Raw genomic sequence first — 72,089 nt, 5'->3', positions numbered from 1 at the left:
TTTTAAACCTCAAATGGCGTTTCTATGATATTGTGGGCATTGTATTCACACTAGAGGGTATTAGAGTACAACTAGTGGATGAAGACGTTATTGGGCTAGCTAATGACCTTTTGTGATACCTGGTTTCCAATAATCCCGTCTATTCATGGCATCCTTAGATGGTGTTTATATCCAATCAAGTAAAACACCACACAAAAATAGTGTTTCTATGATATTGTGGGCATTGTATTCGCACGAGAGGGTATTAGAGTACAACTAGTGGATGAAGAAGTTATTGGGCTAGCTAATGACCTTTTGTGATAACAGGTTTCCACCATACAGTTGCTAAAAAGTTGGAATATAAAGAATTCAAAACAATAGATCACCTTTTAAACCTCAAATGACGTTTCTATGATATTGTGGGATTGTATTCACACTAGAGGGTATTAGAGTATAACTAGTGGATGAAGACGTTATTGGGCTAGCTAATGACCTTTTGTGATACTAGGTTTCCAATAATCCCCTCTATTCAAGGCATACCTAAATGGTGTTTATGTCCACTCAAGTAAAACATCGCACATCATTATACCACATTGTTTCTCAAAATAAAATAAAGACCATGAGAAATTTAGCCAAATTGCACGAGAGAACTGTCCAAACATAGGTTAAGGTTGTAAGACAACTTTTTTCCACCATACAGTTGCTAAAAAGTTGGAATATAAAGAATTCAAAACAATAGATCACCTTTTAAACCTCAAATGACGTTTCTATGATATTGTGGGCATTGTATTCACACTAGAGGGTATTAGAGTACAACTAGTGGATGAAGACATTATTGGGCTAGCTCATGACCTTTTGTGATACCTGGTTTCCAATAATCCCGTCTATTCATGGCATCCTTAGATGGTGTTTATGTCCACTCAAGTAAAACACCACACAAAAATAGTGTTTCTATGATATTGAGGGCATTGTATTCGCACGAGAGGGTATTAGAGTACAACTAGTGGATGAAGACGTTATTGGAGCTAATGACCTTTTGTGATACCTGGTTTCCAATAATCCCGTCTATTCATGGCATCCTTAGATTGTGTTTATGTCCACTCAAGTAAAACACCACACATCATTATACCACATCGTTTCTCAAAATAAAATAAAGACCATGGGAAATTTAGCCAAATTGCACGAGAGAACTGTCCAAACATAGGTTAAGGTTGTAAGACACCTTTTTCCACCATACAGTTGCTAAAAAGTTGGAATATAAAGAATTCAAAACAATAGATCCCTTTTAAACCTCAAATGACGTTTCTATGATATTGTGGGCATTGTATTCACACTAGAGGGTATTAGAGTACAACTAGTGGATGAAGACGTTATTGGGCTAGCTAATGACCTTTTGTGATACCTGGTTTCCAATAATCCCGTCTATTCATGGCATCCTTAGATGGTGTTTATGTCCACTCAAGTAAAACACCACACAAAAATAGTGTTTCTATGATATTGAGGGCATTGTATTCGCACGAGAGGGTTTTAGAGTACAACTAGTGGATGAAGACATTACTATGGAAAATTTAGCCAAATTGCGTGAGTGAACTGTCCAAACATAGGTTAAGGTTGTAAGAGACCTTTTTCCACCATACAGTTGCTAAAAAGTTGGAATATAAAGAATTCAAAACAATAGATCACCTTTTAAACCTCAAATGACGTTTCTATGATATTGTGGGCATTGTATTCGCACGAGAGGGTATTAGAGTACAACTAGTGGATGAAGACATTAGTGGGCTAGCTAATGACCTTTTGTGATAATATGTTAACTATAATCCCGTCTATTCATGGCATCCTTAGATTGTGTTTATGCCACTCAAGTAAAACACCACACATCAATATACCACATCGTTTCTCAAAATAAAATAAAGACTATGGAAAATTTAGCCAAATTGCGTGAGTGAACTGTCCAAACATAGGTTAAGGTTGTAAGACAACTTTTTTCCACCATATAGTTGCTAAAAAGTTGGAATATAAAGAATTCAAAACAATAGATCACCTTTTAAACCTCAAATGACGTTTGTATGATATTGTGGGCATTGTATTCACACTAGAGGGTATTAGAGTTTAGCTAGTGGATGAAGACGTTATTGGGCTAGCTAATGACCTTTTGTGATACCAGGTTTCCTATACTACCCTCTATTTAAGGCATACCTAGATGGTGTTTATGTCCACTCAAGTAAAACACCACACATCAATTTGCCACATCGTTTCTCAAAATAAAATAAAGACCATAGAAAATTTAGCCAAATTGAGAGAGAGAACTATCCAAACATATGTTAAGGTTGTAAGGCACCTTTTTCCACCATATAGTTGATAAAAAGTTGGAATATAAAGAATTCAATACAACAGATCACCTTTGAAACTAAAAATAGTGTTTCTATGATATTGAGGGCATTGTATTTACACTAGAGGGTATTAGAGTACAACTAGTGGATGAAGACGTTATTGGGCTAGCTAATGACCTTTTGTGATACCTGGTTTCCAATAATCCCGTCTATTCATGGCATCCTTAGATGGTGTTTATGTCCACTCAAGTAAAACACCACAAGGTCATTAGCTAGCCCACTAATGTCTTCATCCACTAGTTGTACTCTAATACCCTCTCGTGCGAATACAATGCCCTCAATATCATAGAAACACTATTTTTGTGTGGTGTTTTACTTGAGTGGACATAAACACCATCTAAGGATGCCATGAATAGACGGGATTATTGGAAACCAGGTATCACAAAAGGTCATTAGCTAGCCCAATAACATCTTCATCCACTAGTTGTACTCTAATACCCTCTAGTGTGAATACAATGCCCACAATATCATAGAAACGTCATTTGAGGTTTAAAAGGTGATCTATTGTTTTGAATTCTTTATATTCCAACTTTTTAGCAACTGTATGGTGGAAAAAGGTGTCTTACAACCTTAACCTATGTTTGGACAGTTCTCTCGTGCAATTTGGCTAAATTTCCCATGGTCTTTATTTTATTTTGAGAAACGATGTGGTATAATGATGTGCGATGTTTTACTTGAGTGGACATAAACACCATTTAGGTATGCCTTGAATAGGGGGGTGTTGGGGACTTGTTCTCAAATGCTTCGAATCAAGAACAAGGCAACATAAAATGTTAAATGTCGAAGCCCTTCGTCCTTCCAGTCATTATTACCCTTCGGATATAATGAATCTAGGACGAAGGTTATGAAAGACATGTTTTCATGATCATAATGAAAAGTGAAGAACATTTATACAAAGCACAGGAAATAATATGATCTTTTATAAACATTATTATTAATCTATTTTCATTTATCTTATTTGTACAGACAATATTAAATTGCAAATGTACCTTCGGCTTGAAGGAGTGAAAATACAAGTGTGACGCCAAAAGCGAATGCCAAATCAGCATGAACAGTACAGGAATACTGTTCACCTATTTATAGGCACGGGTCGCAGCCCATGCAAAATTACATTGATACCCATTACATTTAATAATAACCATGTAGTAATCCTTCGAGGTCTAATTTGGCTTTTCATCTTTAAGTCGGTTCCCCTTTTCTGCCATTATGCCGAAGCTTTTCTGCACATAACTTCATGATCATCTTATCCTTCGTTGTGATCGCCTTTCGTCCTAGTCAAGCTTCGTCTTCAACCGTGCTTTTGTATACCCGCAATCTAACTTCGAAGGTACCTGTTTACATATTTCACTTGGAAAACATTGTTAAATCATGTTTTTGAGGACCTTCGAAGCCGAAGGCCCCCAATAGTAGCCCCTCGCAATATTAATTTGTTAGAATGATAAATTCAGATTGCGAAATGGACGAAGGCTATGAGCCGAAGGTCCGAAAAAACACCTTCCTTTTGCTAGAATAGCAACAGCCATTGGCAAATGGGGCCCTCCAGTCTACGTCATAATAGGTTTATAAATACGGGCTCGCCACAACTTATTGAGCACGCTCTCTTGCCATCTGTTTTTCCTGCTCAAATAGCTTTCTGCCTACAAATATTTGGTTGCCTCCATAGTTTTAGGCTTCGGAAGCGAGAGGCAAGAATTCCGAAGGAATGTCTGAGGAGAAGAAGGTTGCTGCCGAAATGAAGCTAAGCCTTTCTGAAGAGATGCATCTGGGTTTTCTTGAGTCAATGGCGAAGACAAATACGGAGAAGATTACACGGGATATTTTAGAAGGTTTATCTGAAGATACTGGTGAGAGTGACAGTTACGATGCAGATAGAGGGGGTGAAGATTCCGAAGATCGGCCATGGCGACCAAGCCATTCAGTCTTCGGAAAATCAACTATTGGGCAAAGTCACCTTGAAAACATGAAGGGGAGATACTTTCGAGATATGTCCATTGTGAGAGCAGATGCCGGAGAAAGAACTGTGCCGGGCCCTGAAGATGATGAAGTCGTTATCTTTCGAAGCTTTTTAAAAGCTGGGCTACGATTCCCTTTAAGCAGATTCGTGGTGGAAGTGCTGAAATTATATCAAGTTTACCTTCATCAACTTACCCCTGAAGCAATAATAAGAATGGGAATCTTCGTCTGGGCTGTGAAGAGTCAGGGTCTAGAGCCAAGTGCGAAAAGCTTTTGCAATATACACGAATTGTTATATGAAACTAAACCCTGGGGTAAAGAGCAATATCATAACAACTTTGGCTGCTACAACTTCGGTGCTCGCTCTGGATCAAGCTGCCCCGTGCCCACCTTTCGGAAGAGATGGCCCGGAGAATGGATGAAAGAATGGTTCTATGTAAAAAATGATTTGATGGTTCGAGAAGATATTAAGGATATCATCATGCGCCCCATCTGGCAACGCTTCGGACTCCGGAAACCGAAGGTAGAAATGGATGAAGTAGCCGAAGAATGCCAACGGGCCTTCGGCGTAGTCTGCTCTTTTATCGGGACAAGGGATTTAATACAAGAACACATTGCCTTCAGAGTGTGGCCTCTTGCAGAAAACTGGGAAATGCCGAAATAAACTGTTAAAGAAACTGACGAAGGTGGGCTAATGAGGCTGAAATATACATTCAAGTATGGAGACAAGTTCGTTGAACTAGATGATGATTGGTTAAAGAGCATTGAGACTTTAAGTGATGAATTGCTTGGGGTATATTCGAAGGCCGAAGACACTGCATTGTCAGCGGCCTTCGGAGGCCGAAAAAGGAAAAGACTCAACCGAGTATTTGATGCAATCGGGTTCGTCTACCCCGACTATCGCTATCCAATACGAGGGCAAAAAAGAAAAAGCATAACATCTGCAAAAGGAAAAGCTGCAGCTGCTCCTAGTGAGCCAGCACCAAAGAGAAAAAGGGTAAAAGTTCTCACACATCGACCGCGCTATATTGAACGAGCCACGGTGCCTGAGTTCACCGGGGAGACCTCTTCGGCCGTCGAGGCTGAAGGGCCAACCCTGCTGCCGGAAATCGCAAAAATGGCCGAAGCGCCATCAACAGAAAAGATAAAAGAGCCGGAGATGGAAGAAGCGAAAGCATCAGCTGAGGGAGTGAAGGTATCAGAGATTTTAAGTCCTTCAGAAGAAATTGAAGCATAAAAAATTAAGAAGGGGCCTACAGTGACCCCTAAAAGGAAAAGAATGGTTAATGTATTAGATGTTTTGGAAACAATTAAACTTCCAAGCACAACTCCAAAGAAGACTGCTGAAACTTCTGAAGCGCTTGCCGAAGTGCCCGTTGCCGAAGCTACGAAGCAACAGACTGGAGTTGAAACCGGGCCTTCAGAACCAACCAAGGTAATACCTTCGGAAGCAGAGGAAGTAAAAATTGCAGAGGCAACCGAAGAAATGAAAATGTCAGAGGCAGCTTCGGTCGAAGAAATTGATACTGCCGTCCCCGAAGCATCTGCCAAAATGTTCGACTATATCGTGCGACATGCTTCGGGGAAAAAGTTATCGGAAGAAGAAATTTTCGAAGTTAACCACTATGCCAAAGAATTGAAATATCCGAAGGGGGCTCTAGTGTTCAATGGGACGAACGAAGAAGATTTCCTATACTGCCTCCCAGACAACAAAGAATTATCCGTCTGTCGGGAGATATCTAGGAGTATGGGGTTTCCGAAGCTTGAGGCTGGATTATGTGCTATGACGGAAGAAGATCTTGCAGATAGTATTGCATAGAATAGCCTGAAGGTATGGAAATTAGACGTTTGGAAATTTTATAATTCGTAACTCATTCTTTTATTCTTATACAAACTCTTTTTCATATAGGGTTTGATTCTAAGCAACGCATTGAGGGCACAAAAAAGTGCCGAGGACGAGAGCTATGAAATTGCGTTCAACAATCTACGATCAGAAGTTATTAAACTGAGGAACGAAGCTCTGGAAAAAGATAAAATTCTGCTTACATTGATAGACAAGGTAAAAAAGGACGAAGCTGCTTCAAAGGTCCAGGCCGAAGCTCAAAGACGTGAAATTAAAGATCTTCAGAAACAACTTGCTAGAGCTAAAGAAGAACGCATACTTGAAGAGACAAAACGAGAGCTTAGTGACCAGTTGGCCAATCATTTGGAGATAAGTGTAAAGGAGCTTCGTGCATCCCAAAGAAAATGTTATGTTAAATCCATAGAGTGCGTCAAGAAAATAAAATCCAGCTTCGCCAGCGTTGGTGCATTCTCTAGCGAAGAGAATTTTTCAAGAGGCGATCCTGAAGGTCCAATGGAATGGATCAGTCACGAAGCAGAGGCCTTCGAGGAAATTCTGAATAGCCGTGGTGACATCTGCGCTTTTTTGGGTGCTAGGGGGATTGCTGCTGTTTTGGAGAGGAAAGGCTGCGAGCATGTAAAATCCTTAGCGCAGACCGAAGCTACCTTGTCCTCTGAAGACATTAAAGACCCCTCACCCGAAGCAAGCATGGTTGGCGGGAAATTCTTCACCGATATCTGGGATAACGGCGGCTGAGAATTGGCGCAAGAAATTATTCAGAGGAGTGAAAAAGGCATCCATGATGCTAGAAAAATAACGGAAGCCACCGAAAAAAGTACAGAGCCCGAAGGGCAAATAGGTATTAATTAGTGGTTTTTATCATGCTGTAATTTTTAACTCCAGACTTTGTTCGTGGTTTGTAATAGTAATATAGCCGTATCTTCTCTTCCCTCAGAACCTGCTGAGGCATCTCTGGGCCCCCACCTGAAGGGGGACGATGAAATTAGTAAAATGGCCGAAGCCATTATGGACAAGGTTGTCGACCAGCTGCTGAACGAAGCTGCAGAGATAGTTCTCAAGGAGGATTAAACACTATTGTAGAAACATTTGGAACATAACATGTGTAATATATTGTAACTTTGAATGTAATATATAATCTATTTATAATTTAATTCTTTACGATGCATGAAATTGTGCATACATACCATTTTTTGAGCCTTCGGCGAAAAAACACCTTCCCTTCTTTTCATGCTTCGTGAAGAAAATCTTTTCTACATCACAAAATTTTGCATACTTCTCTGATGAAGACTATCGAAGCTTCGTGAAATATTATCCGAAGTTATAAAAAAGCTTTGTGTTGCCTCTCCAATGAAGCTACACTTCGTCTCGATTTATTTTTTTCAAAATATTCTCCGGAGATCAGCACTGTATCCCCTTCTTGTTCCACATGCAATATGCTGTATGATGCTTTATGTTATGCAAAAATGATGTGATGATGTTATGTTATGCAAAATGATATTTGTGTCGTAGATATAAGTCCCTGTAATAGAGCACATATACTTTTTATGTCAGCGCTGACTTTTCGCTGTAAGCCTCCCTTAGGAGCTTCTTCGCCTTTTACTTTCAGCGGAATCAGCGTTTATTTTTCGTTGTAAGCCTCCCTTAGGAGCTTCTTCGCCTTTTACTTTCAGCGGAATCAGCGTTTATTTTTCGCTGTAAGCCTCCCTTAGGAGCTTCTTCGCCTTTTACTTTCAGCGGAATCAGCGTTTATTTTTCGCTGTAGATTCAGAAGACTTACTCTGCGCTCCCTTAGGAACGACTTTTTACTGTTTCGAACAATTTGCACTGTTTCTTGTTAGAACAAATTTTTGATAACATAAAGGTCCGTCATGCCACCATAAATCCGTATGCTTTGGCAGCTCAAGCCTATGGAAAGGATATATTTTTATTATGGTAAGAGACGAAAGTGTTACAAGAAATTAAAAAATGATAAAAGACACTTAAACTTCTCATAATTGTTCCTTATTAACAAAAAGGTAATACTGAATGTAAAAATGCGAAAAAATTGTTGTTGAAGTAGGATATTTATCAATAAATGTGCTTTGACTCTGGCACAGTGCTATTGACTGTGCGAGCTTCGGATTCCTCTCTGAAGTCCCTCTGAAGATGATTGTTCTGACTCCCTTCTAGCTGCTGTCCTCGCTGCGTCGGCGGTGGTGGGGGTTGCTGCCAGGATGCTTGGGGTTGGCTTGCCGAAGCAACAGAAACTGCGGGGTGGTTGCCTACATATTCTGGAATATAAGGCGAATGATACGAAGCAGTATGCATGACCTGCTTCGGCTGACTTTGTTGCGCAGCTGCTTCTGCTATCTCCTTCTGCTTCTGGATGGTAACGTGACACATCCTGGTGGTATGGCCCTTGTCTTCACCACAGAATAGGCAATAAATTTTTCTTGGCTGATCTCCAAACCTTCCCCCGAAGCCCCTGGCGCCTCTGCCCCTTGGCGCTGGTGGCCGAAAAGAACTTTGCTGCTGGCCCGAAGCTTGTGAAGAGTGTTGTGGCCTTTGCTGCTGACTCCCTCGATCATCAGTTTGAGTAGAGTTACGAATTGACCTAACGTGCCTTGGGTGGAATCTTCCTCTGAAGCCCCTGGTCATTTCAGAGAACCTGAATGCTTCCTCCCTTCTATGGCGGAAGTCATTGTCGGCTCGAATGTATTCGTCCATCTTCTGGAGCAGCTTCTCCAACGTTTGTGGTGGCTTCCTGGCAAAGTACTGCGCTGAAGGTCCCGGCCGAAGCCCCTTAATCATGGTCTCAATGACAATTTCATTGGGCACTGTTGACGCTTGTGCCCTCAGCCGAAGAAACCTTCGGACGTACGCCTGAAGGTACTCTTCATGGTCCTGGGTACACTGGAAGAGAGCCTGAGCGGTGACTGGCTTTGTCTGAAATCCTTGGAAGCTGGTTATCAACATATCCTTCAGCTTCTGCCAAGAGGTGATTGTCCCTGGCCGGAGAGAGGAATACCAGGTCCGAGCGACGCTCTTGACGGCCATGACAAAAGACTTTGCCATGACTGCAGTATTGCCACCATACGAAGATATAGTTGCTTCATAGCTCATCAGAAATTGCTTCGGGTCTGTATGACCGTCGTACATGGGGAGCTGAGGTGGCTTGTAAGACTGGGGCCATGGTGTAGCCTGCAATTCTGTTGAGAGAGGAGAAGCATCATCGAAAGCAAAATTTCCATGGTGGAAATCTTCATACCAGTCGTCCTCATTGTAAAAGCCTTCTTGATGAGGCTGTCTGCGCGGAGGCCTTCGGTTCTGATCATCTTGAACAAGGTGACGAACCTCTTCCGAAGCTTCGTCTATCTGTCTCTGAAGATCAGCTAGACGAGCCATCTTCTCCTTTTTTCGCTGCACCTGCTGCTGAAGAATCTCCAGGTTTTGGATCTCCTGGTCCAAGTCGTCCTCCGGAGGCGTTGGACTAGCGGCCTTCCTCTTCTGGCTTCGGGCCTCCCTTAGGGAGAGGACGTCCTGATTAGGGTCCAGCGGCTGTAGAGCGGCAACCCCTGTTGCTGAAACTTTTTTCGGCGGCATGACGAAGGTGATGCTTGCCGAAGATATTCAAAGCTCAAGAAATGGAAGTGAGTTCACCGGAGGTGGGCGCCAATGTTGGGGACTTGTTCTCAAATGCTTCGAATCAAGAACAAGGCAACATAAAATGTTAAATGTCGAAGCCCTTCGTCCTTCGAGTCATTATTACCCTTCAGATATAATGAATCTAGGACGAAGGTTATGAAAGACATGTTTTCATGATCATAATGATCTTTTATACAAAGCACAGGAAATAATATGATCTTTTATAAACATTATTATTAATCTATTTTCATTTATCTTATTTGTACAGACAATATTAAATTGCAAATGTACCTTCGGCTTGAAGGAGTGAAAATACAAGTGTGACGCCAAAAGCGAATGCCAAATCAGCGTGAACAGTACAGGAATACTGTTCACCTATTTATAGGCACGGGTCGCAGCCCATGCAAAATGACATTGATACCCATTACAATTAATAATAACCATGTAGTAATCCTTCGAGGTCTAATTTGGCTTTTCATCTTTAAGTCGGTTCCCCTTTTCTGTCGTTATGCCGAAGCTTTTCTGCACATAACTTCATGATCGTCTTATCCTTCGTTGTGATCGCCTTTCGTCCTAGTCAAGCTTCGTCTTCAACCGTGCTTTTGTATATCCGCAATCTAACTTCGAAGGTACCTGTTTACATATTTCACTTGGAAAACATTGTTAAATCATGTTTTTGAGGACCTTCGAAGCCGAAGGCCCCCAACAAGGGGATTTTTGGAAACCTGGTATCACAAAAGGTCATTAGCTAGCCCAATAACGTCTTCATCCACTAGTTATACTCTAATACCCTCTAGTGTGAATACAATGCCCACAATATCATAGAAACGTCATTTGAGGTTTAAAAGGTGATCTATTGTTTTGAATTCTTTATATTCCAACTTTTTAGCAACTATATGGTGGAAACCTGTTATCACAAAAGGCCATTAGCCAGCCCAATAACGTCTTCATCCACTAGTTGTACTCTAATACCCTCTTGTGTGAATACAATGCCCTCAATATCATAGAAACACTATTTTTGGGTGGTGTTTTACTTGAGTGGACATAAACACCATCTAAGGATGCCATGAATAGACGGGATTATTGGAAACCAGGTATCACAAAAGGTCATTAGCTAGCCCAATAACGTCTTCATCCACTAGTTGTACTCTAATAACCTCTAGTGTGAATACAATGCCCACAATATCATAGAAACGTCATTTGAGGTTTAAAAGGTGATCTATTGTTTTGAATTCTTTATATTCCAACTTTTTAGCAACTGTATGGTGGAAAAAAGTTGTCTTACAACCTTAACCTATGTTTGGACAGTTCACTCACGCAATTTGGCTAAATTTTCCATAGTCTTTATTTTATTTTGAGAAACGATGTGGTATATTGATGTGTGGTGTTTTACTTGAGTGGACATAAACACAATCTAAGGATGCCATGAATAGACGGGATTATAGTTAACATATTATCACAAAAGGTCATTAGCTAGCCCACTAATGTCTTCATCCACTAGTTGTACTCTAATACCCTCTCGTGCAAATACAATGCCCTCAATATCATAGAAACACTATTTTTGTGTGGTGTTTTACTTGAGTGGACATAAACACCATCTAAGGATGCCATGAATAGACGGGATTATTGGAAACCAGGTATCACAAAAGGTCATTAGCTAGCCCAATAACGTCTTCATCCACTAGTTGTACTCTAATACTCTCTAGTGTGAATACAATGCCCACAATATCATAGAAACGTCATTTGAGGTTTAAAAGGTGATCTATTGTTTTGAATTCTTTATATTCCAACTTTTTAGCAACTGTATGGTGGAAAAAAGTTGTCTTACAACCTTAACCTATGTTTGGACAGTTCTCTCGTGCAATTTGGCTAAATTTCCCATGGTCTTTATTTTATTTTGAGAAACGATGTGGTATAATGATGTGCGATGTTTTACTTGAGTGGACATAAACACCATTTAGGTATGCCTTGAATAGAGGGGACTATTGGAAACCTGGTATCACAAAAGGTCATTAGCTAGCCCAATAACGTCTTCATCCACTAGTTATACTCTAATACCCTCTAGTGTGAATACAATGCCCACAATATCATAGAAACGTCATTTGAGGTTTAAAAGGTGATCTTTTGTTTTGAATTCTTTATATTCCAACTTTTTAGCAACTGTATGGTGGAAACCTGTTATCACAAAAGGTCATTAGCTAGCCCAATAACGTCTTCATCCACTAGTTGTACTCTAATACCCTCTCGTGCGAATACAATGCCCTCAATATCATAGAAACACTATTTTTGTGTGGTGTTTTACTTGAGTGGACATAAACACCATCTAAGGATGCCATGAATAGACGGGATTATTGGAAACCAGGTATCACAAAAGGTCATTAGCTAGCCCAATAACGTCTTCATCCACTAGTTATACTCTAATACCCTCTAGTGTGAATACAATGCCCACAGTATCATAGAAACGTCATTTGAGGTTTAAAAGGTGATCTATTGTTTTGAATTCTTTATATTCCAACTTTTTAGCAACTGTATGGTGGAAACCTGTTATCACAAAAGGTCATTAGCTAGCCCAATAACGTCTTCATCCACTAGTTGTACTCTAATACCCTCTTGTGCGAATACAATGCCCTAAATATCATAGAAACACTATTTTTGTGTGGTGTTTTACTTGAGTGGACATAAACACCATCTAAGGATGCCATGAATAGATGGGATTATTGGAAACCAGGTATCACAAAAGGTTATTAGCTAGCCCAATAACGTCTTCATCCACTAGTTGTACTCTAATACCCTCTAGTGTGAATACAATGCCCACAATATCATAGAAACGCCATTTGAGGTTTAAAATGTGATCTATTGTTTTGAATTCTTTATATTCCAACTTTTTAGCAACTGTATGGTGGAAAAAAGTTGTCTTACAACCTTAACCTATGTTTGGACAGTTCACTCACGCAATTTGGCTAAATTTTCCATAGTCTTTATTTTATTTGGAGAAACGATGTGGTATATTGATGTGTGGTGTTTTACTTGAGTGGACATAAACACAATCTAAGGATGCCATGAATAGACGGGATTATAGTTAACATATTATCACAAAAGGTCATTAGCTAGCCCACTAATGTCTTCATCCACTAGTTGTACTCTAATACCCTCTCGTGCAAATACAATGCCCTCAATATCATAGAAACACTATTTTTGTGTGGTGTTTTACTTGAGTGGACATAAACACCATCTAAGGATGCCATGAATAGACGGGATTATTGGAAACCAGGTATCACAAAAGGTCATTAGCTAGCCCAATAACGTCTTCATCCACTAGTTGTACTCTAATACTCTCTAGTGTGAATACAATGCCCACAATATCATAGAAACGTCATTTGAGGTTTAAAAGGTGATCTATTGTTTTGAATTCTTTATATTCCAACTTTTTAGCAACTGTATGGTGGAAAAAAGTTGTCTTACAACCTTAACCTATGTTTGGACAGTTCTCTCGTGCAATTTGGCTAAATTTCCCATGGTCTTTATTTTATTTTGAGAAACGATGTGGTATAATGATGTGCGATGTTTTACTTGAGTGGACATAAACACCATTTAGGTATGCCTTGAATAGAGGGGACTATTGGAAACCTGGTATCACAAAAGGTCATTAGCTAGCCCAATAACGTCTTCATCCACTAGTTATACTCTAATACCCTCTAGTGTGAATACAATGCCCACAATATCATAGAAACGTCATTTGAGGTTTAAAAGGTGATCTTTTGTTTTGAATTCTTTATATTCCAACTTTTTAGCAACTGTATGGTGGAAACCTGTTATCACAAAAGGTCATTAGCTAGCCCAATAACGTCTTCATCCACTAGTTGTACTCTAATACCCTCTCGTGCGAATACAATGCCCTCAATATCATAGAAACACTATTTTTGTGTGGTGTTTTACTTGAGTGGACATAAACACCATCTAAGGATGCCATGAATAGACGGGATTATTGGAAACCAGGTATCACAAAAGGTCATTAGCTATCCCAATAACGTCTTCATCCACTAGTTATACTCTAATACCCTCTAGTGTGAATACAATGCCCACAGTATCATAGAAACGTCATTTGAGGTTTAAAAGGTGATCTATTGTTTTGAATTCTTTATATTCCAACTTTTTAGCAACTGTATGGTGGAAACCTGTTATCACAAAAGGTCATTAGCTAGCCCAATAACGTCTTCATCCACTAGTTGTACTCTAATACCCTCTTGTGCGAATACAATGCCCTAAATATCATAGAAACACTATTTTTGTGTGGTGTTTTACTTGAGTGGACATAAACACCATCTAAGGATGCCATGAATAGATGGGATTATTGGAAACCAGGTATCACAAAAGGTTATTAGCTAGCCCAATAACGTCTTCATCCACTAGTTGTACTCTAATACCCTCTAGTGTGAATACAATGCCCACAATATCATAGAAACGCCATTTGAGGTTTAAAATGTGATCTATTGTTTTGAATTCTTTATATTCCAACTTTTTAGCAACTGTATGGTGGAAAAAAGTTGTCTTACAACCTTAACCTATGTTTGGACAGTTCACTCACGCAATTTGGCTAAATTTTCCATAGTCTTTATTTTATTTTGAGAAACGATGTGGTATATTGATGTGTGGTGTTTTACTTGAGTGGACATAAACACAATCTAAGGATGCCATGAATAGACGGGATTATAGTTAACATATTATCACAAAAGGTCATTAGCTAGCCCACTAATGTCTTCATCCACTAGTTGAACTCTAATACCCTATCGTGCGAATACAATGCCCTCAATATCATAGAAACACTATTTTTGTGTGGTGTTTTACTTGATTGGACATAAACACCATCTAAGGATGCCATGAATAGACGGGATTATTGGAAACCAGGTATCACAAAAGGTCATTAGCTAGCCCAATAACGTCTTCATCCACTAGTTGTACTCTAATACCCTCTCGTGCGAATACAATGCCCTCAATATCATAGAAACACAATTTTTGTGTGGTGTTTTACTTGAGTGGACATAAACACCATCTAAGGATGCCATGAATAGACGGGATTATTGGAAACCAGGTATCACAAAAGGTCATTAGCAAGCCCAATAATGTCTTCATCCACTAGATGTACTCTAATACCCTCTAGTGTGAATACAATGCCCACAATATCATAGAAACGTCATTTGAGGTTTAAAAGGTGATTTATTGTTTTGAATTCTTGATATTCCAACTTTTTAGCAACTGTATGGTGGAAAAAGGTGTCTTACAACCTTAACCTATGTTTGGACAGTTCTCTCGTGCAATTTGGCTAAATTTCCCATGGTCTTTATTTTATTTTGAGAAACGATGTGCTATAATGATGTGCGATGTTTTACTTGAGAAAATAGTGTTTCTATGATATTGAGGGCATTGTATTCGCACGAGTGGGTATTAGAGTACAACTAGTGGATGAAGACATTAGTGGGCTAGCTAATGACCTTTTGTGATAATATGTTAACTATAATCCCGTCTATTCATAGTGTGAATACAATGCCCACAATATCATAGAAACATCATTTGAGGTTTAAAAGGTGATCTATTGTTTTGAATCCCACAATATCATAGAAACGTCATTTGAGGTTTAAAAGGTGATCTATTGTTTTGAATTCTTTATATTCCAACTTTTTAGCAACTGTATGGTGGAAACCTGTTATCACAAAAGGTCATTAGCTAGCCCAATAATGTCTTCATCCACTAGTTGTACTCTAATACCCTCTCGTGCGAATACAATGCCCTCAATATCATAGAAACACTATTTTTGTGTGGTGTTTTACTTGAGTGGACATAAACACCATCTAAGGATGCCATGAATAGACGGGATTATTGGAAACCAGGTATCACAAAAGGTCATTAGCTAGCCCAATAACGTCTTCATCCACTAGTTGTACTCTAATACCCTCTAGTGTGAATACAATGCCCACAATATCATAGAAACGTCATTTGAGGTTTAAAAGGTGATCTATTGTTTTGAATTCTTGATATTCCAACTTTTTAGCAACTGTATGGTGGAAAAAGGTGTCTTACAACCTTAACCTATGTTTGGACAGTTCTCTCGTGCAATTTGGCTAAATTTCCCATGGTCTTTATTTTATTTTGAGAAACGATGTGCTATAATGATGTGCGATGTTTTACTTGAGAAAATAGTGTTTCTATGATATTGAGGGCATTGTATTCGCACGAGTGGGTATTAGAGTACAACTAGTGGATGAAGACATTAGTGGGCTAGCTAATGACCTTTTGTGATAATATGTTAACTATAATCCCGTCTATTCATAGTGTGAATACAATGCCCACAATATCATAGAAACATCATTTGAGGTTTAAAAGGTGATCTATTGTTTTGAATCCCACAATATCATAGAAACGTCATTTGAGGTTTAAAAGGTGATCTATTGTTTTGAATTCTTTATATTCCAACTTTTTAGCAACTGTATGGTGGAAACCTGTTATCACAAAAGGTCATTAGCTAGCCCAATAATGTCTTCATCCACTAGTTGTACTCTAATACCCTCTCGTGCGAATACAATGCGCTCAATATCATAGAAACACTATTTTTGTGTGGTGTTTTACTTGAGTGGACATAAACACCATCTAAGGATGCCATGAATAGACGGGATTATTGGAAACCAGGTATCACAAAAGGTCATTAGCTAGCCCAATAACGTCTTCATCCACTAGTTGTACTCTAATACCCTCTAGTGTGAATACAATGCCCACAATATCATAGAAACGTCATTTGAGGTTTACAAGGTGATCTATTGTTTTGAATTCTTTATATTCCAACTTTTTAGCAACTGTATGGTGGAAAAAAGTTGTCTTACAACTTTAACCTATGTTTGGACAGTTCACTCACGCAATTTGGCTAAATTTTCCATAGTCTTTATTTTATTTTGAGAAACGATGTGGTATATTGATGTGTGGTGTTTTACTTGAGTGGACATAAACACAATCTAAGGATGCCATGAATAGACGGGATTATAGTTAACATATTATCACAAAAGGTCATTAGCTAGCCCACTAATGTCTTCATCCACTAGTTGTACTCTAATACCCTCCCGTGCGAATACAATGCCCTCAATATCATAGAAACACTATTTTTGTGTGGTGTTTTACTTGAGTGGACATAAACACCATCTAAGGATGCCATGAATAGACGGGATTATTGGAAACCAGGTATCACAAAAGGTCATTAGCTAGCCCAATAACGTCTTCATCCACTAGTTGTACTCTAATACCCTCTAGTGTGAATACAATGCCCTCAATATCATAGAAACACTATTTTTGTGTGGTGTTTTACTTGAGTGGACATAAACACCATCTAAGGATGCCATGAATAGACGGGATTATTGGAAACCACGTATCACAAAAGGTCATTAGCTAGCCGAATAACGTCTTCATCCACTAGTTATACTCTAATACCCTCTAGTGTGAATACAATGCCCACAATATCATAGAAACGTCATTTGAGGTTTAAAAGGTGATCTATTGTTTTGAATTCTTTATATTCCAACTTTTTAGCAACTGTATGGTGGAAAAAAGTTGTCTTACAACCTTAACCTATGTTTGGACAGTTCACTCACGCAATTTGGCTAAATTTTCCATAGTCTTTATTTTATTTTGAGAAACGATGTGGTATATTGATGTGTGGTGTTTTACTTGAGTGGACATAAACACAATCTAAGGATGCCATGAATAGACGGGATTATAGTTAACATATTATCACAAAAGGTCATTAGCTAGCCCACTAATATCATAGAAACACTATTTTTGTGTGGTGTTTTACTTGAGTGGACATAAACACCATCTAAGGATGCCATGAATAGACGGGATTATTGGAAACCAGGTATCACAAAAGGTCATTAGCTAGCCCAATAACGTCTTCATCTACTAGTTGTACTCTAATACCCTCTCGTGTGAATACAATGCCCTCAATATCATAGAAACACTATTTTTGTATGGTGTTTTACTTGAGTGGACATAAACACCATCTAAGGATGCCATGAATAGACGGGATTATTGGAAACCAGGTATCACAAAAGGTCATTAGCTAGCCCAATAACGTCTTCATCCACTAGTTGTACTCTAATACCCTCTAGTGTGAATACAATGCCCACAATATCATAGAAACGTCATTTGAGGTTTAAAAGGTGATCTATTGTTTTGAATTCTTTATATTCCAACTTTTTAGCAACTGTATGGAAGAAAAAGGTGTCTTACAACCTTAACCTATGTTTGAACAGTTCTCTCGTGCAATTTGGCTAAATTTCCCATGGTCTTTATTTTATTTTGAGAAACGATGTGGTATAATGATGTGCGATGTTTTACTTGAGTGGACATAAACACCATTTAGGTATGCCTTGAATAGAGGGGATTATTGGAAACCTGGTATCACAAAAGGTCATTCGCTAGCCCAATAACGCCTTTATCCACTAGTTATACTCTAATACCCTCTATTGTGAATACAATGCCCACAATATCATAGAAACGTCATTTGAGGTTTAAAAGGTGATCTATTGTTTTGAATTCTTTATATTCCAACTTTTTAGCAATTGTATGGTGGAAACCTGTTATCACAAAAGGTCATTAGCTAGCCCAATAACGTCTTCATCCACTAGTTGTACTCTAATACCCTCTCGTGCGAATAAATGCCCTCAATATCATAGAAACACTATTTTTGTGTGGTGTTTTACTTGAGTGGACATAAACACCATCTAAGGATGCCATGAATAGACGAGATTATTGGAAACCAGGTATCACAAAAGGTCATTAGCTAGCCCAATAACGTCTTCATCCACTAGTTGTACTCTAATACCCTCTAGTGTGAATACAATGCCCACAATATCAAAGAAACGTCATTTGAGGTTTAAAAGGTGATCTATTGTTTTGAATTCTTTATATTCCAACTTTTTAGCAACTGTATGGTGGAAAAAGGTGTCTTACAACCTTAACCTATGTTTGGACAGTTCTCTCGTGCAATTTGGCTAAATTTCCCATGGTCTTTATTTTATTTTGAGAAACGATGTGGTATAATGATGTGCGATGTTTTACTTGAGTGGACATAAACACCATTTAGGTATGCCTTAAATAGAGGGGATTATTGAAACCTGGTATCACAAACGGTCATTAGCTAGCCCAATAATGTCTTCATCCACTAGTTATACTCTAATACCCTCTAGTGTGAATACAATGCCCACAATATCATAGAAACGTCATTTGAGGTTTAAAAGGTGATCTATTGTTTTGAATTCTTTATATTCCAACTTTTTAGCAACTGTATGGTGGAAAAAAGTTGTCTTACAACCTTAACCTATGTTTGGACAGTTTACTCACGCAATTTGGCTAAATTTTCCATAGTCTTTATTTTATTTTGAGAAACGATGTGGTATATTGATGTGTGGTGTTTTACTTGAGTGGACATAAACACAATCTAAGGATGCTATGAATAGACGGGATTATAGTTAACATATTATCACAAAAGGTCATTAGCTAGCCCACTAATGTCTTCATCCACTAGTTGTACTCTAATACCCTCTAGTGTGAATACAATGCCCACAATATCATAGAAACGTCATTTGAGGTTTAAAAGGTGATCTATTGTTTTGAATTCTTTATATTCCAACTTTTTAGCAACTGTATGGTGGAAACCTGTTATCACAAAAGGTCATTAGCTAGCCCAATAACGTCTTCATCCACTAGTTGTACTCTAATACCCTCTAGTGTGAATACAATGCCCACAATATCATAGAAACGTCATTTGAGGTTTAAAAGGTGATCTATTGTTTTGAATTCTTTATATACCAACTTTTTAGCAACTGTATGGTGGAAAAAAGTTGTCTTACAACCTTAACCTATGTTTGGACAGTTCAATCACGCAATTTGGCTAAATTTTCCATAGTCTTTATTTTATTTTGAGAAACGATGTGGTATATTGATGTGTGGTGTTTTACTTGAGTGGACATAAACACAATCTAAGGATGCCATGAATAGACGGGATTATAGTTAACATATTATCACAAAAGGTCATTAGCTAGCCACTAATGTCTTCATCCACTAGTTGTACTCTAATACCCTCTGGTGCGAATGCAATGCCCTCAATATCATAGAAACACTATTTTTGTGTGGTGTTTTACTTGAGTGGACATAAACACCATCTAAGGATGCCATGAATAGACGGGATTATTGGAAACCAGGTATCACAAAAGGTCATTAGCTAGCCCAATAACGTCTTCATCCACTAGTTGTACTCTAATACCCGCTAGTGTGAATACAATGCCCACAATATCATAGAAACGTCATTTGAGGTTTAAAAGGTGATCTATTGTTTTGAATTCTTTATATTCCAACTTTTTAGCAACTGTATGGTGGAAAAAGGTGTCTTACAACCTTAACCTATGTTTGGACAGTTCTCTCGTGCAATTTGGCTAAATTTCCCATGGTCTTTATTTTATTTTGAGAAACGATGTGGTACAATGATGTGCGATGTTTTACTTGAGTGGACATAAACACCATTTAGGTATGCCTTGAATAGAGGGGATTATTGGAAACCTGTTATCACAAAAGGTCATTAGCTAGCCCAATAATGTCTTCATCCACTAGTTGTACTCTAATACCCTCTAGTGTGAATAAAATGCCCTCAATATCATAGAAACACTATTTTTAGTTTCAAAGGCATACCTAAATTGTGTTTATCTCCACTCAAGTAAAACACCATACATCAATATGACACATCATTTCTCAAAATAAAATAAAGACTATGCAAAATTTAGCCAAATTGAAAGAGAGAACTATCCAAACATATGTTAAGGTTGTAAGGCACCTTTTTCCACTGGGCTAGCTAATGACCTTTTGTGATACCTGGGCTAGCTAATGACCCTTTGTGATACCTAGTCTCCAATAATCCCCTCTATTCCACACAAAAATAGTGTTTCTATGATATTGAGGGCATTGTATTCGCACGAGAGGGTATTAGAGTACAACTAGTGGATGAAGACATTAGTGGGCTAGCTAATGACCTTTTGTGATACCTGGTTTCCAATAATCCCGTCTATTCATGGCATCCTTAGATGGTGTTTATGTCCACTCAAGTAAAACACCACACAAAAATAGTGTTTGTATGATATTGAGGGCATTGTATTCGCACGAGAGGGTATTAGAGTACAACTAGTGGATGAAGACATTAGTGGGCTAGCTAATGACCTTTTGTGATAATATGTTAACTATAATCTCGTCTATTCATGGCATCCTTAGATTGTGTTTATGTCCACTCAAGTAAAACACCACACATCAATATACCACATCGTTTCTCAAAATAAAATAAAGAGTATGGAAAATTTAGCCAAATTGCGTGAGTGAACTGTCCAAACATAGGTTAAGGTTGTAAGACAACTTTTTTCCACCGTATAGTTGCTAAAAAGTTGGAATATGAAGAATTCAAAACAATAGATCAACTTTTAAACCTCAAATGACGTTTCTATGATATTGTGGGCATTACATTCACACTATTTTTGTGTGGTGTTTTACTTGAGTGGACATAAACACCATCTAAGGATGCCATGAATAGACGGGATTATTGGAAACCAGGTATCACAAAAGGTCATTAGCTAGCCCAATAACGTCTTCATCCACTAGTTGTACTCTAATACCCTCTAGTGTGAATACAATGCCCTCAATATCATAGAAACACTATTTTTAGTTTCAAAGGTGATCTGTTGTATTGAATTCTTTATATTCCAACTTTTTATCAACTGTATGGTGGAAAAAGGTGCCTTACAACCTTAACATATGTTTGGATAGTTCTCTCTCTCAATTTGGCTAAATTTTCTATGGTCTTTATTTTATTTTGAGAAACGATGTGGCAAATTGATGTGTGGTGTTTTACTTGAGTGGACATAAACACCATCTAGGTATGCCTTAAATAGAGGGTAGTATAGGAAACCTGGTATCACAAAAGGTCATTAGCTAGCCCAATAACGTCTTCATCCACTAGTTGTACTCTAATACCCTCTCGTGCGAATACAATGCCCTCAATATCATAGAAACACTATTTTTGTGTGGTGTTTTACTTGAGTGGACATAAACACCATCTAAGGATGCCATGAATAGACGGGATTATTGGAAACCATGTATCACAAAAGGTCATTAGCTAGCCCAATAACGTCTTCATCCACTAGTTGTACTCTAATACCCTCTAGTGTGAATACAATGCCCACAATATCATAGAAACGTCATTTGAGGTTTAAAAGGTGATCTATTGTTTTGAATTTTTTATATTCCAACTTTTTAGCAACTGTATGGTGGAAAAAAGTTGTCTTACAACCTTAACCTATGTTTGGACAGTTCACTCATGCAATTTGGCTAAATTTTCCATAGTCTTTATTTTTTTGAGAAACGATGTGGTATATTGATGTGTGGTGTTTTACTTGAGTGGACATAAACACAATCTAAGGATGTCATGAATAGACGGGATTATAGTTAACCCATGAATAGACGGGATTATTGGAAACCAGGTATCACAAAAGGTCATTAGCTAGCCCAATAACGTCTTCATCCACTAGTTGTACTCTAATACCCTCTAGTGTGAATACAATGCCCACAATATCATAGAAACACTATTTTTGTGTGGTGTTTTACTTGAGTGGACATAAACACAATCTAAGGATGCCATGAATAGACGGGATTATAGTTAACATATTATCACAAAAGGTCATTAGCTAGCCCACTAATGTCTTCATCCACTAGTTGTACTCTAATACCCTCTCGTGCGAATACAATGCCCTCAATATCATAGAAACACTATTTTTGTGTGGTGTTTTACTTGAGTGGACATAAACACCATCTAAGGATGCCATGAATAGACGGGATTATTCGAAACCAGGTATCACAAAAGGTCATTAGCTAGCCCAATAACGTCTTCATCCACTAGTTGTACCCTAATACCCTCTAGTGTGAATACAATGCCCACAATATCATAGAAACGTCATTTGAGGTTTAAAAGGTGATCTATTGTTTTGAATTCTTTATATTCCAACTTTTTAGCAACTGTATGGTGGAAAAAGGTGTCTTACAACCTTAACCTATGTTTGGACAGTTCTCTCGTGCAATTTGGCTAAATTTCCCATGGTCTTTATTTTATTTTGAGAAATGATGTGGTATAATGATGTGCGATGTTTTACTTAAGTGGACATAAACACCATTTAGGTATGCCTTGAATAGAGGGGATTATTGGAAACCTGGTATCACAAAAGGTCATTAGCTAGCCCAATAACGTCTTCATCCACTAGTTATACTCTAATACCCTCAAGTGTGAATACAATGCCCACAATATCATAGAAACGTCATTTGAGGTTTAAAAGGTGATCTATTGTTTTGAATTCTTTATATTCCAACTTTTTAGCAACTGTATGGTGGAAACCTGTTATCACAACAGGTCATTAGCTAGCCCAATAACGTCTTCATCCACTAGTTGTACTCTAATACCCTCTCGTGCGAATACAATGCCCTCAATATCATAGAAACACTATTTTTGTGTGGTGTTTTACTTGAGTGGACATAAACACCATCTAAGGATGCCATGAATAGACGGGATTATTGTAAACCAGGTATCACAAAAGGTCATTAGCTAGCCCAATAACATCTTCATCCACTAGTTGTACTCTAATACCCTCTAGTGTGAATACAATGCCCACAATATCATAGAACGTCATTTGAGGTTTAAAAGGTGATCTATTGTTTTGAATTCTTTATATTCCAACTTTTTAGCAACTGTATGGTGGAAAAAAGTTGTCTTACAACCTTAACCTATGTTTGGACAGTTCACTCACGCAATTTGGCTAAATTTTCCATAGTCTTTATTTTATTTTGAGAAACGATGTGGTATATTGATGTGTGGTGTTTTACTTGAGTGGACATAAACACAATCTAAGGATGCCATGAATAGACGGGATTATAGTTAACATATTATCACAAAAGGTCATTAGCTAACCCACTAATGTCTTCATCCACTAGTTGTACTCTAATACCCTCTCGTGCGAATACAATGCCCTCAATATCATAGAAACACTATTTTTGTGTGGTGTTTTACTTGAGTGGACATAAACACCATCTAAGGATGCCATGAATAGACGGGATTATAGTTAACATACCTCAAATGACGTTTCTATGATATTGTGGGCATCGTATTCACACTAGAGGGTATTAGAGTATAACTAGTGGATGAAGACGTTATTGGGCTAGCTAATGACCTTTTGTGATACCAGGTTTCCAATAATCCCCTCTATTCAAGGCATACCTAAATGGTGTTTATGTCCACTCAAGTAAAACATCGCACATCATTATACCACATCGTTTCTCAAAATAAAATAAAGACCATGGGAAATTTAGCCAAATTGCACGAGAGAACTGTCCAAACATAGGTTAAGGTTGTAAGACACCTTTTTCCACCATACAGTTGCTTAAAAGTTGGAATATAAAGAATTCAAAACAATAGATCACCTTTGAAACTAAAAATAGTGTTTCTATGATATTGAGGGTATTGTATTCGCATGAGAGGGTATTAGAGTACAACTAGTGGATGAAGACATTAGTGGGCTAGCTAATGACCTTTTGTGATAACAGGTTTCCTATAATCCCGTCTATTCATGGCATCCTTAGACGGTGTTTATGTCCACTCAAGTAAAACACCACACAAAAATAGTGTTTCTATGATATTGAGGGCATTGTATTCGCACGAAAGGGTATTAGAGTACAACTAGTGGATGAAGACATTAGTGGGCTAGCTAATGACCTTTTGTGATAATATGTTAACTATAATCCCGTCTATTCATGGCATCCTTAGATTGTGTTTATGTCCACTCAAGTAAAACACCACACATCAATATACCACATCGTTTCTCAAAATAAAATAAAGACTATGGAAAATTTAGCCAAATTGCTTGAGTGAACTGTCCAAACATAGGTTAAGGTTGTAAGTCAACTTTTTTCCACCATACAGTTGCTAAAAAGTTGGAATATAAAGAATTCAAAACAATAGATCACCTTTTAAACCTCAAATGACGTTTTTATGATATTGTGGGCATTGTATTCACACTAGAGGGTATTAGAGTACAACTAGTGGATGAAGACGTTACTGGGCTAGCTAATGACCTTTTGTGATACCTGGTTTCCAATAATCCCGTCTATTCATGGCATCCTTAGATGGTGTTTATGTCCACTCAAGTAAAACACCACACAAAAATAGTGTTTCTATGATATTGAGGGCATTGTATTCGCACGAGAGGGTATTAGAGTACAACTAGTGGATGAAGACATTAGTGGGCTAGCTAATGACCTTTTGTGATAATATGTTAACTATAATCCCGTCTATTCATGGCATCCTTAGATTGTGTTTATGTCCACTCAAGTAAAACACCACACATCAATATACCACATCGTTTCTCAAAATAAAATAAAGACTATGGAAAATTTAGCCAAATTGTGTGAGTGAACTGTCCAAACATAGGTTAAGGTTGTAAGTCAACTTTTTTCCACCATACAGTTGCTAAAAAGTTGGAATATAAAGAATTCAAAACAATAGATCACCTTTTAAACCTCAAATGACGTTTTTATGATATTGTGGGCATTGTATTCACACTAGAGGGTATTAGAGTACAACTAGTGGATGAAGACGTTATTGGGCTAGCTAATGACCTTTTGTGATACCTGGTTCCAATAATCCCGTCTATTCATGGCATCCTTAGATGGTGTTTATGTCCACTCAAGTAAAACACCACACAAAAATAGTGTTTCTATGATATTGAGGGTATTGTATTCGCACGAGAGGGTATTAGAGTACAACTAGTGGATGAAGACGTTATTGGGCTAGCTAATGACCTTTTGTGATAACAGGTTTCCACCATACAGTTGCTAAAAAGTTCGAATATAAAGAATTCAAAACAATAGATCACCTTTTAAACCTCAAATGACGTTTCTATGATATTGTGGGCATTGTATTCACACTAGAGGGTATTAGAGTATAACTAGTGGATGAAGACGTTATTGGGCTAGCTAATGACCTTTTGTGATACCAGGTTTCCAATAATCCCCTCTATTCAAGGCATACCTAAATGGTGTTTATGTCCACTCAAGTAAAACATCGCACATCATTATACCACATCGTTTCTCAAAATAAAATAAAGACCATGGGAAATTTAGCCAAATTGCACGAGAGAACTGTCCAAACATAGGTTAAGGCTGTAAGACACCTTTTTCCACCATACAGTTGCTAAAAAGTTGGAATATAAAGAATTCAAAACAATAGATCACCTTTTAAACCTCAAATGACGTTTCTATGATATTGTGGGCATTGTATTCACACTAGAGGGTATTAGAGTACAACTAGTGGATGAAGACGTTATTGGGCTAGCTAATGACCTTTTGTGATACCTGGTTTCCAATAATCCCGTCTATTCATGGCATCCTTAGATGGTGTTTATGTCCACTCAAGTAAAACACCACACAAAAATAGTGTTTCTATGATATTGAGGGCATTGTATTCGCACGAGAGGGTATTAGAGTACAACTAGTGGATGAAGACATTAGTGGGCTAGCTAATGACCTTTTGTGATAATATGTTAACTATAATCCCGTCTATTCATGGCATCCTTAGATTGTGTTTATGTCCACTCAAGTAAAACACCACACATCAATATACCACATCGTTTCTCAAAATAAAATAAAGACTATGGAAAATTTAGCCAAATTGCGTGAGTGAACTATCCAAACATAGGTTAAGGTTGTAAGACAACTTTTTCCCACCATACAGTTGCTAAAAAGTTGGAATATAAAGAATTCAAAACAATAGATCACCTTTTAATCCTCAAATGATGTTTCTATGATATTGTGGGCATTGTATTCACACTAGAGGGTATTAGAGTACAACTAGTGGATGAAGACGTTATTGGGCTAGCTAATGACCTTTTGGGATACCTGGTTTCCAATAATCCCGTCTATTCATGGCATCCTTAGATGGTGTTTATGTCCCTCAAGTAAAAGACCACACAAAAATAGTGTTTCTATGATATTGAGGGCATTGTATTCGCAAGAGAGGGTATTAGAGTACAACTAGTGGATGAAGACGTTATTGGGCTAGCTAATGACCTTTAGTGATAACAGGTTTCCACCATACAGTTGCTAAAAAGTTGAAATATAAAGAATTCAAAACAATAGATCACCTTTTAAACCTCAAATGACGTTTCTATGATATTGTGGGCATTGTATTCACACTAGAGGGTATTAGAGTATAACTAGTGGATGAAGACGTTATTGGGCTAGCTAATGACCTTTTGTGATACCAGGTTTCCAATAATCCCCTCTATTCAAGGCATACCTAAATGGTGTTTATGTCCACTCAAGTAAAACATCGCACATCATTATACCACATCGTTTCTCAAAATAAAATAAAGACCATGGGAAATTTAGCCAAATTGCACGAGAGAACTGTCCAAACATAGGTTAAGGTTGTAAGACACCTTTTTCCACCATACAGTTGCTAAAAAGTTGGAATATAAAGAATTCAAAACAATAGATCACCTTTTAAACCTCAAATGACGTTTCTATGATATTGTGGGCATTGTATTCACACTAGAGGGTATTAGAGTACAACTAGTGGATGAAGACGTTATTGGGCTAGCTAATGACCTTTTGTGATACCTGGTTTCCAATAATCACGTCTATTCATGGCATCCTTAGATGGTGTTGATGTCCACTCAAGTAAAACACCACACAAAAATAGTGTTTCTATGATATTGAGGGCATTGTATTCGCACGAGAGGGTATTAGAGTACAACTAGTGGATGAAGACATTAGTGGGCTAGCTAATGACCTTTTGTGATAATATGTTAACTATAATCCCGTCTATTCATGGCATCCTTAGAATGTGTTTATGTCCACTCAAGTAAAACACCACACATCAATATACCATATCGTTTCTCAAAATAAAATAAAGACTATGGAAAATTTAGCCAAATTGCGTGTGTGAACTGTCCAAACATAGGTTAAGGTTGTAAGACAACGTTTTTCCGCCATACAGTTGCTAAAAAGTTGGAATATAAAGAATTCAAAACAATAGATCACCTTTTAAACCTCAAATGACGTTTCTATGATATTGTGGGCATTGTATTCACACTAGAGGGTATTAGAGTACAACTAGTGGATGAAGACGTTATTGGGCTAGCTAATGACCTTTTGTGATACCTGGTTTCCAATAATCCCGTCTATTCATGGCATCCTTAGATGGTGTTTATATCCACTCAAGTAAAACACCACACAAAAATAGTGTTTCTATGATATTGAGGGCATTGTATTCGCACGAGAGGGTATTAGAGTACAACTTGTGGATGAAGACGTTATTGGGCTAGCTAATGACCTTTTGTGATAACAGGTTTCCACCATACAGTTGCTAAAAAGTTGGAATATAAAGAATTCAAAACAATAGATCACCTTTTAAACCTCAAATGACGTTTCTATGATATTGTGGGCATTGTATTCACACTAGAGGGTATTAGAGTATAACTAGTGGATGAAGACGTTATTGGGCTAGCTAATGACCTTTTGTGATACCAGGTTTCCAATAATCCCCTCTATTCAAGGCATACCTAAATGGTGTTTATGTCCACTCAAGTAAAACATCGCACAACATTATACCACATCGTTTCTCAAAATAAAATAAAGACCATGGGAAATTTAGCCAAATTGCACGAGAGAACTGTCCAAACATAGGTTAAGGTTGTAAGACACCTTTTTCCACCATACAGTTGCTAAAAAGTTGGAATATAAAGAATTCAAAACAATAGATCACCTTTTAAACCTCAAATGACGTTTCTATGATATTGTGGGCATTGTATTCACACTAGAGGGTATTAGAGTACAACTAGTGGATGAAGACGTTATTGGGCTAGCTAATGACCTTTTGTGATACCTGGTTTCCAATAATCCCGTCTATTCATGGCAACCTTAGATGGTGTTTATGTCCACTCAAGTAAAACACCACACAAAAATAGTGTTTCTATGATATTGAGGGCATTGTATTCGCACGAGAGGGTATTAGAGTACAACTAGTGGATGAAGACATTAGTGGGCTAGCTAATGACCTTTTGTGATAATATGTTAACTATAATCCCGTCTATTCATGGCATCCTTAGATTGTGTTTATGTCCACTCAAGTAAAACACCACACATCAATATACCACATCGTTTCTCAAAATAAAATAAAGACTATGGAAAATTTAGCCAAATTGCGTGAGTGAACTGTCCAAACATAGGTTAAGGTTGTAAGACAACTTTTTTCCACCATACAGTTGCTAAAAAGTTGGAATATAAAGAATTCAAAACAATAGATCACCTTTTAAACCTCAAATGACGTTTCTATGATATTGTGGGCATTGTATTCACACTAGAGGGTATTAGAGTACAACTAGTGGATGAAGACGTTATTGGGCTAGCTAATGACCTTTTGTGATACCTGGTTTCCAATAATCCCATCTATTCATGGCATCCATAGATGGTGTTTATGTCCACTCAAGTAAAACACCACACAAAAATAGTGTTTCTATGATATTGAGGGCATTGTATTCGCACGAGAGGGTATTAGAGTACAACTAGTGGATGAAGACGTTATTGGGCTAGCTAATGACCTTTTGTGATAACAGGTTTCCACCATACAGTTGCTAAAAAGTTGGAATATAAAGAATTCAAAACAATAGATCACCTTTTAAACCTCAAATGACGTTTCTATGATATTGTGGGCATTGTATTCACACTAGAGGGTATTAGAGTATAACTAGTGGATGAAGACGTTATTGGGCTAGCTAATGACCTTTTGTGATACCAGGTTTCCAATAATCCCCTCTATTCAAGGCATACCTAAATGGTGTTTATGTCCACTCAATTAAAACATCTCACATCATTATACCACATCGTTTCTCAAAATAAAATAAAGACCATGGGAAATTTAACCAAATTGCACGAGAGAACTGTCCAAACATAGGTTAAGGTTGTAAGACACCTTTTTCCACCATACAGTTGCTAAAAAGTTGGAATATAAAGAATTCAAAACAATAGATCACCTTTTAAACCTCAAATGACGTTTCTGTGATATTGTGGGCATTGTATTCACACTAGAGGGTATTAGAGTACAACTAGTGGATGAAGACGTTATTGGGCTAGCTAATGACCTTTTGTGATACCTTCCAATAATCCCGTCTATTCATGGCATCCTTAGATGGTGTTTATGTCCACTCAAGTAAAACACCACACAAAAATACTGTTTATATGATATTGAGGGCATTGTATTCGCACGAGAGTGTATTAGAGTACAACTAGTGGATGAAGACATTAGTGGGCTAGCTAATGACCTTTTGTGATAATATGTTAACTATAATCCCGTCTATTCATGGCATCCTTAGATTGTGTTTATGTCCACTCAAGTAAAACACCACACATCAATATACCACATCGTTTCTCAAAATAAAATAAAGGCTATGGAAAATTTAGCCAAATTGCGTGACTGAACTGTCCAAACATAGGTTAAGGTTGTAAGACAACTTTTTTCCACCATACAGTTGCTAAAAAGTTGGAATATAAAGAATTCAAAACAATAGATCACCTTTTAAACCTCAAATGACGTTTCTATGATATTGTGGGCATTGTATTCACACTAGAGGGTATTAGAGTACAACTAGTGGATGAAGACGTTATTGGGCTAGCTAATGACCTTTTGTGATACCTGGTTTCCAATAATCCCGTCTATTCATGGCATCCTTAGGTGGTGTTTATGTCCACTCAAGTAAAACACCACACAAAAATAGTGTTTCTATGACATTGAGGGAATTGTATTCGCACGAGAGGGTATTAGAGTACAACTAGTGGATGAAGACATTATTGGGCTAGCTAATGACCTTTTGTGATAACAGGTTTCCACCATACAGTTGCTAAAAAGTTGGAATGTAAAGAATTCAAAACAATAGATCACCTTTTAAACCTCAAATGACGTTTCTATGATATTGTGGGCATTGTATTCACACTAGAGGGTATTAGAGTATAACTAGTGGATGAAGACGTTTTTGGGCTAGCTAATGACCTTTTGTGATACCAGGTTTCCAATAATCCCCTCTATTCAAGGCATACCTAAATGGTGTTTATGTCCACTCAAGTAAAACATCGCACATCATTATACCACATCGTTTCTCAAAATAAAATAAAGACCATGGGAAATTTAGCCAAATTGCACGAGAGAACTATCCAAACATAGGTTAAGGTTGTCGGACACCTTTTTCCACCATACAGTTGCTAAAAAGTTGGAATATAAAGAATTCAAAACAATAGATCACCTTTTAAACCTCAAATGATGTTTCTATGATATTGTGGGCATTGTATTCACACTAGAGGGTATTAGAGTACAACTAGTGGATGAAGACGTTATTGGGCTAGCTAATGACCTTTTGTGATACCTGGTTTCCAATAATCCCGTCCATTCATGGCATCCTTAGATGGTGTTTATGTCCACTCAAGTAAAACACCACACAAAAATAGTGTTTCTATGATATTGAGGGCATTGTATTCGCACGAGAGGGTATTAGAGTACAACTAGTGGATGAAAACATTAGTGGGCTAGCTAATGACCTTTTGTGATAATATGTTAACTATAATCCCGTCTATTCATGGCATCCTTAGATTGTGTTTATGTCCACTCAAGTAAAACACCACACATCAATATACCACATCGTTTCTCAAAATAAAATAAAGACTATAGAAAATTTAGCCAAATTGCGTGAGTGAACTGTCCAAACATAGGTTAAGGTTGTAAGACAACTTTTTTCCACCATACAGTTGCTAAAAAGTTGGAATATAAAGAATTCAAAACAATAGATCACCTTTTAAACCTCAAATGACGTTTCTATGATATTGTGGGCATTGTATTCACACTAGAGGGTATTAGAGTACAACTAGTGGATGAAGACGTTATTGGGCTAGCTAATGACCTTTTGTGATACCTGGTTTCCAATAATCCCGTCTATTCATGGCATCCTTAGATGGTGTTTATGTCCACTCAAGTAAAACACCACACAAAAATATTGTTTCTATGATATTGAGGGCATTGTATTCGCACGAGAGGGTATTAGAGTACAACTAGTGGATGAAAATATTAGTGGGCTAGCTAATGACCTTTTGTGATAATATGTTAACTATAATCCCGTCTATTCATGGCATCCTTAGATTGTGTTTATGTCCACTCAAGTAAAACACCACACATCAAAATACCACATCGTTTCTCAAAATAAAATAAAGACTATGGAAAATTTAGCCAAATTGCATGAGTGAACTGTCCAAACATAGGTTAAGGTTGTAAGACAACTTTTTTCCACCATACATTTGCTAAAAAGTTGGAATATAAAGAATTCAAAACAATAGATCACCTTTTAAACCTCAAATGATGTTTCCATGATATTGTGGGCATTGTATTCACACTAGAGGGTATTAGAGTATAACTAGTGGATGAAGACGTTATTTGGCTAGCTAATGACCTTTTGTGATACCAGGTTTCCAATAATCCCCTCTATTCAAGGCATACCTAAATGGTGTTTATGTCCACTCAATTAAAACATCGCACATCATTATACCACATCGTTTCTCAAAATAAAATAAAGACCATGGGAAATTTAGCCAAATTGCACGAGAGAACTGTCCAAACGTAGGTTAAGGTTGTAAGACACATTTTTCCACCATACAGTTGCTAAAAAGTTGAAATATAAAGAATTCAAAACAATAGATCACCTTTTAAACCTCAAATGACGTTTCTATGATATTGTGGGCATTGTATTCACACTAGAGGGTATTAGAGTACAACTAGTGGATGAAGACGTTATTGGGCTAGCTAATGACCTTTTGTGATACCTTCCAATAATCCCGTCTATTCATGGCATCCTTAGATGGTGTTTATGTCCACTCAAGTAAAACACCACACAAAAATAGTGTTTATATGATATTGAGGGCATTGTATTCGCACGAGAGGGTATTAGAGTACAACTAGTGGATGAAGACATTAGTGGGCTAGCTAATGACCTTTTGTGATAATATGTTAACTATAATCCCGTCTATTCATGGCATCCTTAGATTGTGTTTATGTCCACTCAAGTAAAACACCACACATCAATATACCACATCGTTTCTCAAAATAAAATAAAGACTATGGAAATTTAGCCAAATTGCGTGAGTGAACTGTCCAAACATAGGTTAAGGTTGTAAGACAACTTTTTTCCACCATACAGTTGCTAAAAAGTTGGAATATAAAGAATTCAAAACAATAGATCACCTTTTAAACCTCAAATGACGTTTCTATGATATTGTGGGCATTGTATTCACACTAGAGCGTATTAGAGTACAACTAGTGGATGAAGACGTTATTGGGCTAGCTAATGACCTTTTGTGATACCTGGTTTCCAATAATCCCGTCTATTCATGGCATCCTTAGGTGGTGTTTATGTCCACTCAAGTAAAACACCACACAAAAATAGTGTTTCTATGACATTGAGGGCATTGTATTCGCACGAGAGGGTATTAGAGTACAACTAGTGGATGAAGACATTATTGGGCTAGCTAATGACCTTTTGTGATAACAGGTTTCCACCATACAGTTGCTAAAAAGTTGGAATATAAATAATTCAAAACAATAGATCACCTTTTAAACCTCAAATGACGTTTCTATGATATTGTGGGCATTGTATTCACACTAGAGGGTATTAGAGTATAACTAGTGGATGAAGACGTTTTTGGGCTAGCTAATGACCTTTTGTGATACCAGGTTTCCAATAATCCCCTCTATTCAAGGCATACCTAAATGGTGTTTATGTCCACTCAAGTAAAACATCGCACATCATTATACCACATCGTTTCTCAAAATAAAATAAAGACCATGGGAAATTTAGCCAAATTGCACGAGAGAACTGTCCAAACATAGGTTAAGGTTGTCAGACACCTTTTTCCACCATACAGTTGCTAAAAAGTTGGAATATAAAGAATTCAAAACAATAGATCACCTTTTAAACCTCAAATGATGTTTCTATGATATAGTGGGCATTGTATTCACACTAGAGGGTATTAGAGTACAACTAGTGGATGAAGACGTTATTGGGCTAGCTAATGACCTTTTGTGATACCTGGTTTCCAATAATCCCGTCCATTCATGGCATCCTTAGATGGTGTTTATGTCCACTCAAGTAAAACACCACACAAAAATAGTGTTTCTATGAATTGAGGGCATTGTATTCGCACGAGAGGGTATTAGAGTACAACTAGTGGATGAAAACATTAGTGGGCTAGCTAATGACCTTTTGTGATAATATGTTAACTATAATCCCGTCTATTCATGGCATCCTTAGATTGTGTTTATGTCCACTCAAGTAAAACACCACACATCAATATACCACATCGTTTCTCAAAATAAAATAAAGACTATGGAAAATTTAGCCAAATTGCGTGAGTGAACTATCGAAACATAGGTTAAGGTTGTAAGACAACTTTTTTCCACCATACAGTTGCTAAAAAGTTGGAATATAAAGAATTCAAAACAATAGATCACCTTTTAAACCTCAAATGACGTTTCTATGATATTGTGGGCATTGTATTCACACTAGATGGTATTAGAGTACAACTAGTGGATGAAGACGTTATTGGGCTAGCTAATGACCTTTTGTGATACCTGGTTTCCAATAATCCCGTCTATTCATGGCATCCTTAGATGGTGTTTATGTCCACTCAAGTAAAACACCACACAAAAATAGTGTTTCTATGATATTGAGGGCATTGCATTCGCACGAGAGGGTATTAGAGTACAACTAGTGGATGAAGACGTTATTGGGCTAGCTAATGACCTTTTGTGATAACAGGTTTCCACCATACAGTTGCTAAAAAGTTGGAATATAAAGAATTCAAAACAATAGATCACCTTTTAAACCTCAAATGATGTTTCTATGATATTGTGGGCATTGTATTCACACTAGAGGGTATTAGAGTATAACTAGTGGATGAAGACGTTATTGGGCTAGCTAATGACCTTTTGTGATACCAGGTTTCCAATAATCTCCTCTATTCAAGGCATACCTAAATGGTGTTTATGTCCACTCAAGTAAAACATCGCACATCATTATACCACATCGTTTCTCAAAATAAAATAAAGACCATGGGAAATTTAGCCAAATTGCACGAGAGAACTGTCCAAACATAGGTTAAGGTTGTAAGACACCTTTTTCCACCATACAGTTGCTAAAAAGTTGGAATACAAAGAAGTCAAAACAATAGATCACCTTTTAAACCTCAAATGACGTTTTTATGATATTGTGGGCATTGTATTCACACTAGAGGGTATTAGAGTACAACTAGTGGATGAAGACGTTATTGGGCTAGCTAATGACCTTTTGTGATACCTGGTTTCCAATAATCCCGTCTATTCAAGGGATACCTAGATTGTGTTTATGTCCACTCAAGTAAAACACCACACATCAATATGACACATCATTTCTCAAAATAAAATAAAGACTATGGAAAATTTAGCCAAATTGCACGAGAGAACTGTCCAAACATAGGTTAAGGTTGTCAGACACCTTTTTCCACCATACAGTTGCTAAAAAGTTGGAATATAAAGAATTCAAAACAATAGATCACCTTTTAAACCTCAAATGATGTTTCTATGATATAGTGGGCATTGTATTCACACTAGAGGGTATTAGAGTACAACTAGTGGATGAAGACGTTATTGGGCTAGCTAATGACCTTTTGTGATACCTGGTTTCCAATAATCCCGTCCATTCATGGCATCCTTAGATGGTGTTTATGTCCACTCAAGTAAAACACCACACAAAAATAGTGTTTCTATGAATTGAGGGCATTGTATTCGCACGAGAGGGTATTAGAGTACAACTAGTGGATGAAAACATTAGTGGGCTAGCTAATGACCTTTTGTGATAATATGTTAACTATAATCCCGTCTATTCATGGCATCCTTAGATTGTGTTTATGTCCACTCAAGTAAAACACCACACATCAATATACCACATCGTTTCTCAAAATAAAATAAAGACTATGGAAAATTTAGCCAAATTGCGTGAGTGAACTATCGAAACATAGGTTAAGGTTGTAAGACAACTTTTTTCCACCATACAGTTGCTAAAAAGTTGGAATATAAAGAATTCAAAACAATAGATCACCTTTTAAACCTCAAATGACGTTTCTATGATATTGTGGGCATTGTATTCACACTAGATGGTATTAGAGTACAACTAGTGGATGAAGACGTTATTGGGCTAGCTAATGACCTTTTGTGATACCTGGTTTCCAATAATCCCGTCTATTCATGGCATCCTTAGATGGTGTTTATGTCCACTCAAGTAAAACACCACACAAAAATAGTGTTTCTATGATATTGAGGGCATTGCATTCGCACGAGAGGGTATTAGAGTACAACTAGTGGATGAAGACGTTATTGGGCTAGCTAATGACCTTTTGTGATAACAGGTTTCCACCATACAGTTGCTAAAAAGTTGGAATATAAAGAATTCAAAACAATAGATCACCTTTTAAACCTCAAATGATGTTTCTATGATATTGTGGGCATTGTATTCACACTAGAGGGTATTAGAGTATAACTAGTGGATGAAGACGTTATTGGGCTAGCTAATGACCTTTTGTGATACCAGGTTTCCAATAATCTCCTCTATTCAAGGCATACCTAAATGGTGTTTATGTCCACTCAAGTAAAACATCGCACATCATTATACCACATCGTTTCTCAAAATAAAATAAAGACCATGGGAAATTTAGCCAAATTGCACGAGAGAACTGTCCAAACATAGGTTAAGGTTGTAAGACACCTTTTTCCACCATACAGTTGCTAAAAAGTTGGAATACAAAGAAGTCAAAACAATAGATCACCTTTTAAACCTCAAATGACGTTTTTATGATATTGTGGGCATTGTATTCACACTAGAGGGTATTAGAGTACAACTAGTGGATGAAGACGTTATTGGGCTAGCTAATGACCTTTTGTGATACCTGGTTTCCAATAATCCCGTCTATTCAAGGGATACCTAGATTGTGTTTATGTCCACTCAAGTAAAACACCACACATCAATATGACACATCATTTCTCAAAATAAAATAAAGACTATGGAAAATTTAGCCAAATTGCGTGAGTGAACTGTCCAAACATAGGTTAAGGTTGTAAGACAACTTTTTTCCACCATATAGTTGCTAAAAAGTTGGAATATAAAGAATTCAAAACAATAGATCACCTTTTAAACCTCAAATGACGTTTCTATGATATTGTGGGCATTGTATTCACACTAGAGGGTATTAGAGTACAACTAGTGGATGAAGACGTTATTGGGCTAGCTAATGACCTTTTGTGATACCTGGTTTCCAATAATCCCGTCTATTCATGGCATCCTTAAATGGTGTTTATGTCCACTCAAGTAAAACACCACACAAAAATAGTGTTTCTATGATATTGAGGGCATTGTATTCGCACGAGAGGGTATTAGAGTACAACTAGTGGATGAAGACATTAGTGGGCTAGCTAATGACCTTTTGTGATAATATGTTAACTATAATCCCGTCTATTCATGGCATCCTTAGATTGTGTTTATGTCCACTCAAGTAAAACACCACACATCAATATACCACATCGTTTCTCAAAATAAAATAAAGACTATGGAAAATTTAGCCAAATTGCGTGAGTGAACTGTCCAAACATAGGTTAAGGTTGTAAGACAACTTTTTTCCACCATACAGTTGCTAAAAAGTTGGAATATAAAGAATTCAAAACAATAGATCACCTTTTTAACCTCAAATGATGTTTCTATGATATTGTGGGCATTGTATTCACACTAGAGGGTATTAGAGTACAACTAGTGGATGAAGACGTTATTGGGCTAGCTAATGACCTTTTGTGATACCTGGTTTCCAATAATCCCGTCTATTCATGGCATCCTTAGATGGTGTTTATGTCCACTCAAGTAAAACACCACACAAAAATAGTGTTTCTATGATATTGAGGGCATTGTATTCGCACGAGAGGGTATTAGAGTACAACTAGTGGATGAAGACATTAGTGGGATAGCTAATGACCTTTTGTGATAATATGTTAACTATAATCCCGTCTATTCATGGCATCCTTAGATTGTGTTTATGTCCACTCAAGTAAAACACCACACATCAATATACCACATCGTTTCTCAAAATAAAATAAAGACTATGGAAAATTTAGCCAAATTGCGTGAGTGAACTGTCCAAACATAGGTTAAGGTTGTAAGACAACTTTTTTCCACCATACAGTTGCTAAAAAGTTGGAATATAAAGAATTCAAAACAATAGATCACCTTTTAAACCTCAAATGATGTTTCTATGATATTGTGGGCATTGTATTCACACTAGAGGGTATTAGAGTACAACTAGTGGATGAAGACGTTATTGGGCTAGCTACTGACCTTTTGTGATACCTGGTTTCCAATAATCCCGTCTATTCATGGCATCCTTAGATGGTGTTTATGTCCACTCAAGTAAAACACCACACAAAAATAGTGTTTCTATGATATTGAGGGCATTGTATTCGCACGAGAGGGTATTAGAGTACAACTAGTGGATGAAGACGTTATTGGTCTAGCTAGTGACCTTTTGTGATAACAGGTTTCCACCATACAGTTGCTAAAAAGTTGGAATATAAAGAATTCAAAACAATAGATCACCTTTTAAACCTCAAATGACGTTTCTATGATATTGTGGGCATTGTATTCACACTAGAGGGTATTAGAGTATAACTAGTGGATGAAGACGTTATTGGGCTAGCTAATGACCTTTTGTGATACCAGGTTTCCAATAATCCCCTCTATTCAAGGCATACCTAAATGGTGTTTATGTCCACTCAAGTAAAACATCGCACATCATTATACAACATCGTTTCTCAAAATAAAATAAAGACCATGGGAAATTTAGCCAAATTGCACGAGAGAACTGTCCAAACATAGGTTAAGGTTGTAAGACAACTTTTTTCCACCATACAGTTCCTAAAAAGTTGGAATATAAAGAATTCAAAACAATAAATCACCTTTTAAACCACAAATGACGTTTCTATGATATTGTGGGCATTGTATTCACACTAGAGGGTATTAGAGTACAACTAGTGGATGAAGACGTTATTGGGCTAGCTAATGACCTTTTGTGATACCTGGTTTCCAATAATCCCGTCTATTCATGGCATCCTTAGATGGTGTTTATGTCCACTCAAGTAAAACACCACAAAAAAATAGTGTTTCTATGATATTGAGGGCATTGTATTCGCACGAGAGGGTATTAGAGTACAACTAGTGGATGAAGACATTAGTGGGCTAGCTAATGATCTTTTGTGATAATATGTTAACTATAATCCCGTCTATTCATGGCATCCTTAGATTGTGTTTATGTCCACTCAAGTAAAACACCACACATCAATATACCACATCGTTTCTCAAAATAAAATAAAGACTATGGAAAATTTAGCCAAATTGCGTGAGTGAACTATCCAAACATAGGTTAAGGTTGTAAGACAACTTTTTTCCACCATACAGTTGCTAAAAAGTTGGAATATAAAGAATTCAAAACAATAGATCACCTTTTAAACCTCAAATGATGTTTCTATGATATTGTGGGCATTGTATTCACACTAGAGGGTATTAGAGTACAACTAGTGGATGAAGACGTTATTGGGCTAGCTAATGACCTTTTGTGATACCTGGTTTCCAATAATCCCGTCTATTCATGGCATCCTTAGATGGTGTTTATGTCCACTCAAGTAAAACACCACACAAAAATAGTGTTTCTATGATATTGAGGGCATTGTATTCGCACGAGAGGGTATTGGAGTACAACTAGTGGATGAAGACATTAGTGGGCTAGCTAATGACCTTTTGTGATAATATGTTAACTATAATCCCGTGTATTCATGGCATCCTTAGATTGTGTTTATGTCCACTCAAGTAAAACACCACACATCAATATACCACATCGTTTCTCAAAATAAAATAAAGACTATGGAAAATTTAGCCAAATTGCGTGAGTGAACTGTCCAAACATAGGTTAAGGTTGTAAGACAACTTTTTTCCACCATACAGTTGCTAAAAAGTTGGAATATAAAGAATTCAAAACAATAGATCACCTTTTAAACCTCAAATGATGTTTCTATGATATTGTGGGCATTGTATTCACACTAGAGGGTATTAGAGTACAACTAGTGGATGAAGACGTTATTGGGCTAGCTACTGACCTTTTGTGATACCTGGTTTCCAATAATCCCGTCTATTCATGGCATCCTTAGATGGTGTTTATGTCCACTCAAGTAAAACACCACACAAAAATAGTGTTTCTATGATATTGAGGGCATTGTATTCGCACGAGAGGGTATTAGAGTACAACTAGTGGATGAAGACGTTATTGGTCTAGCTAGTGACCTTTTGTGATAACAGGTTTCCACCATACAGTTGCTAAAAAGTTGGAATATAAAGAATTCAAAACAATAGATCACCTTTTAAACCTCAAATGACGTTTCTATGATATTGTGGGCATTGTATTCACACTAGAGGGTATTAGAGTATAACTAGTGGATGAAGACGTTATTGGGCTAGCTAATGACCTTTTGTGATACCAGGTTTCCAATAATCCCCTCTATTCAAGGCATACCTAAATGGTGTTTATGTCCACTCAAGTAAAACATCGCACATCATTATACAACATCGTTTCTCAAAATAAAATAAAGACCATGGGAAATTTAGCCAAATTGCACGAGAGAACTGTCCAAACATAGGTTAAGGTTGTAAGACAACTTTTTTCCACCATACAGTTGCTAAAAAGTTGGAATATAAAGAATTCAAAACAATAGATCACCTTTTAAACCTCAAATGACGTTTCTATGATATTGTGGGCATTGTATTCACACTAGAGGGTATTAGAGTACAACTAGTGGATGAAGACGTTATTGGGCTAGCTAATGACCTTTTGTGATACCTGGTTTCCAATAATCCCGTCTATTCATGGCATCCTTAGATGGTGTTTATGTCCACTCAAGTAAAACACCACACAAAAATAGTGTTTCTATGATATTGAGAGCATTGTATTCGCACGAGAGGGTATTAGAGTACAACTAGTGGATGAAGACATTAGTGGGCTAGCTAATGACCTTTTGTGATAATATGTTAACTATAATCCCGTCTATTCATGGCATCCTTAGATTGTGTTTATGTCCACTCAAGTAAAACACCACACATCAATATACCACATCGTTTCTCAAAATAAAATAAAGACTATGGAAAATTTAGCCAAATTGCGTGAGTGAACTGTCCAAACATAGGTTAAGGTTGTAAGACAACTTTTTTCCACCATACAGTTGCTAAAAAGTTGGAATATAAAGAATTCAAAACAATAGATCACCTTTTAAACCTCAAATGACGTTTCTATGATATTGTGGGCATTGTATTCACACTAGAGGGTATTAGAGTATAACTAGTGGATGAAGACGTTATTGGGCTAGCTAATGACCTTTTGTGATACCAGGTTTCCAATAATCCCCTCTATTCAAGGCATACCTAAATGGTGTTTATGTCCACTCAAGTAAAACATCGCACATCATTATACCACATCGTTTCTCAAAATAAAATAAAGACCATGGGAAATTTAGCCAAATTGCACGAGAGAACTGTCCAAACATAGGTTAAGGTTGTAAGACACCTTTTTCCACCATACAGTTGCTAAAAAGTTGGAATATAAATGTTGGGGGCCTTCGGCTTCCGAAGGTCCTCAAAAACATGATTTAACATTGTTTCTAGAGTGTAATGTGTGAACAGGTACCTTCGGACTTATATCAAAGAGGGAGAACCTCAAAAGATACGAAGGTTGGCACAGTGCCGAAGCTGTGAAGCAGGAAAGCTTCGGCATGTTCGCAGAAAAGGGAACCGACTTAAAGATGAAAAGGCCATTTAGACCTCGATAGATTGCTATGGAATTATCATTAAATGTAAAGGGCATGTATGTAATTTTGTATGGGTTGTATCCCGTGCCTATAAATAGGTGAACAGTACCCCCGTACTGTTCACGCTGACTTGGCATTCGCTTTTTGCGTCACACTTGTATTTTCATCTCCTTCCAAGCCGAAGGTACACTTATAATACAATATTGTTTCTATTTCTCTATGATAATATAACAAAGTTAAATGAATAATATCATATGAACATTCATGTTATCTTTTATGTTCCATATGCTTCGTCTTTTGTATACTGTGATGATGAAGGTTCGTCCTTCATGACCTTCGTCCGGAGATCATTATATCCCAAGGGAAATAATGCTTCAAAGGACGAAGGACTTTATCGTTTAACATTTTCTGTGTTGCCTTGTTCTTAACTCATAGCATTTGAGAACAAGTCCCCAACATTGGCGCCCACCTCCGGTGAACTCACTTCCATTTCTTGAGCTTTTCGACACCTTCGGCAAGCATCAGCTTCGTCATGCCGCCGAAGAAGGCTTCAGCACCAGGGGCTGGCACGCTGCAGCCGCTGGACCCCAATCAAGACGTCCTTTCTCTTAGAGAAGCACGAAGCCAGAAGAGGAAGGCTACCAGTCCAACACCTCCGGAGGATGATCTAGATCAGGAGATTCAAAATCTGGAAATCCTTCAGCAGCAGGTTCAACGCAGGAGGGAGAAGATGGCCAGGCTAGCTGAACTACAGAGGCAGATAGATGAAGCCTCTGAAGAAGTTCGTCATCTTGCTCAGGATGAGCGACACCGAAGGCCTCAGCATCAAGACCTTCATCAGGAGGGCTTTCACAACGAAGATGACTGGTATGACAATTTCCATCATGGGAATTTTGTTTTTGATGATGCTTCTCCCCTGTCCGCTGAGTTGCAGGCTACACCTTGGCCTCCGTCCTACAAGCCGCCTCAGCTCCCCGTATTTGATGGCCATTCTGATCCGAAGCAGTTTTTGATGAGCTACGAAGCAACAGTGTCTTCGTACGGTGGCAATGCTTCAGTCATGGCCAAATCTTTCGTTATGGCTGTCAGAAGTGTTGCTCAAACCTGGTATTCCTCCCTTCGACCAGGAACGATCACTTCATGGCAGAAGCTGAAGGACTTGTTGTTAACCAGCTTTCAAGGATTTCAGACGAAGCCGGTCACTGCTCAGGCTCTGTTCCAGTGCACTCAGGACCACGAAGAATACCTTCAGGCATATGTCCGAAGGTTCTTGCGTTTGAGGGCACAGGCACCAACGGTGCCCAATGAAATTGTCATTGAGGCCATGATCAAGGGGCTTCGGCCAGGTCCGTCAGCTCAGTACTTCGCCAGGAAGCCTCCTCAAACTTTGGAGAAGCTTCTCCAGAAAATGGATGAATACATTCGGGCCGACAATGACTTTCGCCAAAGAAGGGAGGAGGCTTTCAGGTTTTCTGAAATGACCAGGGGCTTCGGAGGGAGGTTTTACCCGAGGCATGTGAGATCAATTCACAATTCTACACAAAATGATGACAGAGGAAGCCAACAGCAAAGGCCACAATGCTCCTCACAGGCCTCTGGACAACAGCAAAGCTCTCTTCGGCCACCAGCTCCAAGAGGCAGAGGCGCCAGGGGCTTCGGAGGAAGATTTGGCGATCAACCGAGAAGAATCTTTTGCTTATTCTGCGGTGAGAACAAAGGCCATACTACCAGGATGTGCCATGTTACTATACAAAAGCAAAAGGAAATAGCTGAAGCAGCAGCACAACAAGCCCAGTCGAAGCAGGTCATGCATACAGCTTCGTATCATTCGCCCTACATCCCAGAATATGTGGGCAACCATCCTGCAGTCTCTGCTGCTTCGGCAAGTCAGCCTTCAGCTTCCTGGCAACAGCCTCCGCCTCCACCTCCGTTGCAACAAGGCCAGCAGCCAGAAGGGAGCCAATATGCTCCACATCAAAGGGACTTCAGAGAACAGTCCGAAGCTCGCACGGTCAACAGCACCGTGCCAGAGTCAAAGCACATCTATTGACAAATATCCTACCTTAATAGCAATCTTTTTCATTCAGTTTTATTCTCTGTAATAAAGGACATTGTTTAGGTTTCATGTAATTAGTTTCGTTGATTTCTACAAGAAAAATATGTTTTCTTCACAGGTTTGTGACAATAAAAAGGACCTTCGGACTATCGAAAATCCTTCGAAGCAACAAAAAGTCGTTCTAAGGAACGCAGAGTAAGTCTGACGAAGTCACAAAAAGTCGTTCCGAAGGGAGCGCAGTGTAAGTTTTCTGCTCCAAAGTCGTTCCAAAAGGAATGCAGAGCATACAGCGAAAAGTCAACGCTGATACCGCCTAAGTAAAAGGCGAAGAAGCTCCAAAGACGTTCCTAAGGGAATGCAGAGCTTATACCGCCTAAGTAAAAGGCGAAGAAGCTCCAAAGACGTTCCTAAGGGAATGCAGAGCTTATACCGCCTAAGTAAAAGGCGAAGAAGCTCCAAAGACGTTCCTAAGGGAATGCAGAGCTTACAGCGAAGGATCAGTGCTGATACAAAAATATTGTGTGGGGATATGTGTGAATCTTTCGGAACAAATGTCATCTACGTAACATAACATCATCACATCATTTTGCATAGCATAAGCATCATACATCATGTTGCATATGGCACAAGAAGGGGACACAATATTGATCTTCGGAAGTATGATTTGAAAGAGTGAAAATCGTGGTCACAAGAAGGGGAAACAATATTGATCTTCGGAAGTATGATTTGAAAGAGTGAAAATCGTGGTCACAAGGAGACACAATCTTCATCTTCGAAGTATAGCTTCGGAGAATTTTTTCACGAAGCTTGGATATTCTTCACGAAGCATGAAAAGAAGGGAAGGTGTTTTTTCGTCAAAGACTCAAAAAAGGTACGCATGTAAGGTTTCATGCATCGTAAAGAATTGAACCATAAAGAAAAATAAAACAAATATATTACATACAGGATTACAAGATATTACACATGTTACATTTAAAATGTTTTTACAAATAGCATCTAGTCTTCCCTAAGTACCACTTCTGCAGCTTCGTTCAACAGTCGATCGACAACTTCATCCATAATATCTTTGGCCATCTTTTTAATTTCGTCGTCCCCCTTCGGCTGTGGGCCCGAAGGCGCTTTAGTTGGATCTGAAGAACAGGACACGGCTATGCTGCTATTACAAGCGGAAAATGAGGCTTAAAACTAAAAATTACAACACAATACAAACTATCAGTTAATACCTAGTTGACCTTCGGGCTCTGTGCTCTTTTCAGCAGCCTTAGCCACCTCTCTAGCATCATGGATGCCCTTTTCACTTCTCTGAATAATTTCTCTTGCCATTTCTCGGCCACCGTTATCCCAGATATCAGTAAAAAACTTTCCACCAATTATGCTAGCTTCGGCCGAAGGATCTTTTGTATCTTCAAGGGACAAAGCAGCTTCGGACTGTGCTAAAATTTTTACATGCTCACAGCCCTTCTTCTCTAAAACGGTGGCAATCCCTCTGGCGCCAGAGAAGGCACATATATCTCCTCGGCTATTTAAAATTTCTTCGAAGGCTTCAGCTTCGTGGTCAATCCATTCAATGACACTTTCGGGATTGCCCCTCGAAAAATTTTCTTCACTTGAGAATGCGCCGACCTTGGCGAAGCTAGCCTTTAATTTTTTAACACAATCTACAGATTTATTGTAGCATTTCTTTTTGGACGAACGAAGCTCTTCAACAGTCACTTCTAGATGATCTGCCCATTGATCGCTGAGTTCACGCTTTGTTTCTTCAAGTATACGTTCTTCTTTGGCTCTGGCCAGTTGTTTCCGAAGGTCTTCAATTTCGCGTTTCTGAGCTTCAGCTTGACTTTTGAAAGTAGCTTCGTCCTCCTTTATTTTATCTATCAATGAGTATAATATTTTGTCTTTTTCGAGACCTTCGTTCCTCAGTTCAATTACTTCGGAACGAAGGTTGCTCAGGGCTATAGTACATCCTTCGTCCTCAGCATCTTTCTGTGCTCTGAGGGCATTGCTGAGTATCAGGCCCTGCAGACAGGAATATGTCTGTGTCAATAGTTTTAAACAAACGAAAAATTTTGAATTCAACAAAAATATAAGAATTCCATTTGTCGCACCTTTAAACTGTTGTAAGCTAGGCTGTCAGCCAGATCGTTCTTTGACAGCACCGAAAGTCCGTCTTCTAAAGTTGGGAATCCGAAGCTTCTGCTCATCTCCCGACAGACAGAAATTTCCTTGCTGTCGGGGAGGCAATACAAGAAATCTTCTTCTCCACTGCCATTAAATATCAACGCCCCCTTTGGATATTTCAACTTTTGGGCATAGTGTTGGGCCTCTTGTTCTTCTTTTTCTGATAATTTTTTCCCCGAAGCATGACGAAAAATATAATCACGAATTTTGGATGCTTCGGGGGTAACAACACCAGTTCCTTCAGCAAAAGTTGGCTTTATTATTTTTTCTGCCTCACTTTCCAAGGTTTTTGCCTTTGAGGGCTCTGAGGGCCCAGCTTCGGCTTCAGTATCTTGCTCTGGAGCTTTAGAACCCGAAGCTTCGACTGTTGTTTCAGGAGTGACGGCAGCCTTCTTCGGAGGGGTGCTTGAAGATTTGATCGTTTCCAGCACATCTAGCACATTAGCCATTCTCCTTCTTTTCGGAGTCATTGCTGGCACTTTTTGATTTCTTACTGTTTCAATGTTTGCCACAGGACTCAAAACTTCTGATGTTTTGGAGTCCTCGGTTGCTTCCTTTACCTCTTCCATTTTTTCTGTGAATGGCGCTTCGGCCTTCTCTTTCGTTTCTGGTAACAAAATTTTTGATTGCTCCAATTTTGCCTTCGTTGGTATTTCGGCTGTTTCTGTGACTTCTGGCAGCAAAGTTGGCTCGGCTGGTTTTTCAGCTTCGGTGGCCGAAGAAGTCTCTCCGGTAAACTCAGGCACCGAAGCTGGTTCAATATAACACGGTCGATGCGTAAGAACCTTTATCTTCTTCCTTTTCGGTTCTGGCTCGCTAGGAGCAGCTGCAGTTTCTTCTTTTGCAGAGGTTGTATTTTTTCTCTTCTGCCTTCGAATGGGGTAGCAATAGTCAGGGTAGACAAACCCGATGGCATCAAATACCCGATTCAGCCTTTTCTTTTTTCGGCCTCCGAAGGCTGCTGACATTGCAGTATCTTCGGCCTTCGAGTATGTCCCAAGCAGCTCATCACTTAAATTGTCAATGCTTTTCAACCACTCATCATCTGGCTCAATAAATTTATCTCCAAATTTAAAAGTGTACTTAAATCTGACAAGTCCACCTTCGTCGGCCTCTTTAATGGTTTCTTGTGGCATTTCCCATTTCTCCGCAAGCGGCCACACCCTGAAGGCAATATGCTCTTGTACTAAGTCCCTTGTTCCTATAAAAGAGCAGACAACGCCGAAGGCTCTTTGGCACTCTTCGGCGGCTTCGTTCATTTCAACCTTCGGCCTCCGAAGGCCGAAGCTTTGCCAAATAGGACGCATAATTATACCTTTGATGTCTTCTCGTGCTGATAAGTCATTCTTCACATAAAACCATTCTGTCATCCAATCCCCGGGCCATCTCTTCCGAAAGGTTGGTACGGGACAGCTTGCCCCGGACCGAGAGACGAAGCTGTAGCAGCCAAAGTTGTTATGGTACTGTTCTTTGCCCCAAGGCTTTGTTTCATATAATAATTCATGAACATTACAGAAGCTTCTTGCGTCAGGCTTCAGACCTTGGCTTCTCGCGGCCCACACGAAGATATTTAGCCTTATAATTGCCTCGGGAGTAAGTTGATGAAGATAGACTTCGAAGATTTTCAACACCTCCACGACGAAGCTGCTCAAGGGGAATCGCAATCCAGCTTTCAAAAAGCTTCGATACACCACAACTTCATTTTCTTCAGGGTGTGGACAAGTTTTTTCCCCCTCGTCCGCCCTCACAATGGACAGATCCCGGAAATACCTTCCTCTCATATTCACAAGATGATTCTCTTTGATAGTTGATTTACCATAAACTGAATGGCTTGGTCGCCAGGGGCGATCTTCGGAGTCTTCGCCACCGCTGTCCACATCATAACTTTCACTGTCACCAGTATCTTCAGACAGCCCTTCCAGAATTTCCCTGGTGATCTTTTCTGTGTTGGTCTTCGACATTGCTATAAGAAACCCTAAGTTCTTCTCTTCATCAAGACTCAGCTTCATCTCAGCAGCAGCCTTCTTAGCAGCTTCAGACATCTTCGGAAACACTAAAAAACTGTTTTTAAAAGCCGAAGCTTCAAAGCTAAAAACTTAGCAGATCACAGTGCACAAGAGCTAAAAAATGAGTGAGCAGGAGTGGTTGGCCAGAAAGCGTGCAAAATAAGTTTGCGGTATGGCCGTATTTATACGCTTGATGCGTTGAAAGTTGAAAGACCCCACTTGTCATTGAATGTTGCTATTCTAGCAAAGGGAAGGTGTTTTTTCGGACCTTCGGCATAAAGCCTTCGTTCATATCGCAATCTGAATTTATTATTTCAAACAAATTAATATTGCGAGGGGCTACTGTTGGGGGCCTTCGGCTTCCGAAGGTCCTCAAAAACATGATTTAACATTGTTTCTAGAGTGTAATGTGTGAACAGGTACCTTCGGACTTATATCAAAGAGGGAGAACCTCAAAAGATACGAAGGTTGGCACAGTGCCGAAGCTGTGAAGCAGGAAAGCTTCGGCATGTTCGCAGAAAAGGGAACCGACTTAAAGATGAAAAGGCCATTTAGACCTCGATAGATTGCTATGGAATTATCATTAAATGTAAAGGGCATGTATGTAATTTTGTATGGGTTGTATCCCGTGCCTATAAATAGGTGAACAGTACCCCCGTACTGTTCACGCTGACTTGGCATTCGCTTTTTGCGTCACACTTGTATTTTCATCTCCTTCCAAGCCGAAGGTACACTTATAATACAATATTGTTTCTATTTCTCTATGATAATATAACAAAGTTAAATGAATAATATCATATGAACATTCATGATATCTTTTATGTTCCATATGCTTCGTCTTTTGTATACTGTGATGATGAAGGTTCGTCCTTCATGACCTTCGTCCGGAGATCATTATATCCCAAGGGAAATAATGCTTCAAAGGACGAAGGACTTTATCGTTTAACATTTTCTGTGTTGCCTTGTTCTTAACTCATAGCATTTGAGAACAAGTCCCCAACAATAAAGAATTCAAAACAATAGATCACCTTTTAAACCTCAAATGATGTTTCTATGATATTGTGGGCATTGTATTCACACTAGAGGGTATTAGAGTACAACTAGTGGATGAAGACGTTATTGGGCTATCTAATGACCTTTTGTGATACCTGGTTTCCAATAATCTCGTCTATTCATGGCATCCTTAGATGGTGTTTATGTCCGCTCAAGTAAAACACCACACAAAAATAGTGTTTCTATGATATTGAGGGCATTGTATTCGCACGAGAGGGTATTAGAGTACAACTAGTGGATGAAGACGTTATTGGGCTAGCTAATGACCTTTTGTGATAACAGGTTTCCACCATACAGTTGCTAAAAAGTTGGAATATAAAGAATTCAAAACAATAGATCACCTTTTAAACCTCAAATGACGTTTCTATGATATTGTGGGCATTGTATTCACACTAGAGGGTATTAGAGTATAACTAGTGGATGAAGACGTTATTGGGCTAGCTAATGACCTTTTGTGATACCAGGTTTCCAATAATCCCCTCTATTCAAGGCATACCTAAATGGTGTTTATGTCCACTCAAGTAAAACATCGCACATCATTATACCACATCGTTTCTCAAAATAAAATAAAGACCATGGGAAATTTAGCCAAATTGCATGAGAGAACTGTCCAAACATAGGTTAAGGTTGTAAGACACCTTTTCCACCATACAGTTGCTAAAAAGTTGGAATATAAAGAATTCAAAACAATAGATCACCTTTTAAACCTCAAATGACGTTTCTATGATATTGTGGGCATTGTATTCACACTAGAGGGTATTAGAGTACAACTAGTGGATGAAGACATTATTGGGCTAGCTAATGACCTTTTGTGATACCTGGTTTCCAATAATCCCGTCTATTCATGGCATCCTTAGATGGTGTTTATGTCCACTCAAGTAAAACACCACACAAAAATAGTGTTTCTATGATATTGAGGGCATTGTATTCGCACGAGAGTGTATTAGAGTACAACTAGTGGATGAAGACATTAGTGGGCTAGCTAATGACCTTTTGTGATAATATGTTAACTATAATCCCATCTATTCATGGCATCCTTAGATTGTGTTTATGTCCTCTCAAGTAAAACACCACACATCAATATACCACATCGTTTCTCAAAATAAAATAAAGACTATGGAAAATTTAGCCAAATTGCGTGAGTGAACTGTCCAAACATAGGTTAAGGTTGTAAGACAACTTTTTTCCACCATACAGTTGCTAAAAAGTTAGAATATAAAGAATTCAAAACAATAGATCACCTTTTAAACCTCAAATGACGTTTCTATGATATTGTGGGCATTGTATTCACACTAGAGGGTATTAGAGTACAACTAGTGGATGAAGACGTTATTGGGCTAGCTAATGACCTTTTGTGATACCTGGTTTCCAATAATCCCGTCTATTCATGGCATCCTTAGATGGTGTTTATGTCCACTCAAGTAAAACACCACACAAAAATAGTGTTTCTATGATACTGAGGGCATTGTATTCACACTAGAGGTTATTAGAGTACAACTAGTGGATGAAGACGTTATTGGGCTAGCTAATGACCTTTTGTGATACCTGGTTTCCAATAATCCCGTCTATTCATGGCATCCTTAGATGGTGTTTATGTCCACTCAAGTAAAACACCACACAAAAATAGTGTTTCTATGATATTGAGGGCATTGTATTCGCACGAGAGGGTATTAGAGTACAACTAGTGGATGAAGACATTAGTGGGCTAGCTAATGACCTTTTGTGATAATATGTTAACTATAATCCCGTCTATTCATGGAATCCTTAGATTGTGTTTATGTCCACTCAAGTAAAACACCACACATCAATATACCACATCGTTTCTCAAAATAAAATAAAGACTATGGAAAATTTAGCCAAATTGCGTGAGTGAACTGTCCAAACATAGGTTAAGGTTGTAAGACAACTTTTTTCCACCATACAGTTGCTAAAAAGTTGGAATATAAAGAATTCAAAACAATCGATCACCTTTTAAACCTCAAATGACGTTTCTATGATATTGTGGGCATTGTATTCACACTAGAGGGTATTAGAGTACAACTAGTGGATGAAGACGTTATTGGGCTAGCTAATGACCTTTTGTGATACCTGGTTTCCAATAATCCCGTCTATTCATGGCATCCTTAGATGGTGTTTATGTCCACTCAAGTAAATCACCACACATCAATATACCACATCGTTTCTCAAAATAAAATAAAGACCATAGAAAATTTAGCCAAATTGAGAGAGAGAACTATCCAAACATATGTTAAGGTTGTAAGGCACCTTTTTCCACTGGGCTAGCTAATGACCTTTTGTGATACCTGGGCTAGCTAATGACCTTTTGTGATACCAGGTTTCCAATAATCCCCTCTATTCAAGGCATACCTAAATGGTGTTTATGTCCACTCAAGTAAAACATCGCACATCATTATACCACATCGTTTCTCAAAATAAAATAAAGACCATGGGAAATTTAGCCAAATTGCACGAGAGAACTGTCCAAACATAGGTTAAGGTTGTAAGACACCTTTTTCCACCATACAGTTGCTAAAAAGTTGGAATATAAAGAATTCAAAACAATAGATCACCTTTTAAACCTCAAATGATGTTTCTATGATATTGAGGGCATTGTATTCACACTAGAGGGTATTAGAGTACAACTAGTGGATGAAGACGTTATTGGGCTAGCTAATGACCTTTTGTGATACCTGGTTTCCAATAATCCCGTCTATTCATGGCATCCTTAGTTGGTGTTTATGTCCACTCAAGTAAAACACCACATAAAAATAGTGTTTCTATGATATTGAGGGCATTGTATTCGCACGAGAGGGTATTAGAGTACAACTAGTGGATGAAGACATTAGTGGGCTAGCTAATGACCTTTTGTGATAATATGTTAACTATAATCCCGTCTATTCATGGCATCCTTAGATTGTGTTTATGTCCACTCAAGTAAAACACCACACATCAATATACCACATCGTTTCTCAAAATAAAATAAAGACTATGGAAAATTTAGCCAAATTGCGTGAGTGAACTGTCCAAACATAGGTTAAGGTTGTAAGACAACTTTTTTCCACCATACAGTTGCTAAAAAGTTGGAATATAAAGAATTCAAAACAATAGATCACCTTTTAAACCTCAAATGATGTTTCTATGATATTGTGGGCATTGTATTCACACTAGAGGGTATTAGAGTACAACTAGTGGATGAAGACGTTATTGGGCTAGCTAATGACCTTTTGTGATACCTGGTTTCCAATAATCCCGTCTATTCATGGCATCCTTAGATGGTGTTTATGTCCACTCAAGTAAAACACCACACAAAAATAGTGTTTCTATGATATTGAGGGCATTGTATTCGCACGAGAGGGTATTAGAGTACAACTAGTGGATGAAGACGTTATTGGGCTAGCTAATGACCTTTTGTGATAACAGGTTTCCACCACACAGTTGCTAAAAAGTTGGAATATAAAGAATTCAAAACAATAGATCACCTTTTAAACCTCAAATGACGTTTCTATGATATTGTGGGCATTGTATTCACACTAGAGCGTATTAGAGTATAACTAGTGGATGAAGACGTTATTGGACTAGCTAATGACCTTTTGTGATACCAGGTTTCCAATAATCCCCTCTATTCAAGGCATACCTAAATGGTGTTTATGTCCACTCAAGTAAAACATCGCACATCATTATACCACATCGTTTCTCAAAATAAAATAAAGACTCTGGAAAATTTAGCCAAATTGCGTGAGTGAACTGTCCAAACATAGGTTAAGGTTGTAAGACACCTTTTTCCACCATACAGTTGCTAAAAAGTTGGAATATAAAGAATTCAAAACAATAGATCACCTTTTAAACCTCAAATGACGTTTCTATGATATTGTGGGCATTGTATCACACTAGAGGGTATTAGAGTACAACTAGTGGATGAAGACGTTATTGGGCTAGCTAATGACCTTTTGTGATACCTGGTTTCCAATAATCCCGTGTATTCATGGCATCCTTAGATGGTGTTTATGTCCACTCAAGTAAAACACCACACAAAAATAGTGTTTCTATGATATTGAGGGCATTGTATTCGCACGAGAGGGTATTAGAGTACAACTAGTGGATGAAGACATTAGTGGGCTAGCTAATGACCTTTTGTGATAATATGTTAACTATAATCGCGTCTATTCATGGCATCCTTAGATTGTGTTTTTGTCCACTCAAGTAAAACACCACACATCAATATACCACATCGTTTCTCAAAATAAAATAAAGACTATGGAAAATTTAGCCAAATTGCGTGAGTGAACTGTCCAAACATAGGTTAATGTTGTAAGGCAACTTTTTTCCACCATACAGTTGATAAAAAGTTGGAATATAAAGAATTCAAAACAATAGATCACCTTTTAAACCTCAAATGACGTTTCTATGATATTTTGGGCATTGTATTCACACTAGAGGGTATTAGAGTTTAACTAGTGGATGAAGACGTTATTGGGCTAGCTAATGACCTTTTGTGATACCAGGTTTCCTATACTACCCTCTATTTAAGGCATACCAAGATGGTGTTTATGTCCACTCAAGTAAAACACAACACATCAATTTGCCACATCGTTTCTCAAAATAAAATAAAGACCATAGAAAATTTAGCCAAATTGAGAGAGAGAACTATCCAAACATATGTTAAGGTTGTAAGGCACCTTTTTCCACCATACAGTTGATAAAAAGTTGGAATATAAAGAATTCAATACAACAGATCACCTTTGAAACTAAAAATAGTGTTTTTATGATATTGAGGGCATTGTATACGCACGAGAGGGTATTAGAGTTTAAATAGTGGATGAAGACGTTATTGGGCTAGCTAATGACCTTTTGTGATACCTGGTTTCCTATAATCCCCTCTATTCAAGGGATACCTAGATTGTGTTTATGTCCACTCAAGTAAAACACCACACATCATTGTACCACATGATTTCTCAAAATAAAATAAAGACTATGGAAAATTTAGCCAAATTGCACGAGAGAACTGTCCAAACATAGGTTAAGGTTGTAAGACAACTTTTTTCCACCATACAGTTGCTAAAAAGTTGGAATATAAAGAATTCAAAACAATAGATCACCTTTTAAACCTCAAATGATGTTTCTATGATATTGTGGGCATTGTATTCACACTAGAGGGTATTAGAGTATAACTAGTGGATGAAGTCGTTATTGGGCTAGCTAATGACCTTTTGTGATACCTGGTTTCCAATAATCCCCTCTATTCAAGGCATACCTAAATGGTGTTTATGTCCACTCAAGTAAAACATCGCACATCATTATACCACATCGTTTCTCAAAATAAAATAAAGACCATGGGAAATTTAGCCAAATTGCACGAGAGAACTGTCCAAACATAGGTTAAGGTTGTAAGACACATTTTTCCACCATACAGTTGCTTAAAAGTTGGAATATAAAGAATTCAAAACAATAGATCACCTTTGAAACTAAAAATAGTGTTTCTATGATATTGAGGGCATTGTATTCGCACGAGAGGATATTAGAGTACAACTAGTGGATGAAGACATTAGTGGGCTAGCTAATGACCTTTTGTGATAACAGGTTTCCTATAATCCCGTCTATTCATGGCATCCTTAGACGGTGTTTATGTCCACTCAAGTAAAACACCACACATCAATATGACACATCATTTCTCAAAATAAAATAAAGACTATGGAAAATTTAGACAAATTGAGAGAGAGAACTATCCAAACATATGTTAAGGTTGTAAGGCACCTTTTTCCACTAGGCTAGCTAATGACCTTTTGTGATACCTGGGCTAGCTAATGACCTTTTGTGATACCTGGTTTCCAATAATCCCCTCTATTCAAGGGATACCTAGATTGTGTTTATGTCCACTCAAGTAAAACACCACACATCAATATGACACATCATTTCTCAAAATAAAATAAAGACTATGGAAAATTTAGCCAAATTGCGTGAGTGAACTGTCCAAACATAGGTTAAGGTTGTAAGACAACTTTTTTCCACCATATAGTTGCTAAAAAGTTGGAATATAAAGAATTCAAAACAATAGATCACCTTTTAAACCTTAAATGACGTTTCTATGATATTGTGGGCATTGTATTCACACTAGAGGGTATTAGAGTACAACTAGTGGATGAAGACGTTATTGGGCTAACTAATGACCTTTTGTGATACCTGGTTTCCAATAATCCCGTCTATTCATGGCATCCTTAGATGGTGTTTATGTCCACTCAAGTAAAACACCACACAAAAATAGTGTTTCTATGATATTGAGGGCATTGTATTCGCACGAGAGGGTATTAGAGTACAACTAGTGGATGAAGACATTAGTGGGCTAGCTAATGACCTTTTGTGATAATATGTTAACTATAATCCTGTCTATTCATGGCATCCTTAGATTGTGTTTATGTCCACTCAAGTAAAACACCACACATCAATATACCACATCGTTTCTCAAAATAAAATAAAGACTATGGAAAATTTAGCCAAATTGCGTGAGTGAACTGTCCAAACATAGGTTAAGGTTGTAAGACAACTTTTTTCCACCATACAGTTGCTAAAAAGTTGGAATATAAAGAATTCAAAACAATAGACACCTTTTAAACCTCAAATGATGTTTCTATGATATTGTGGGCATTGTATTCACACTAGAGGGTATTAGAGTACAACTAGTGGATGAAGACGTTATTGGGCTAGCTAATGACCTTTTGTGATACCTGGTTTCCAATAATCTCGTCTATTCATGGCATCCTTAGATGGTGTTTATGTCCACTCAAGTAAAACACCACACAAAAATAGTGTTTCTATGATATTGAGGGCATTGTATTCGCACGAGAGGGTATTAGAGTACAACTAGTGGATGAAGACATTAGTGGGCTAGCTAATGACCTTTTGTGATAACAGGTTTCCTATAATCCCGTCTATTCATGGCATCCTTAGACGGTGTTTATGTCCACTCAAGTAAAACACCACACATCAATATACCACATCGTTTCTCAAAATAAAATAAAGACTATGGAAAATTTAGACAAATTGAGAGAGAGAAGTATCCAAACATAGGTTAAGGTTGTAAGGCACCTTTTTCCACTAGGCTAGCTAATGACCTTTTGTGATACCTGGGCTAGCTAATGACCTTTTGTGATACCTGGTTTCCAATAATCCCCTCTATTCAAGGGATACCTAGATTGTGTTTATGTCCACTCAAGTAAAACACCACACATCAATATGACACATCATTTCTCAAAATAAAATAAAGACTATGGAAAATTTAGCCAAATTGCGTGAGTGAACTGTCCAAACATAGGTTAAGGTTGTAAGACAACTTTTTTCCACCATATAGTTGCTAAAAAGTTGGAATATAAAGAATTCAAAACAATAGATCACCTTTTAAACCTTAAATGACGTTTCTATGATATTGTGGGCATTGTATTCACACTAGAGGGTATTAGAGTACAACTAGTGGATGAAGACGTTATTGGGCTAACTAATGACCTTTTGTGATACCTGGTTTCCAATAATCCCGTCTATTCATGGCATCCTTAGATGGTGTTTATGTCCACTCAAGTAAAACACCACACAAAAATAGTGTTTCTATGATATTGAGGGCATTGTATTCGCACGAGAGGGTATTAGAGTACAACTAGTGGATGAAGACATTAGTGGGCTAGCTAATGACCTTTTGTGATAATATGTTAACTATAATCCCGTCTATTCATGGCATCCTTAGATTGTGTTTATGTCCACTCAAGTAAAACACCACACATCAATATACCACATCGTTTCTCAAAATAAAATAAAGACTATGGAAAATTTAGCCAAATTGCGTGAGTGAACTGTCCAAACATAGGTTAAGGTTGTAAGACAACTTTTTTCCACCATACAGTTGCTAAAAAGTTGGAATATAAAGAATTCAAAACAATAGACACCTTTTAAACCTCAAATGATGTTTCTATGATATTGTGGGCATTGTATTCACACTAGAGGGTATTAGAGTACAACTAGTGGATGAAGACGTTATTGGGCTAGCTAATGACCTTTTGTGATACCTGGTTTCCAATAATCTCGTCTATTCATGGCATCCTTAGATGGTGTTTATGTCCACTCAAGTAAAACACCACACAAAAATAGTGTTTCTATGATATTGAGGGCATTGTATTCGCACGAGAGGGTATTAGAGTACAACTAGTGGATGAAGACATTAGTGGGCTAGCTAATGACCTTTTGTGATAATATGTTAACTATAATCCCGTCTATTCATGGCATCCTTAGATTGTGTTTATGTCCACTCAAGTAAAACACCACACATCAATATACCACATCGTTTCTCAAAATAAAATAAAGACTATGGAAAATTTAGCCAAATTGCGTGAGTGAACTGTCCAAACATAGGTTAAGGTTGTAAGACAACTTTTTTCCACCATACAATTGCTAAAAAGTTGGAATATAAAGAATTCAAAACAATAGATCACCTTTTAAACCTCAAATGACGTTTCTATGATATTGTGGGCATTGTATTCACACTAGAGGGTATTAGAGTACAACTAGTGGATGAAGACGTTATTGGGCTCGCTAATGACCTTTTGTGATACCTGGTTTCCAATAATCCTGTCTATTCATGGCATCCTTAGATGGTGTTTATGTCCACTCAAGTAAAACACCACACAAAAATAGTGTTTCTATGATATTGAGGGCATTGTATTCGCACGAGAGGGTATTAGAGTACAACTAGTGGATGAAGACGTTATTGGGCTAGCTAATGACCTCTTGTGATAACAGGTTTCCACCATACAGTTGCTAAAAAGTTGGAATATAAAGAATTCAAAACAATAGATCACCTTTTAAACCTCAAATGACGTTTCTATGATATTGTGGGCATTGTATTCACACTAGAGGGTATTAGAGTATAACTAGTGGATGAAGACGTTATTGGGCTAGCTAATGACCTTTTGTGATACCAGGTTTCCAATAATCCTTTCTATTCAAGGCATACCTAAATGGTGTTTATGTCCACTCAAGTAAAACATCGCACATCATTATACCACATCGTTTCTCAAAATAAAATAAAGACCATGGGAAATTTAGCCAAATTGCACGAGAGAACTGTCCAAACATAGGTTAAGGTTGTAAGACACCTTTTTCCACCATACAGTTGCTAAAAAGTTGGAATATAAAGAATTCAAAACAATAGATCACCTTTTAAACCTCAAATGACGTTTCTATGATATTGTGGGCATTGTATTCACACTAGAGGGTATTAGAGTACAACTAATGGATGAAGACGTTATTGGGCTAGCTAATGACCTTTTGTGATACCTGGTTTCCAATAATCCCATCTATTCATGGCATCCTTAGATGGTGTTTATGTCCACTCAAGTAAAACACCACACAAAAATAGTGTTTCTATGATATTGAGGGCATTGTATTCGCACGAGAGGGTATTAGAGTACAACTAGTGGATGAAGACATTAGTGGGCTAGCTAATGACCTTTTGTGATAATATGTTAACTATAATCCCGTCTATTCATGGCATCCTTAGATTGTGTTTATGTCCACTCAAGTAAAACACCACACATCAATATACCACATCGTTTCTCAAAATAAAATAAAGACTATGGAAAATTTAGGCAAATTGCGTGAGTGAACTGTCCAAACATAGGTTAAGGTTGTAAGACAACTTTTTTCCACCATACAGTTGCTAAAAAGTTGGAATATAAAGAATTCAAAACAATAGATCACCTTTTAAACCTCAAATGACGTTTCTATGATATTGTGGGCATTGTATTCACACTAGAGGGTATTAGAGTACAACTAGTGGATGAAGACGTTATTGGGCTAGCTAATGACCTTTTGTGATACCTGGTTTCCAATAATCCCGTCTATTCATCCACTAGTTGTACTCTAATACCCTCTAGTGTGAATACAATGCCCACAATATCATAGAAACATCATTTGAGGTTTAAAAGGTGATTTATTGTTTTGAATTCTTTACATTCCAACTTTTTAGCAACTGTAAGGTGGAAAAAAGTTGTCTTACAACCTTAACCTATGTTTGGACAGTTCACTCACGCAATTTGGCTAAATTTTCCATAGTCTTTATTTTATTTTGAGAAACGATGTGGTATATTGATGTGTGGTGTTTTACTTGAGTGGACATAAACACAATCTAAGGATGCCATGAATAGACGGGATTATAGTTAACATATTATCACAAAAGGTCATTAGCTAGCCCACTAATGTCTTCATCCACTAGTTGTACTCTAATACCCTCTCGTGCGAATACAATGCCCTCAATATCATAGAAACACTATTTTTGTGTGGTGTTTTACTTGAGTGGACATAAACACCATCTAAGGTTGCCATGAATAGACGGGATTATTGGAAACCAGGTATCACAAAAGGTCATTAGCTAGCCCAATAACGTCTTCATCCACTAGTTGTACTCTAATACCCTCTAGTGTGAATACAATGCCCACAATATCATAGAAACGTCATTTGAGGTTTAAAAGGTGATCTATTGTTTTGAATTCTTTATATTCCAACTTTTTAGCAACTGTATGGTGGAAAAAAGTTGTCTTACAACCTTAACCTATGTTTGGACAGTTCACTCACGCAATTTGGCTAAATTTTCCATAGTCTTTATTTTATTTTGAGAAACGATGTGGTATATTGATTTGTGGTGTTTTACTTGAGTGGACATAAACACAATCTAAGGATGCCATGAATAGACGGGATTATAGTTAACATATTATCACAAAAGGTCATTAGCTAGCCCACTAATGTCTTCATCCACTAGTTGTACTCTAATACCCTCTCGTTTGAATACAATGCCCTCAATATCATAGAAACACTATTTTTGTGTGGTGTTTTACTTGAGTGGACATAAACACCATCTAAGGATGCCATGAATAGACGGGATTATTGGAAACCAGGTATCACAAAAGGTCATTAGCTAGCCCAATAACGTCTTCATCCACTAGTTGTACTCTAATACCCTCTAGTGTGAATACAATGCCCACAATATCATAGAAACGTCATTTGAGGTTTAAAAGGTGATCTATTGTTTTGAATTCTTTATATTCCAACTTTTTAGCAACTGTATGGTGGAAAAAGGTGTCTTACAACCTTAACCTATGTTTGGACAGTTCACTCACGCAATTTGGCTAAATTTTCCATAGTCTTTATTTTATTTTGAGAAACGATGTGGTATATTGATGTGTGGTGTTTTACTTGAGTGGACATAAACACAATCTAAGGATGCCATGAATAGACGGGACTATAGTTAACATATTATCACAAAAGGTCATTAGCTAGCCCACTAATGTCTTCATCCACTAGTTGTACTCTAATACCCTCTCGTGCGAATACAATGCCCTCAATATCATAGAAACACTATTTTTGTGTGGTGTTTTACTTGAGTGGACATAAACACCATCTTAGGATGCCATGAATAGACGGGATTATTGGAAACCAGGTATCACAAAAGGTCATTAGCTAGCCCAATAACGTCTTCATCCACTAGTTGTACTCTAATACCCTCTAGTGTGAATACAATGCCCACAATATCATAGAAACGTCATTTGAGGTTTAAAAGGTGATCTATTGTTTTGAATTCTTTATATTCCAACTTTTTAGCAACTGTATGGTGGAAAAAGGTGTCTTACAACCTTAACCTATGTTTGGACAGTTCTCTCATGCAATTTGGCTAAATTTCCCATGGTCTTTATTTTATTTTGAGAAACGATGTGGTATAATGATGTGCGATGTTTTACTTGAGTGGACATAAACACCATTTAGGTATGCCTTGAATAGAGGGGATTATTGGAAACCTGGTATCACAAAAGGTCATTAGCTAGCCCAATAACGTCTTCATCCACTAGTTATACTCTAATACCCTCTAGTGTGAATACAATGCCACAATATCATAGAAACGTCATTTGAGGTTTAAAAGGTGATCTATTGTTTTGAATTCTTTATATTCCAACTTTTTAGCAACTGTATGGTGGAAACCTGTTATCACAAAAGGTAATTAGCTAGCCCAATAACGTCTTCATCCACTAGTTGTACTCTAATACCCTCTCGTGCGAATATAATGCCCTCAATATCATAGAAACACTATTTTTGTGTGGTGTTTTACTTGAGTGGACATAAACACCATCTAAAGATGCCATGAATAGACGGGATTATTGGAAACCAGGTATCACAAAAGGTCATTAGCTAGCCCAATAACGTCTTCATCCACTAGTTGTACTCTAATACCCTCTAGTGTGAATACAATGCCCACAATATCATAGAAACGTCATTTGAGGTTTAAAAGGTGATCTATTGTTTTGAATTCTTTATATTCCAACTTTTTAGCAACTGTATGGTGGAAAAAAGTTGTCTTACAACCTTAACCTATGTTTGGACAGTTCACTCACGCAATTTGGCTAAATTTTCGATAGTCTTTATTTTATTTTGAGAAACGATGTGGTATATTGATGTGTGGTGTTTTACTTAAGTGGACATAAACACAATCTAAGGATGCCATGAATAGACGGGATTATAGTTAACATATTATCACAAAAGGTCATTAGCTAGCCCACTAATGTCTTCATCCACTAGTTGTACTCTAATACCCTCTCGTGCGAATACAATGCCCTCAATATCATAGAAACACTATTTTTGTGTGGTGTTTTACTTGAGTGGACATAAACACCATCTAAGGTTGCCATGAATAGACGGGATTATTGGAAACCAGGTATCACAAAAGGTCATTAGCTAGCCCAATAACGTCTTCATCCACTAGTTGTACTCTAATACCCTCTAGTGTGAATACAATGCCCACAATATCATAGAAACGTCATTTGAGGTTTAAAAGGTGATCTATTGTTTTGAATTCTTTATATTCCAACTTTTTAGCAACTGTATGGTGGAAAAAAGTTGTCTTACAACCTTAACCTATGTTTGGACAGTTCACTCACGCAATTTGGCTAAATTTTCCATAGTCTTTATTTTATTTTGAGAAACGATGTGGTATATTGATTTGTGGTGTTTTACTTGAGTGGACATAAACACAATCTAAGGATGCCATGAATAGACGGGATTATAGTTAACATATTATCACAAAAGGTCATTAGCTAGCCCACTAATGTCTTCATCCACTAGTTGTACTCTAATACCCTCTCGTTTGAATACAATGCCCTCAATATCATAGAAACACTATTTTTGTGTGGTGTTTTACTTGAGTGGACATAAACACCATCTAAGGATGCCATGAATAGACGGGATTATTGGAAACCAGGTATCACAAAAGGTCATTAGCTAGCCCAATAACGTCTTCATCCACTAGTTGTACTCTAATACCCTCTAGTGTGAATACAATGCCCACAATATCATAGAAACGTCATTTGAGGTTTAAAAGGTGATCTATTGTTTTGAATTCTTTATATTCCAACTTTTTAGCAACTGTATGGTGGAAAAAGGTGTCTTACAACCTTAACCTATGTTTGGACAGTTCACTCACGCAATTTGGCTAAATTTTCCATAGTCTTTATTTTATTTTGAGAAACGATGTGGTATATTGATGTGTGGTGTTTTACTTGAGTGGACATAAACACAATCTAAGGATGCCATGAATAGACGGGACTATAGTTAACATATTATCACAAAAGGTCATTAGCTAGCCCACTAATGTCTTCATCCACTAGTTGTACTCTAATACCCTCTCGTGCGAATACAATGCCCTCAATATCATAGAAACACTATTTTTGTGTGGTGTTTTACTTGAGTGGACATAAACACCATCTTAGGATGCCATGAATAGACGGGATTATTGGAAACCAGGTATCACAAAAGGTCATTAGCTAGCCCAATAACGTCTTCATCCACTAGTTGTACTCTAATACCCTCTAGTGTGAATACAATGCCCACAATATCATAGAAACGTCATTTGAGGTTTAAAAGGTGATCTATTGTTTTGAATTCTTTATATTCCAACTTTTTAGCAACTGTATGGTGGAAAAAGGTGTCTTACAACCTTAACCTATGTTTGGACAGTTCTCTCATGCAATTTGGCTAAATTTCCCATGGTCTTTATTTTATTTTGAGAAACGATGTGGTATAATGATGTGCGATGTTTTACTTGAGTGGACATAAACACCATTTAGGTATGCCTTGAATAGAGGGGATTATTGGAAACCTGGTATCACAAAAGGTCATTAGCTAGCCCAATAACGTCTTCATCCACTAGTTATACTCTAATACCCTCTAGTGTGAATACAATGCCACAATATCATAGAAACGTCATTTGAGGTTTAAAAGGTGATCTATTGTTTTGAATTCTTTATATTCCAACTTTTTAGCAACTGTATGGTGGAAACCTGTTATCACAAAAGGTAATTAGCTAGCCCAATAACGTCTTCATCCACTAGTTATACTCTAATACCCTCTCGTGCGAATATAATGCCCTCAATATCATAGAAACACTATTTTTGTGTGGTGTTTTACTTGAGTGGACATAAACACCATCTAAAGATGCCATGAATAGACGGGATTATTGGAAACCAGGTATCACAAAAGGTCATTAGCTAGCCCAATAACGTCTTCATCCACTAGTTGTACTCTAATACCCTCTAGTGTGAATACAATGCCCACAATATCATAGAAACGTCATTTGAGGTTTAAAAGGTGATCTATTGTTTTGAATTCTTTATATTCCAACTTTTTAGCAACTGTATGGTGGAAAAAAGTTGTCTTACAACCTTAACCTATGTTTGGACAGTTCACTCACGCAATTTGGCTAAATTTTCGATAGTCTTTATTTTATTTTGAGAAACGATGTGGTATATTGATGTGTGGTGTTTTACTTAAGTGGACATAAACACAATCTAAGGATGCCATGAATGGACAGGATTATAGTTAACATATTATCACAAAAGGTCATTAGCTAGCCCACTAATGTCTTCATCCACTAGTTGTACTCTAATACCCTCTCGTGCGAATACAATGCCCTCAATATCATAGAAACACTATTTTTGTGTGGTGTCTTACTTGAGTGGACATAAACACCATCTAAGGATGCCATGAATAGACGGGATTATTCGAAACCAGGTATCACAAAAGGTCATTAGCTAGCCCAATAACATCTTCATCCACTAGTTGTACTCTAATACCCTCTAGTGTGAATACAATGCCCACAATATCATAGAAACGTCATTTGAGGTTTAAAAGGTGATCTATTGTTTTGAATTCTTTATATTCCAACTTTTTAGCAACTGTATGGTGGAAACCTGTTATCACAAAAGGTCATTAGCTAGCCCAATAACGTCTTCATCCACTAGTTGTACTCTAATACCCTCTCGTGCGAATACAATGCCCTCAATATCATAGAAACACTATTTTTGTGTGGTGTTTTACTTGAGTGGACATAAACACCATCTAAGGATGCCATGAATAGACGGGATTATTGGGAACCAGGTATCACAAAAGGTCATTAGCTAGCCCAATAACGTCTTCATCCACTAGTTGTACTCTAATACCCTCTAGTGTGAATACAATGCCCACAATATCATAGAAACGTCATTTGAGGTTTAAAAGGTGATCTATTGTTTTGAATTCTTTATATTCTAACTTTTTAGCTAATGTATGGTGGAAAAAGGTGTCTTACAACCTTAACCTATGTTTGGACAGTTCACTCACGCAATTTGGCTAAATTTTCCATAGTCTTTATTTTATTTTGAGAAACGATGTGGTATATTGATGTGTGGTGTTTTACTTGAGTGGACATAAACACAATCTAAGGATGCCATGAATAGACGGGACTATAGTTAACATATTATCACAAAAGGTCATTAGCTAGCCCACTAATGTCTTCATCCACTAGTTGTACTCTAATACCCTCTCGTGCGAATACAATGCCCTCAATATCATAGAAACACTATTTTTGTGTGGTGTTTTACTTGAGTGGACATAAACACCATCTTAGGATGCCATGAATAGACGGGATTATTGGAAACCAGGTATCACAAAAGGTCATTAGCTAGCCCAATAACGTCTTCATCCACTAGTTGTACTCTAATACCCTCTAGTGTGAATACAATGCCCACAATATCATAGAAACGTCATTTGAGGTTTAAAATGTGATCTATTGTTTTGAATTCTTTATCTTCCAACTTTTTAGCAACTGTATGGTGGAAAAAGGTGTCTTACAACCTTAACCTATGTTTGGACAGTTCTCTCATGCAATTTGGCTAAATTTCCCATGGTCTTTATTTTATTTTGAGAAACGATGTGGTATAATGATGTGCGATGTTTTACTTGAGTGGACATAAACACCATTTAGGTATGCCTTGAATAGAGGAGATTATTGGAAACCTGGTATCACAAAAGGTCATTAGCTAGCCCAATAACGTCTTCATCCACTAGTTATACTCTAATACCCTCTAGTGTGAATACAATGCCACAATATCATAGAAACGTCATTTGAGGTTTAAAAGGTGATCTATTGTTTTGAATTCTTTATATTCCAACTTTTTAGCAACTGTATGGTGGAAACCTGTTATCACAAAAGGTCATTAGCTAGCCCAATAACGTCTTCATCCACTAGTTGTACTCTAATACCCTCTCGTGCGAATACAATGCCCTCAATATCATAGAAACACTATTTTTGTGTGGTGTTTTACTTGAGTGGACATAAACACCATCTAAGGATGCCATGAATAGACGGGATTATTGGAAACCAGGTATCACAAAAGGTCATTAGCTAGCCCAATAACGTCTTCATCCACTAGTTATACTCTAATACCCTCTAGTGTGAATACAATGCCCTCAATATCATAGAAACGTCATTTGAGGTTTAAAAGGTGATCTATTGTTTTGAATTCTTTATATTCCAACTTTTTAGCAACTGTATGGTGGAAAAACGTTGTCTTACAACCTTAATCTATGTTTGGACAGTTCACTCACGCAATTTGGCTAACTTTTCCATAGTCTTTATTTTATTTTGAGAAATGATGTGTCATATTGATGTGTGGTGTTTTACTTGAGTGGACATAAACACAATCTAGGTATCCCTTGAATAGAGGGGATTATTGGAAATCAGGTATCACAAAAGGTCATTAGCTAGCCCAATAACGTCTTCATCCACTAGTTATACTCTAATACCCTCTAGTGTGAATACAATGCCCACAATATCATAGAAACGTCATTTGAGGTTTAAAAGGTGATCTATTGTTTTGAATTCTTTATATTCCAGCTTTTTAGCAACTGTATGGTGGAAAAAAGTTGTCTTACAACCTTAACCTATGTTTGGACAGTTCTCTCGTGCAATTTGGCTAAATTTTCCATAGTCTTTATTTTATTTTGAGAAATGATGTGGTATAATGATGTGTGGTGTTTTACTTGAGTGGACATAAACACAATCTAGGTATCCCTTGAATAGAGGGGATTATAGGAAACCAGGTATCACAAAAGGTCATTAGCTAGCCCAATAACGTCTTCATCCACTAGTTAAACTCTAATACCCTCTCGTGCGTATACAATGCCCTCAATATCATAGAAACACTATTTTTGTGTGGTGTTTTACTTGAGTGGACATAAACACCATCTAAGGATGCCATGAATAGAGGGGATTATTGGAAACCAGGTATCACAAAAGGTCATTAGCTAGCCCAATAACGTCTTCATCCACTAGTTGTACTCTAATACCCTCTAGTGTGAATACAATGCCCACAATATCATAGAAACGTCATTTGAGGTTTAAAAGGTGATCTATTGTTTTAAATTCTTTATATTCCAACTTTTTAGAAACTGTATGGTGGAAAAAGGTGTCTTACAACCTTAACCTATGTTTGGACCGTTCTCTCGTGCAATTTGGCTAAATTTCCCATGGTCTTTATTTTATTTTGAGAAACGATGTGGTATAATGATGTGCGATGTTTTACTTGAGTGGACATAAACACCATTTAGGTATGCCTTGAATAGAGGGGATTATTGGAAAACTGGTATCACAAAAGGTCATTAGCTAGCCCAATAACGTCTTCATCCACTAGTTATACTCTAATACCCTCTAGTGTGAATACAATGCCCACAATATCATAGAAACGTCATTTCAGGTTTAAAAGGTGATCTATTGTTTTGAATTCTTTATATTCCAACTTTTTAGCAACTTTATGGTGGAAACCTGTTATCACAAAAGGTCATTAGCTAGCCCAATAACGTCTTCATCCACTAGTTGTACTCTAATACCCTCTCGTGCGAATACAATGCCCTCAATATCATAGAAACACTATTTTTGTGTGGTGTTTTACTTGAGTGGACATAAACATCATCTAAGGATGCCATAAATAGACGGGATTATTGGAAACTAGGTATCACAAAAGGTCATTAGCTAGCCCAATAACGTCTTCATCCACTAGTTGTACTCTAATACCCTCTAGTGTGAATACAATGCCCACAATATCATAGAAACGTCATTTGAGGTTTAAAAGGTGATCTATTGTTTTGAATTCTTTATATTCCAACTTTTTAGCAACTCTATGGTGGAAAAAAGTTGTCTTACAACCTTAACCTATGTTTGGACAGTTCACTCACGCAATTTGGCTAAATTTTCCATAGTCTTTATTTTATTTTGAGAAACGATGTGGTATATTGATGTGTGGTGTTTTACTTGAGTGGACATAAACACAATCTAAGGATGCCATGAATAGACGGGATAATAGTTAACATATTATCACAAAAGGTCATTAGCTAGCCCACTAATGTCTTCATCCACTAGTTGTACTCTAATACCCTCTCGTGCGAATACATTGCCCTCAATATCATAGAAACACTATTTTTGTGTGGTGTTTTACTTGAGTGGACATAAACACCATCTAAGGATGCCATGAATAGACGGGATTATTGGAAACCAGGTATGACAAAAGGTCATTAGCTAGCCCAATAACGTCTTCATCCACTAGTTGTACTCTAATACCCTCTAGTGTGAATACAATGCCCTCAATATCATAGAAACGTCATTTGAGGTTTAAAAGGTGATCTATTGTTTTGAATTCTTTATATTCCAACTTTTTAGCAACTGTATGGTGGAAAAAGGTGTCTTACAACCTTAACCTATGTTTGGACAGTTCTCTCGTGCAATTTGGCTAAATTTCCCATGGTTTTTATTTTATTTTGAGAAACAATGTGGTATAATGATGTGCGATGTTTTACTTGAGTGGACATTAACACCATTTAGGTATGCCTTGAATAGAGGGGATTATTGGAAACCTGGTATCACAAAAGGTCATTAGCTAGCCCAATAACGTCTTCATCCAATAGTTATACTCTAATACCCTCTAGTGTGAATACAATGCCCACAATATCATAGAAACGTCATTTGAGGTTTAAAAGGTGATCTATTGTTTTGAATTCTTTATATTCCAACTTTTTAGCAAATGTATGGTGGAAACCTGTTATCACAAAAGGTCATTAGCTAGCCCAATAACGTCTTCATCCACTAGTTGTACTCTAATACCCTCTCGTGCGTATACAATGCCCTCAATATCATAGAAACACTATTTTTGTGTGGTGTTTTACTTGAGTGGACATAAACACCATCTAAGGATGCCATGAATAGACGGGATTATTGGAAACCAGGTATCACAAAAGGTCATTAGCTAGCCCAATAACGTCTTCATCCACTAGTTGTACTCTAATACCCTCTAGTGTGAATACAATGCCCACAATATCATAGAAACGTCATTTGAGGTTTAAAAGGTGATCTATTGTTTTGAATTCTTTATATTCCAACTTTTTAGCAACTGTATGGTGGAAAAAAGTTGTCTTACAACCTTAACCTATGTTTGGACAGTTCACTCACGCAATTTGGCTAAATTTTCCATAGTCTTTATTTTATTTTGAGAAACGATGTGGTATATTGATGTGTGGTGTTTTACTTGAGTGGACATAAACACAATCTAAGGATGCCATGAATAGACGGGATTATAGTTAACATATTATCACAAAAGGTCATTAGCTAGCCCACTAATGTCTTCATCCACTAGTTGTACTCTAATACCCTCTCGTGCGAATACAATGCCCTCAATATCATAGAAACACTATTTTTGTGTGGTGTTTTACTTGAGTGGACATAAACACCATCTAAGGATGCCATGAATAGACGGGATTATTGGAAACCAGGTATCACAAAAGGTCATTAGCTAGACCAATAACGTCTTCATCCACTACTTGTACTCTAATACCCTCTAGTGTGAATACAATGCCCACAATATCATATAAACGTCATTTGAGGTTTAAAAGGTGATTTATTGTTTTGAATTCTTTATATTCCAACTTTTTAGCAACTGTATGGTGGAAAAAGGTGTGTTACAACCTTAACCTATGTTTGGACAGTTCTCTCGTGCAATTTGGCTAAATTTCCCATGGTCTTTATTTTATTTTGAGAAACGATGTGGTATAATGATGTGCGATGTTTTACTTGAGTGGACATAAACACCATTTAGGTATGCCTTGAATAGCGGGGATTATTGGAAACCTGGTATCACAAAAGGTCATTAGCTAGCCCAATAACATCTTCATCCACTAGTTATACTCTAATACCCTCTAGTGTGAATACAATGCCCACAATATCATAGAAACGACATTTCAGGTTTAAAAGGTGATCTATTGTTTTGAATTCTTTATATTCCAACTTTTTAGCAACTGTATGGTGGAAACCTGTTATCACAAAAGGTCATTAGCTAGCCCAATAACGTCTTCATCCACTAGTTGTACTCTAATACCCTCTCGTGCGAATACAATGCCCTCAATATCATAGAAACACTATTTTTGTGTGGTGTTTTACTTGAGTGGACATAAACACCATCTAAGGATGCCATGAATAGACGGGATTATTGGAAACCAGGTATCACAAAAGGTCATTAGCTAGCCCAATAATGTCTTCATCCACTAGTTGTACTCTAATACCCTCTAGTGTGAATACAATGCCCACAATATCATAGAAACGTCATTTGAGGTTTAAAAGGTGATCTATTGTTTTGAATTCTTTATATTCCAACTTTTTAGCAACTGTATGGTGGAAAAAAGTTGTCTTACAACCTTAACCTATGTTTGGACAGTTCACTCACGCAATTTGGCTAAATTTTCCATAGTCTTTATTTTATTTTGAGAAACGATGTGGTATATTGATGTGTGGTGTTTTATTTGAGTGGACATAAACACAATCTAAGGATGCCATGAATAGACGGGATTATAGTTAACATATTATCACAAAAGGTCATTAGCTAGCCCACTAATGTCTTCATCCACTAGTTGTAATCTAATACACTCTCGTGCGAATACAATGCCCTCAATATCATAGAAACACTATTTTTGTGTGGTGTTTTACTTGAGTGGACATAAACACCATCTAAGGATGCCATGAATAGACGGGATTATTGGAAACCAGGTATCACAAAAGGTCATTAGCTAGCCCAATAATGTCTTCATCCACTAGTTGTACTCTAATACCCTCTAGTGTGAATACAATGCCCACAATATCATAGAAACGTCATTTGAGGTTTAAAAGGTGATCTATTGTTTTGAATTCTTTATATTCCAACTTTTTAGCAACTGTATGGTGGAAAAAGGTGTCTTACAACCTTAACCTATGTTTGGACAGTTCTCTCGTGCAATTTGGCTAAATTTCCCATGGTCTTTATTTTATTTTGAGAAACGATGTGGTATAAAGATGTGCGATGTTTTACTTGAGTGGACATAAACACCATTTAGGTATGCCTTGAATAGAGGGGATTATTGGAAACCTGGTATCACAAAAGGTCATTAGCTAGCCCAATAACGTCTTCATCCACTAGTTATACTCTAATACCCTCTAGTGTGAATACGATGCCCACAATATCATAGAAACGTCATTTGAGGTTTAAAAGGTGATCTATTGTTTTGAATTCTTTATATTCCAACTTTTTAGCAACTGTATGGTGGAAACCCGTTATCACAAAAGGTCATTAGCTAGCCCAATAACGTCTTCATCCACTAGTTGTACTCTAATACCCTCTCGTGCGAATACAATGCCCTCAATATCATAGAAACACTATTTTTGTGTGGTGTTTTACTTGAGTGGACATAAACACCATCTAAGGATGCCATGAATAGACGGGATTATTGGAAACCAGGTATCACAAAAGGTCATTAGCTAGCCCAATAGCGTCTTCATCCACTAGTTGTACTCTAATACCCATTCGTGTGAATACAATGCCCACAATATCATAGAAACGTCATTTGACGTTTAAAAGGTGATCTATTGTTTTGAATTCTTTATATTCCAACTTTTTAGCAACTATATGGTGGAAAAAGGTGTCTTACAACCTTAACCTATGTTTGGACAGTTCTCTCGTGCAATTTGGCTAAATTTCCCATGGTCTTTATTTTATTTTGAGAAACGATGTGGTATAATGATGTGCGATGTTTTACTTGAGTGGACATAAACACCATTTAGGTATGCCTTGAATAGAGGGGATTATTGGAAACCTGGTATCACAAAAGGTCATTAGCTAGCCCAATAACGTCTTCATCCACTAGTTATACTCTAATACCCTCTAGTGTGAATACAATGCCCACAATATCATAGAAACGTCATTTGAGGTTTAAATGGTGATCTATTGTTTTGAATTCTTTATATTCCAACTTTTTAGCAACTGTATGGTGGAAACCAGGTATCACAAAAGGTCATTAGCTAGCCCAATAACGTCTTCATCCACTAGTTGTACTCTAATACCCTCTAGTGTGAATACAATGCCCACAATATCATAGAAACGTCATTTGAGGTTTAAAAGGTGATCTATTGTTTTGAATTCTTTATATTCCATCTTTTTAGCAACTGTATGGTGGAAAAAAGTTGTCTTACAGCCTTAACCTATGTTTGGACAGTTCACTCACGCAA

This window comes from Zea mays, chromosome 4 (genome assembly GCF_902167145.1).
Source record: "Zea mays cultivar B73 chromosome 4, Zm-B73-REFERENCE-NAM-5.0, whole genome shotgun sequence".
Lineage (NCBI taxonomy): Eukaryota > Viridiplantae > Streptophyta > Magnoliopsida > Poales > Poaceae > Zea > Zea mays.
This window is presented reverse-complemented; position numbering follows the sequence as displayed.